This window comes from Symphodus melops, assembly GCF_947650265.1.
Source record: "Symphodus melops genome assembly, chromosome: 9".
Taxonomy (NCBI): Eukaryota; Metazoa; Chordata; class Actinopteri; order Labriformes; family Labridae; genus Symphodus; species Symphodus melops.
Window position 1 is genome coordinate 3,237,053 of NC_136699.1, and position 72,089 is coordinate 3,309,141.

The following is a 72,089-nucleotide window of genomic DNA, read 5'->3' on the forward strand; positions in this document are numbered from 1 at the left end:
CTAAATTGAGTTTCTTTCACCCTCGTAGCCACGGGAGAGTGGGCTAAGCTTGCTGGGAGAGAGAAATAATCATTCATTAACCTCTGACCTGGAAGGAGTGTCAATTGAGTCGCCCGGCTGTGTTTATTCTCTCACTCACTCAGCCCCCTCGAGCGCCCAGCCATGGCAAATTGACAATTTACACGCTGCAGCCCAAACTTTATTAACCTGTGCCGTGGTTTGACGCCGGCTCTTGATCAGCTGGTAAAACAAGGCTCAAAGATCGCCTCAGATGTGAAATGCAAACATTCAAGTGAGAACTCTCTGTCCCTGTTTTCTCCTTTTGACTCGTGGACCACAACAAAAAAGCAAACCGTGTTTGTGAAGAGGGATCGCATGCTTAAAACACAACTTGAGCTTCATTTATGGGCTGTTAAGCTTTTAAATATATCGACATGTATGTAATGTCATTGTAGTTCTTTGGCTGTCTTTCTATTTGAATACAACATCGCTGCTGACCCAGTGATCATTGTTCAGATTTTGTCAGGTTTGATGTCTTCATATGGTCACAGCAGGAGTCAGAAATGACAGAAGACCTTTTTTTCCTCTCTGCACCACATGGAGGTCTTCATGTGAAGGCATGCATCTGATTTTTATAAATGTTTCCTGCTTTGCAAATCACATCTCCAAACTTTTTTTGTGAAAGAAAGCTGGGAAAAGATTTACCAGAGTTGTGCAACACTAAATTTCTCCTGATCCAAACTCAACACCTTCTGTCTGCATGCTCTCTACAAAACAAAGAAGCTGCACACCAAAATATGGGTCTGGTTGTCACAAGGAGTGGTTTGAGTTCAAAGGTCAAACACAGGCCTAAATTCCTCCAATCGGATCATTAAAGCAAAACATAAAAAACTGTAAACTAATTACAATTTGAAACAGGGAAAGTGGTTTAAAGTACAAATTAAAGAAATAACATGTAACTCTACACAGGAACTCTACATAATTAAAAATCAGCAATCGTCATAAACAAGAAACATGTAGCAGCCAGTCAGGAAAAAGGAATCTGCTCAGACTTTAAAACATTACCTTATGTATTGATTTTGCTGTCAATGTTCGTTGTGTGATATGAGTCAGACCGACACTTTGGTCCCTGCACAGTAGCAGTAAACACAACCAAGCTGCCCTGAGATCTTTCCCTCTGACATTATTAGGCGCTACAACAGTGTGAGACTCAACACGGTGTAAAAACAAACCAAATGTCAGCACCGCTGCCCAAGCGCCTCTGCTACAGCCAACAGCAAATGTAATGAAAGCTTGGAAGGGTCTGTTAGTACGTCGCTGACCTTTTATACATTTATTGTTCTCTTGACATTTCTGCAGGATGGAGGAGGTGAAAAACAGAATGAGGTGCTAAAGCAGAAATCAGGATTTTCAACTTCCATCTCTCCCTGCCCGTTAGAGAATGACTTTCATCGATCCAAACTCTTGGACTTCACCGAGGGGTCGATGCTGTGATTGCCAACACTAACGAACTCTCTGCTGCTCTCTCTGTGGACATGATACACTTTTTCTATTAGTTTTGATGTCACAGTATGTTTCTGGAAGGTGAAAAGAGAACATTTTTCAAGGTTTTGTTAGCTCGTCTGGTTTTATTTTACTTTAGGAAAGAAATAAAACCAAAATGCCGGATGCTTTTCTAAAGTCTTTCATTGTCTATGATCTCTTTTGGATTTTATTATATGGGACATTTTAAGTCAAGTTTTGTAATTTGCAAAAAGGGGTGTGAATTTTACTAGTGGGTTTGAAGCAAAAAACATAGGATCAACGCAAATCTATTTGATAGTAAAGGTTTCACTTATGGCTGTAATTTCAATATCAAACCAAAGAAGAAGAAATAAAAGTCGGCAACCTGAAACGACACAACATCTCTCCCTCTCATTCTGCTGGTGCCTTATAGTCGAGCTCTCAGAGGAAGTGATCTAGCGAGAAGCGGGAAACAGCTGCTTAATAATTCAGGATGCGGAGATTAAAAAGCGTGTTTGCCAGGCGCGTTATTAAAAGGCTGTGTAATTACTTCAGAACTCCATGTCATGGCTTCAATAAGAGACTCCTAATCTGGTTACTGCCACCTCTCGTGTAAGTGGTGAAGATGAACAATGCCTCCAACGCAAGCAGAGATCCAACTGCACCGAGTCCCTGCTTCAATAAGAGCGAATCTCAGAAAATGATAACTGGGATCTGGCATGTTACCTGACACAATGTGAGAGACAATGGGTGTGTGTACAGATCACAGTGTGTTTGTGTGTGTATATGTGCATTTATCCATTACTGCCTCTGTTATTAAAAAGGAGCATAAGTCACAGAGAGCCTCTTGTGTTGCCGTGTTTAAAAGCAAGTGAATATAAAAAATAACAAGCGTTCCTGTTTTACAGACATTGTTTTGATTAGTGCTAGCTTACCAGAGGCGTTTATTATTTTTTTTAATGAAAAGCTTATGGAGTACTTCAAACTGCAAACAGCAGGTGAACACACAAATGTAAACAGCTGTTCTTCACATCACTACTGTCAGGAGAAAGAAAATAACAATCCTGCCTCACATGCACGTGCCACCACGAAAAAACTAAAAAAATATATCAAAGGCAAACACATTTTAGATAACTAACGGTGATAGCTAGCCAGCTAAATCTATAGCTACTGTAAGCTATTGTATTATGTTATGCGAGTTAGCTTTTATTTTGTAAAGGTTCAAGGAACGGAAGTGTGTGATTGGGGACCCGTGCGGGGTGCTCCCGCCGTGTGCGGCAATAAAGGAGCAGACAAATGTTCAACTTATAACAGACTCCGTACTTCTTTATTTTATATTTTCCCAAAGTTCATCCATCCTAAACCGCTCGGTTACATTGGTGGCAGCGGTGGGATGTTTTTTTTCTGCTTTGAGGGCCCGCCTTAAAAAGTTTGTTGAAGTTGCAGATAGCTAGCCGATGTTAGCCACTGCTGGCACGTGCTTGGCCTTGCTGGTACAGTAAGGATGGTGCACGAGTTCGTGCCGCGTTTTGCCTGAGGACCTCACCCGTATCCTCCCCCAACTACACGCCTTGGTTTTTTTTGTTGTTGTTTGTGCCATGGACGGGAGGCACGTGTTCCGGGATGTTATGGTGCCGTCTCGAGTGGTGCACCGGGACATGTTTTTTTTTTTTTTTGCCGACTTTGTGGCTTTTCTGACTGACAGGCTGAGACCCTACACACTGCCATCGCCTGCTGATTCGTCGGATAGCATCTCAGCTTCTCCCATCCATGCTCCCTCACTGCTGGAGGAGGGGTCGACACATTGGAACCGGGGGGCTGAAGAACCTCTGGATGATGGTGGCCTTGGGGGCTGCACTGGACACGACCGCCTGCTGCCCGTAAAGGACTGTGTCTCGTTTTGGCAGGACTGTGAATCAGCCAGTTTGTTTCTGTGACTTTACCAGTTATGAGTGACTTGTTTTGTTCAACTAAAAAAAAAATGTAAGAAAATGTGTGAGTGCTCATAGTGAAGTGTTGTCTTATTATAGCAGGCTGTATCAATGCCAATGGTGGGTCCAATTACCATTCCCTGTGTATCAGCTATGTCTGGTGTACGATTTTGGGTTTGAGGGTGCGTACTGTGTTGATGCTGTGTTGTTATGTGAGGCAATTATTTGCTGTTATAATTGTGCTCTTGTGCATGTTTCTTACATTTATACTGTTATTTTTTTTTAAACGAGGACGTTTCTTTTCGGAGGGGGGGAAGTATGTAAGCTATTGTATTATGTTATGCGAGTTAGCTTTTATTTTGTAAAGGTTCAAGGAACGGAAGTGTGTGATTGGGGACCCGTGCGGGGTGCTCCCGCCGTGTGCGGCAATAAAGGAGCAGACAAATGTTCAACTTATAAAAGACTCCGTACTTCTTTATTTTATATTTTCCCAAAGTTCATCCATCCTAAACCGCTCGGTTACACTACTGTAGCTAATATTAGTCTGACATTTGCATGACAAAATACAACAACAAAAGAAAGTCGAGAGTTGATGCTAAGTTAAAACTCTGTTCAGTTCGCAACACTCACCGAGCAATTAAAATGCTCATCTCCCTCATTTATGCAACGTTTTTGTAACAGCCTGGAAACATGTTTAGCTCAGTCGTACATTTGGGAACATTGTCATGGTGTCTAATGGAGATCGACTCATCTGTGGAGCCACCCCCGAGTGGCCACTGGAGGAGCTGCAGTTTTCTGGCACTCATTCTGGCTTCATCCCAAGCCCATTAATCATTCTATGTGTCCAATCAAAAGAAACCCAATCTGAAATATAAAACTACATAAAACCAGCCAAAAATAACAAAATTTAAACAGAATATGGTCGTTCAAGGATTATTCATCAGTGCAATCATGCAGAAAGGATAATAAAGGATAATAAAGGATTAGCTTGATCATTTTAATGATTATTCCAAACTTAAATATTTTTCTTTTTTTTTGGTAATGAGCTCATCAAAAGTGCATCACTCAGGCTGACTGCTCTCCTTCAGCCTGACCCTGTCAAATCAACAGTGTACATATACGCACGCATCCATATTGGGACTGGACTGCTTCCCTCCACAGGCACTCCATCACAAAACAGAGGGAGTCGCTACCAGATGGTTAAACAAACACATCGCCCAACTGCCCATAACTCAAATCCACTTAGCACCCTCTTGTCAACATGTCTCTCACTCGTTCTCTAGCTCTCCCATCTTTGGTGCACGCCGACGACAGGCGAGAGGAAGGAAGGGAGGAAAAAAAATAATGCGGAAATAATGAGAATCAGCAAGAAATTCCTGAGGGTGTGTGTTTAATTTTAATCACCAAGACTATCCATCCTCGGTAGCTCTCTTCCCTCCTCTCATTCTCTCCCGTGTGCGTAGAAATGAAGGGAAAAAAAGCGAGCACCTGGAGTGACAGCGCGTGTAAAAGGTCACAGAGACAAAGACCAAATGTGATGTTTGACTCAGGCTTTTTTGAGCGCTCTCAGGGAGGCGCCCAGGACTCAGGCCAGGGGTTAAGAGTTTGTAGGGCGCTGGGTCGCGCAATTTTCCCTTTTCCCTTGGCCTCATCCCTGTGCTTAAAACCTCAACGGTGTACTTGAGAGGGTAATTTATTATCCTGAGTGGTGTCCAGCTTGGACAAGAAGTCAGGAGCAGAGAATTAAGCGTCCCACTTTGGAGGACGTAACGTCTTTTCTCTCTTTCCTACTGGACAGAAGAGCATAATGTTTCTCTAAGAGGTCGGATCTTTCAAACTTACAATGACTGCAAATTTATTTCTGTTCTTTTCTTTAACAACAATCTAATTGCAAATGTATGAACCTAATGTTTAGCTTATCTGGCACAGATTCATCTTGATTATTTTTGTACATTTGTAAGTTTCCTTTCCCCTTTTAGTCACATTGGCTTTGTACCAAAGTGCGTTATTTTCCATAAACTATATTTAGAAGTTATGTCAGCTTTAACGATTAGTTTAGTATATTTTCAGCTTTGCATCTTTGTCTTATCTGTCAGACAAGGATGCAAAGCTTTGATTGTCTTCAGGATTTATCTCATAGATGCAATTCCAACGACAAGCTTGATCCATCCTGCAGGGTATCTCCAGGAGGCTGATAGTGCAGCCTTGCAGCATTTCAGCACAGGTGAAAAGGTGGAAAGATAAGCATTATCTCTGACACATTATTGTCAAAGGCATGGATAATTGACACGCATATCACCGATGTCCAAAAGTAGGCCCTGCTGATGACAGCCAAACTGCATTTGGCCCCTGGAATGTGCAGAGGCCGTTCTCAGACATCTGAACATCAAACGGCTCTCAGCTCTGTCAATCTAATAGCTCTGGATAGCGGATTTATTGGCTCTCACAGGCCAAAAGAGAGACGAGGGGCGAAAGCAGAACCAGATTTTCTCTCCCGTATCAGTTTCTCCTCTGTCAGTCATGCTCTTACTAGAGGAGCTTGTGAAAGGTGTGTTGTGTTTTACTTTAGATTAACTAGAATAAAACATTTTCACATACATGTTTGAACGTTGAAGGGCAGAATAAAGAGGATTTTTTTTCAGGTTGGGGCTAAATGTTGGTGCTAAAAAAACAACCTGCTTCATTGCACATTTAGAAGTCTTCTTTAGCAACCAGATATCTTATAAAATCAACACCTTTATTTACTTCAACATTAGCATATCTTGAATCTGTGATACAAACTTGTAAATATACATACGATCCGTATGAATGATTCTAAGCTGCTGAGAAAACTTTGTTTTAAGGATTGTTGTTTTAATTGTATGCTCAGATGTTTGTCTCTAAATATAATTGTCGTTTCACCTGTCTTTCCTGAATAATCATTTATTAAATTCAAACAACCTTGACAGATTTTTCACCATTTGTCCTTAAACCTGGCTTGTCTGCAGTTTTAAATGTGGACTAAAAATAAAGTGCAGTGCAACTTCTGATCTTATTCTCCCCTAATAAATCAAGAAGCCTCTAACCGATTATTTTAATGTTAAGCATAAGATTAGAAGTGCGCTGATGATGGGTGACATTTGCAATCTATTTGGAGGAGGGATTTATTGATCATCTTGGTGGGTCGACAGAGCTCATGTTGCACACAGAAAACATGCACACAGAATTCCGCTGCACTCCTGGGTCATTAAACTTTATTCGGACTCGTGACACAAACACGAGGCGAAGGGCAAGTTGAGCCACAAAGTTTGCAGCTGATGAAAACGAATGACGGACGCAGCAGCAAAGTAAGAGGGAAGAAAAGTAGACACGAGTCCGGCTTGTCGTCCTCGTCCAGCCTTGATAAAGACGAGGTTCTCACGGAGATGTGTGGATCCAAGAGGAGTTCTATTTATCTCTGTTAGCCCCCCGAAAAAACTCCCTTTCCCTGCTTAGATAGCCCTGCCAATGTGCCATGATGTCATCCCCCTGGCGTGCAGTGATTGATGCGTCCTGGCTGCCAGCTCTGCACTCGTAGCAGGCGGGGGAGTGTGGAGAGGAGGTCGAGGCGGGGAAGGGGTGAATTTTCCACAGATAGAGACATCCAAATGTGAACAGAGCCCAGCGTGGGGTCCGATCAGAGCTCAGGCCAATTCGCTTCATACCTGCAGCACTGCGAGTCGGCTGCCTTTAATGTCCTGGCTCCCTACGCTCGGTCAGATTTGATGTTTGAAAGGCGTTCATGAGGAGGGAATATTGGAGATGGTCCTGCTGACTCAGGTTTGATGGAAAGACAATAGGGGGGACGCAAAGGCCCGGCTCTGATTATGTATGTCTACTCCATCTTCCCTCTGAGTTCTGTTACATATCAAGGGAAGGAGGAAGGGGGTCCAGAGAAGGAAGGGGTTATTGTGAGTGGAAGACTAAGTGTTTCACAGATAGTCGTGGAGACGTGCTGAGATGAACTCAGCGGGAAGCGCCAGTCCTCTTGTCAGCAGGCCAACTTAGTTCTGGTGCTTTAACGGCTCTATCGTATGCTGTTTCCTAGAGTTTCGTTTTCAGCGTCCAAAAAAAAGATGGGGCATATATAAAGTTTTATAAGCTTAAAATTCCTACTGTCCTCATGTGTTCAGCTGTTTTAAAGTATTTGAGAACGAGACTTCTTTATACTCGTATGCCTTATATTTTTATGTTATCATTATGGGATTGTGGGGAGGATGGTAGCAGAACGTGCAGTACATACAATCATTAGGAAACATGTAGACTAGGACTTCATCCAAGACCTTTTACAAACGAGCCAACGGAGCTACTGACATCAAGCCCCTCTCACTCGGTGCAACACTGACATTTTCCACAAAAAAAAAACTTAATTGTTTATGACTTTTTGAAAAGGTCTCAAGAAGCAGTCTCCATTTTTACATACAATCCTGGTTCATTTATGAAAGACCAATTTTCATTTATCAAACAATATCTTGGGGCGTGCTGGTGGCGCAGCGGCAGCGCGCGGCCCATGCACCGAGGCACCATGCAGTCCTCGTGCGGGTGGCCCGGGTTCACGTCCAGCCTGTGGCCCACCTCCCGCATGTCTCTCCCCCTGCCTTCTGCCTCTATCCACCTTCCTCTAATAAAGGCCAAAAATAAAATCTTTAAAAAAAAACATTATCTTCAGTGACCTGCGTCATAATGACACTTTTCACCTGACATCTTTGAAATAATACACAGCATGTTTCTGTGTTTCTGTTTCTGCTCGTCTGCTGCAGGTATTTAATGTGCTAAAGTGTGGCTGTTCATGTGTGCATGTCTGGAATTAGCCATGTACGCCATCGAGTTGTTGTCGGTTTGTTGACATGCAGAGTGCTGCACACGTGTCAGAGGGAAGGTGCAGACTGCTACACAATCAGTATCGGACTCCTGCTCCCTTTCACTGTGGTCCGGCAAGTGAGACTGAACATGCGGCTCAGGGAATTGAGGTGCATTGATCTGTCCTCGGCAGCGTCTCCCTGGACCGCTGAAATCATTAACCTCGCTGGCACAGACACAGGAAGCAACAACAGAGTATCTTTGAGAGGTTAATTAAAAATAAAAGCGCAAGGGGGAAGGGCAGGGGGTGCAGTCACCAGGGAAAAGTGCACTGACTTCCAAATGAGCTCACTGCAAACGCTTAGTGAATGCTTTCTGCATGAAACAAACCAACAAGGTGAGATTAGGTTAAAGACACTAAACTTTTATTGAATTGTTCTCTGGCTGGGAAAAATTACACAACTTATCGTATTTCTCAGAAATAAATCAACCAGCTGAATCACAATAAAAGTCTCAAACCTGATTATTCATGTTTTAGTAGCTTTTGACTGATATTGAATATACAACAAATGCAAGTTTGAAGATTTCAGTTTATTATTGTGTCGTACATATGGCCTGCCCACATGAGCTTACATGACAACGTGAGTTTCAGGATCAGACTGCAGAGGAGGTCAATTCATTGTCATGAAACAAAAAGAGAGAAAGCAAAAGAAAACATCATTTCATGTTTTTGACTGACGAGCTACTTCATGATACAATAAGGCTCTGAGATCATAACTCATTTTTATATAGGACTTTGAAAACAAAAGCCTTTTCAAAGTCAGATGAATTACATGTCGAAACAGAAGGAAACACAGAGACCCTGCAGGTGACACAAACTGAAACAGGAGGGAAGTACACCTGAGGTAATCACACACAGGTGAGACTAATGACACAGGTGGAGACAATCTGGGTGGGGCAAACAATCACAGAGTTGTGAAAACACAAAACCAGGAAACTATAGCCAAGATACACAAGGACAAAACTAACTGAAAGGAACAAGACATCAAAAAGTACAAACTCATGAAACTTTAATCTGCAAGAAAAGCTCTGTTTAATTCTGCTCTTCTTGGAAAGCAGGAGATATTTGTTTACAGTAGACATTTAATAAGAAAGATCCCCGGAAGCATTTCCTGTGATACATGCAGTACATGTAATTAAGTGACCGATGACTTATCACACAGCTTAACATTTTCAAAGAAACTCGAGTAGTTGATGAAAATAAAATGATCTGCACGTGTAAGAAGCGCTGCCAGATTCTGTCCAGTGAAGTGTCATCTGACATGGAGACGTTCGGCGTCTGTCAGATCCCAGCAGGTGTGACAGCTCTCAGAGAAACACTGGCTGATGTTAAATGTCGATAAGATGTCAGATCAACGGCTGTGATGAGGTTTGTGCGCGGTGTTGAGAAACATTTAAACGTTTCAGATTGACGGGACGGTGACACAAAGTGAACCCAACACTTCTGCAGACCTCGTCGATGGCGAAGGCTCCGTTTCTGCCTGAATTCATACATTCTTTATGAATGCGTTATTGAAAAGTCTCATTTTGCTCATCAAAGATATATTAGGGCCAACATTTCGTTACCCAATATTGCGTACAGTACGAGAGACATTATCTAAGAAGGCACGTGATTGGATTACACCCACACACAGCAATGAGGGACTTTATTAGCTTGCTGCTATTGTTTACAGGATAAACAGGTTAGGTGTTTGCAATCGTGTGAAAATGTGATGTGGATCATCTTGATAGGCCTGTAGATGGTGTTATTGCGGTCTGCGGTTGCCAGGAACACTCGGGAAATGATGCTCCCCCTGTCAGCTCTGCAGAGCTCCTCTGCCTCTGGATCTATGGGTAATTACTGAGACTCTGCTGACTCAGAACACACAAACACGCAAACACAAAACATCCACACACAAGGAAACAACTCACATATGAACACAGAAGGACAGGTATACAAACGACAAATCCCGCATGCATGTAATAAACCAAACAACGGCAGCAGGAGAGGTTGGGGTCTGTAGATCGGACCTATCGTTCCACAAACATTCCTCATTTCTCTAAAGCAACAAAGTTGGTTAAACCTTTGTAGACATGCATTATAGAGAGAGAAGTTACCCACCAACAACCAAAGAATCTGAGAATGAAATGAAATGAAAAATTACAATACAGTATTTGATCCAATGATGTCTGTGATTGTGAAAGTTCAACAGGCTAAATCATGAGACCTAACCACAGAGCAGGAAGACCTGATCCGACCTCTATGTTTTAAAAAGTGTTCTTATTCAAGATTTTCTGTAAAAAGTAAATGTGTGTTTAGTCACCTTACTGATTTACGTTGTTGAGTTTTCAGTCTGTTTCTGCATCACAGACTGAAACGTTGAGTCTGTGTTTTGTAGAAAAGTCCCCAGCAGCGTGTTACCATGCAACAGTAGCTTGTCTGCCAAAGAGAGTTTCACAACAAAATGTTGTTGAGTTCTCAGCTGAGAAAATGGTGACAGAAAAAATGCACATCCAAAGTAAAACGAACTTTTCTAAAAAAAAATAAACTGGCCTGCATTCAAGTAGTGGCACCGGTGCCAAAATCCTTCGAATCAATGAGCAAAAAAAAAAAAAGAGCATAAAGGGAGAATGTGCAACTTTTCTATCCAGTAGATGTCGTCCCTTGAGCTCCAGATTGAAACCAAAACAAACTTGTTGATTGACGACACCTCCTCCATACTGAAGCCTCCGCTCTGCAGCAGCCACACACCTCCATCCCCTCTTCAAGGAGTCAAGCACAAGTGGATGACCACATTTTTGGCTCGAGCTGCAAATCACCTTTGGCCTTCATTGTTGTGCTAACAGGCTGATGTTAGCGCTCTTTCTTTAGCGTGTGGATTTACATTGCATATACACAGAACGATCGTGATCTCAAAGAGCAGTGAGTCTGTTATTCTTCTTTTTCTGGTCCTTGACTGACATGATGTAAACACGGCTCTGACAACAATGCAGCCAGCAGGACTCACATGTCTCACTCATTGTCAACAGTCATGTGTTTTATTTTGTTTAAAACGTTGCACATTCTTCCTTTTAAGTGTAAATCCAGATGTGTTTAGAGCTCAGAGAGAGATTTTCATGCCATCTTGAGCCTAAAGACATCTACTGCTGAATCTACTTATTGATAAAACTAGTTGTACTTAGCTTTGCTTTCGGTACGTTTATGAATAAAGGCAATTCAGAATTTATTTGGTGAAAATCTTTTTAAAAATAAAGCTTTCCATGCTACCCCCCTTTGGGCCATGATGATTCCCCAAGTGAGTGAAAGAGAGCCCATCCTTTTTTTCTGAGATAATTCCCAGGTTTATTAGCCTCTGGAAATTGGCTTCAGTGGGAGGCGGTAAAACAAATCATTTAAATACATACCCGGGTGTCCTAATGTTCATTTCAGCGCTGTCACTTAGAGGGGGGAGGACGGGGGACAGAGAGGGTGCATTGTGCTGCTGACAGGATTGGCTTTGTGTGTGATGAATGGGGCTGTCACAGACGCTGACAGGTTTGTGTTCAATACATGTGGATGTACAATACGCTCTGCATCCCGTGACAAGCTGGGAGGCTTTTTGTCCCGATAATCTCCATATCGTTTCATCGGCGGCTGCTTACGGAGGATGTGGTCATTGAGGGGAGTGTCATGGCCGCTGCACACAGACTGTCACACATCCTCTGGAAGCAGAAGTGGGACACAACTTTGACTGATGTGTTCGAGTTTGTTTTCAAAGGCAACTGAAAGTCAATGAAAAATGCAAATGGGAGTTTGTTCAGGCTGTGTTAACACTTGACTCTTTAAAGTATCTGAGATGATCTGTTCCTCTGAATGCAGGTTTGTAGAGTCAAAGTACACAGAGGATGCAGGAGGTGCGAGCCACCCGCTGCAGTGAAAATAGCCTCTGCAGAGCTAACCACTCAGCCACTGGCGTCCCGGCTGCTCTGATTTATGCGTGGCCTGAAAAAATAAGACTTACACTCCTCCTGTGGAAATATTCAGAAGAATAAATCAATAATAAATAAAGAAACATGGAGACTACTGTGAAGTTCAAACCAGTTCATTAAAGTTCAGTTAAGTTTGCTTACCTTTGGTTCAGGTGCACATTTTGTATCATTAAAGTGTTAACAGAGAAAAAAAAAAAAAAAAAAACTCACAGCATTGGGCCTCATGGTGAGCTAAAAATTAAAAAAAAAAAAACATGTGATAAACGGAGCGCCAGATAGCCTAGTTGCTAACACATGAGCTCCATGTACAGTGGCTTTAGTCCTCAAAGCAGCGCTTGTGGATTTGAATCTGACCTCGGCCCTTTGCTGCATTAAATTCCCCACATTTCTGTCTCTCTTTAGCTCTCTACTAAAGGTTTAAAAATGTCTTAATTTGTTTTAAACCAACAGCAACACAACAAACATGGTTGCATGCATATAAAAAGGGAGGACAAAATGGCTCTGCTGCAGGTTATAAAATCATGGAGTAAGTGACTTTAGGAGGGTAAATGTATGCATGCCTGTTTCTGTACAGTGTGTTATCATGGTGGCAGACAGTGGACAGGAGTTCATCGTGCAGCAGACAATCTAATCAAATCTGGACATTTGATTGGAAATCCACAGGTCAGCTGGCAGCTGACTTCAGATGTGGTTGTTTACAGACCTTTGCAGAAAACACAACTTTTTCCTCAGTTCCTTAAAGTACCAAATAAAATGGATTTTGGCTGTTTATATTTCAGACTTAAACTTTGCCTCGTTGCTTATTTAGGGATGAAAAGATTCCTGCACTGGCAGAAAACGTTTGATTCGGGAGTTTTTCCCTCCGTAGATTCATTGCTCACGACGGTGACGGAGTGTGAGTCTATTCTTCATATTTATGAACGACTGCATTGGAGTAAGTTATGGACACAAATCGGGCCAAGACCTCGCTTAGCTTTTTTCACTCCCCTAATATTTATGTTTCCTGACTTTTTTTTTCCTCTTGCTATTTTTTTTTTCTGTTTTCCTTTGCCATTAGAATATCTCAACGTGAGAAATGAAGGAAGCCATAGGACCACGGGAGAAGAATGAGATTTGTGTTGAGCAAAAAAGTTATAGTTAATAAATCAGTAAATGTCATCGATTCTCCCAGGGTTAAGTGCCTGACTGTCTACGGCTCTGTTATCTTCTCTCTTAAAGTTTATTGTTGTATGATACATTGTGAAGTAAGTATCTCATAAATGAAACAAATGTGAGAATAGAAACGCTGAGATTTTCCTCCCGTAAATATTACCTCCGGTTGTAAGTAAGTTCCTCTAAGTACCTCCTCTACTTGTCAACGCAAATGTCCCAACGTGAGGGTTTACAGGGATCATCTCACATCATACAACTCAGGGAAAACACTGGATTTATCGTCTGCTTAACACTGGATGTTCATTGAACTTTGTACACCTTTTCCACCAATTATTTAAAAAAAAAAAATGAAATCTCTTCCCAGTAATGTCAATTTGAGTCTTGGGGAAATTATAATGATTTAACAGCTGGCTGAAGGGATGCACGTGTGTTCCAGTAAGCTCTGTGCTGTGATCACTTTAGTTTAATGGCTCTTATTTCACCTCACACACACACACTCATTATTCTGCGTCGAGCATCTCAAGTGGACCAAATAGCAGCGTGTTTCCCAATAACTCTTTGAGTTTGTGTTTTCCTGCTGAGCTGCGAGGCGTCTGCATCATGACAGCGTCATATTTAACATGAGATATTATCGCTATCAGAGAAGTAGGTTGCATGTAGTCCAATAATCCTCTGGCAGACGTGCTCTCCTGTGTGAATAACTCGGTCCATGTGGTCGTCCAAGTCGGCAAAGCAAACAGCAGAAGTCGTTACAGATCATTTTCACACCTGCTGATCTCCGCAGGGCGACTAATTGGTCCAGAAAATCTTCAGACTGGAATCAGGAACATTAAACTCACTTTGTATGTTTTTCCAACTGAGTGTGTGTCAATGACTTTGATCAGTAAATTCAGAACCAAAAAAAAGTTTGACATTAGGATTTGTTTTACCTACCTTACCTGCCTACCTGCCTACCTTTTAAAAAGCTTTATAAGATGCATTACAGGTTCCATAAGAACAACAAAAGAGTAAAACTCTGATAATGTTTTGTGTGACTTATAAAGAACAGGACTTGGATGGATTTGAGCTTGTGGAGCGCCTTTCTAGTCTTCTGACTGCTCAAAGCGCTTTCACACATTCACACACTGAGGCTGCTGTGTAAAGTGACCAACAGAAGTCTATGACCACATTCATACGCCGCCTCCGAAGCAGTGGGAGCAACTTGGGGTTACGTCTTGACCAAAGGTGGCTGCAGGAGCTAGGTGGATCGAACCCACGACCTTGAGGTTGACAGACGACTGACTCTGCCACTGAGTCACAGCCATCTATGAACCCCCTCATACACTCTACATACGTTTTTAATTATTGTTGTAACAAAGCACCATTTTCACAAGCAGACAGTGAAGTGAGGAAGAGTCATCACGTGATGTTCGAAGCTGCAGAAGTTTCCCAGCACGTCCCGATCCTCTGGATATTCATCGACTGCAGGTGACATATGAACACCTTTGACCTCATCTTTACATTGGAGATAAGACAGACTAAATCACTGTCATTGTCTCCTCTGGGGATCATTCAGTAACAATCAGGGATGAAATGATGAGGCAGCGACCACAATCATAACACACTTTGGCAATGACCTCACATCCTGATTAAAAGTCCCATCAGACTATATGCTGTTTGTTTGATCATATTTCCTGCACTCTTCACACAGCCATGGACTTCAGTTTTGAAGGATTGTAATGTCTCAAAGTCCAAGTTTGAATCTTTATTTTTCATGTATTTTTGAATCTCTGGTTTTATTTTTTTGGGATATTTTTAATGATTCATTTCTAAAGTGATTGTTTTTATTTGTTAGCCATAAAAACGTGTTGTCATGTGTTGTGCTCGTATCCTGCCTGTGTTTTTATTTCATTGTTGGGTTGATGAAGCACTGTGGGCTGCATGTTTGCATGAAGGAAGCTGCAAAAATAAAGTTTAAGTTCTATAAACAATCAATTTAGCTGCTTATAGATAATTATTGGAGCTTTTTTATAGCATCTTTGAATTGTATAAACATTTCCTCAGAGGATCAATTGAGGCAGAGTAGAAATGAAAAAAGCATTCAAATTAAAGGCACAAAACTTCAGCAGCACCCGGTAACGAGTAGCCTGTACAAAGTTTGAAAAATGTTGGAAATATTAAAAGATTATTCAGGGTGTTTTTCTGCAGATGTTACTGCGGTGACGGCTCCATCATGAAAACAAACATCTATATGCTGAACACTGATTTGAAGGATATTCTTGTTTTCTATGAGCATATTAAACGCTCTTTGTTGTGGTTGGAAAACCGAATCTGTGCTCGGTATGACTTCAGAATATGAATGTGGTTTTAAGTGAAAGCACTCCTTGTGTTCTTCATGTGACCCAATTTAGCCTCATAAGTCTTTGTGTGTACGTGTTGTATGTAGAACCGCTTCACTTCCCAAAACACGGCCCACGAAAACATGATAACTTACATCCCTGCAAAGTTTCGATACGCACTCTTTCTAAATGTCGTTTGACCTTCGCAACGCTCGGCTATCACTCTCCTGTGAGTCCCCCCCCCTCCATCACCTCTCCCACCCCCTTTCTCTCTCTCTTTTTGTTCCACAGATGGATTTTTTGTTGCATTAATCCCACAGATCAGGTGGGTTTTGTCAACGTGTTAAACTTTAATACTTTGGGTCATTTATCTTTATGGCTGAGACCGGGGTCTGTCAGCGACCAGACGAGCTATTTCCTCATTTGGTTTGGGAGCAGAGTGGTGCAGAAGAGAGCAGGGGGGGGGGGGGGGGGGGGGGGGGGGGGGTTGATGGAGTGGAGAGGATTGGGGTGTGGGGGGGGGGATTTGCTGCTCACCATTTAATGAAATCCTGATGTGAGGAGGGAGAGGAGGACATGGAGGAGGGGTCGATGGGGGATATTGGGGGTCACCGTGTAGAGAGAAAAAGTAACGTTGTCTCTCCAGAGAGGTGTCTTCAGCTGGTCATTTCTGCTGCTCTTGTTTGGAGGAGCTCGTAAAGAGTGTTTGCCCCTCATTACCTCTCACACGCTGCATCAGGGACCCCGGTGGACCAGGATAGAATTGCAGGTGATTAATTTGTGGAGAGCTCCCCTGGAACATGCCCCACTCTCACAAGCATTCATCTTCATTTGCCAAGATATGTACAGTGACGTGAGGAAATAGGCCTTAGGAGTCCTGGATGCATGTTGCTTTATTATTTTATCTCTCATTTAAGGAAACAACAGATAAAACCTCCTGCGTGGATGTTTGAGCTTGTTGCTCATGTCGGTCGTGTTGAAGTGGTACTAAAAATAAAAAATAAACATTTCTTGGCTCATTTAGCAGCTGAAACCGTGGAACTAATGGACAACTAATGAGAGTCATAAAGCGCCTACAAACATTTTGTTTTGTTGTCTGAACATCAAGGGAAATGTCAGCGTCATATCTCACTGATAGAATTCAAACACAAGAACAAGTGTGTGAGTGGATCAGAAATAACAAGAGACAGGGAGGATTGATGAATGTGAGTGTATGACGTCACAGGAGGATAATGTCGAGCATGTAGGACAAACAAAATCTGTGAAATTGTGGACAATTATATTGTTAATTTAAATCCAAACCACATTTCATCAAACCACATGTCATCTGAAATAACACACAATTTATATATGGATATAAATGAAATGATTATATCTTATTGAATCCTGATTGAAAGAGGTCCAATTACAAGAAATGTGTTTTGTTCCCAATCACAAGAATCAGTGTTTATGGCGTCTTAAGGATAAAATAAATCTTCCCTGATAAGAACAGAAACAAACTGATGTGTGAAGAGGAGGATAAACCAGCTCAAAGATGTCTGATCAAAGTTTTAATGTCATTAGTAACTGTCAGACGGATGTAAAACATTCAATCAACCTGTCACATTTATTTATGAAGAACTTTTCAGAAAAAGCACCCGCTGATTCAAGTTTTGTTCATGGCAACAGAAAGACGAGAGACTCAATAATACGGAAGGAGATTAAAACAGCACTGCAGACAACAGACTACCAAAAAAAAGTAATAACAGAAACAGCAATAATAATAAAATCAAAGTATTGAATGAAGAGTAAAACATAGCGCCTCGTTAAGATTTAAAGCCAAACGTCTTTTTTTTTTAAGGGCGACAATCAGAGGGTGTAGATCTGAAGAGAAATTCAGAGTCTTAAAGATTTAGTCTGGACTCTTATTGATGAGAAGTTTGAGTTCACGCAGGTCTTCAGCCTGTGATCGTTTGTGTTGTGGATGTTTGTGAACTCAGAGAAAGTCAGCTCAGACACTCATCACCTATAAATAGATCTGTCCATGTGCATGGACTGCGTGTGTGTGTGTGTGTGTGTGTGTGTGTGTGTGTGTGTTTCTGTCTCCATACTAACTTTGAAGACAAACTCACTGACATTAAAAATCTCTTCTCGAAGAGTCTCCTGGTTGAGACGGTTAGCGGCTCAGGTAACAGAGTGATTACTAAAGTCTGAATAATGAAACACACGTTTCCATCACAATGTGACACAAGTTAAAGTCTAACCTGTTGCTCAAAGCAAGAAGAAGTGATTGTCAGTGCTGAATTACTAATGATAACTACAACAACATTAGTGTAGGCTCATTTTGGTAGCTCGTCTCGTAAAAGCTTGCTTTTGGCCGCGCTCATGCACACACACTCATACAGACAGACATGAACATTATGAGTCTAATGTGTGGGATCAGATTCCACGCTATGCAGTCTCTGGGCTAATTACACTCTAATGGAGCTAATCAAGAGTCAAACAGGAGAAACATTCATGCTGTAATCCTGCTTAAAGCCTCCACATATCCTTCTTCAGGATCTTAAAAAGGCCCCAGAGGCCCATTAGAGAACAGCGAGGACGACCACAGGCCGCTCCCTGGAGAACAGGAGAGGGAGGGGGGGGGGACACAGAGGTGGACTGGAGCTGCATCCTCAAGCGTTTGACCTGAATCTCTGCAGCCGTGTTAATAATAATAATGTCGCTTTGTTGAACTGTCAGTCAGACTAGATGAGCAGGTTGTGGAGGAACAGCACATCAACATCTTTGCACTGCAGAACCTCTATTTGTTTAGTCCCTCCATGCATGATGGAATCAACCGTGTGAAGTGCTTAGTGCTTCGTGCATGAGTCTGATGGAAGTTATATGATGCGAAAGGCCTCTAGACATTTTGACAACCAAGGACTTCAGGACAAGGTTTGACCAGATCTGCTGACAATTTCTATCATCTTAAATGGTTTGAGTTCTGCTTGAAACCTGCTTTCTTTTAAGTGGGATGCATTTCAGGACAGTAGGATTTACCAACCCTACTGAAAAAAAGATGCAGGCTTATACTCTTTAAGGTGTTAAATTTGACTTGTGCCTCATGTTCATAAAGCTGTCAGGATTCAAGTACTTTCTGAGTTTCTGAGTCAAATGTATAACACACTTTGGCATGAAAAGTCAAATGGTTACGGCATTACAAATCCAAGTTTGAATCCTTTTTTCACGTGTGATCGCTTATTGAACATGTTGCTGCTAGTTGGACCAAACAAATGAGATGGTTAAAGATTAAAAAAAAGGGATTAAGTCAGAAAAACAAGTGGCCAATAAATTCAGCAGTAAAAATAAAAGCTCTGGTGTCTCAATGTAAGTTTGGACATATATGTATATAAAAAAAATCCACCCAAAATCAAACAAAATAAAATAAATTGATTTAACCAGCAGCAGCAGCTCCTTCACCTTCTCTATGAGCTGCCCTCTGTCTGACACTGATGGACAGAAACATCCTGTCAGTCAGCTGTAATAGCTTCACACTCAGAAATACAATCAACACATTCTGACGGAACAGATAAAGAAATATTAAGAGCGACTGAAGCTTCAGCACACAGGACGAGTAAACCCGCAGTATAGGACGCTAATGGCCAATGGCAGTAGAAGACACCGCTGACGTCACCTTTTAAACACCTTGCGCTGAACACCTAAGCGTCTCGTGCTGTAATGGTGCGTTAAGGTGCAGCTTGGAGAGAACATGCTCAGTGACAACACTGGCACTTTCTGCAGGTAGATTCAAGTGACACACACGTGCCCGCAAACACACACACACACTCCAGACGGAGCAGGTGGAGTCAGTCTGCCCTCAACATTTTGTGGGATAAAAATCCCCCAAAGAATCTGGACTTTACTTTTTTTAAGTCAAATTTATAGTTCTGACTTAACCAAAATATTTTTGTTGTCAGATTATATTTTCCATGTATTCCTTCTTTTTTTACTTTCTCTTCTATACCGTTAGCCTGTGTGTCACTCTAAATAAATTTAAGTTTGTTATGTCGATCATGTAATGCTCCAAAATGTCCCCATGCTGAAGGAAATGTACACGACTAGATCAGATGCTATTTATGCTTGAAAAGCCTCAAACAAATATCTGGGACACATCGGTGAACATGAGAGCCGTGAGGCCTCATCCACACTCTCCTTGATCAGGCCCCTCGCAGCGAGCCTCTCGGTGTGTTTCACAGCGGAAACAGGCCGCTCAAAGATGGGAACAAACAGCCCGAGCAGCGCCCTGCAGCCTGCTCCTGTATCATGTTTGAGTGAGAGGCGTTTACAGCTGTTTTCTTTCATAATACAGGACGGCACGCTGCGCTGTGAGAGCGGCAGCAAGAGGGGACAAAAGCGGAGCATGGACGGCCTTTACACAAGAGCTGAATAATAATGAACCCCATCACTAAATGACTTTCTTAATGATAGAATTACCGTAATAATCTGGAAGGACAACACTGGAATAATTAGCAAGAATCCGCAGTATGGGCAGCTAACTGTACGTGGCCTCATTCTGCTGGTGTATTGTTTCCCTTTTAATAGATAGCCTATTACATTTCCTTATGATGCTTTATAATGACATCGAATGCTATGTTGTTGTCCTTTTTATAATTTGCAGTGATACATTTATTGAGATGAAATGAGATTGAGAATAAATGTGGTAGAACAAGTATATTAAAATGTAATTTGAACCTTGTTTGGTGATTTTGCATTTAAGAAACTGTATTGATGATTTAAATAAGTATTATTATACCTAAACGCCCTCCATTAGTTTTAATTGTAAATATTGAATGTGTAAGTGCTTCATACTTTTCCCCAATCGGATTTTTAAGAGTCTCTCCTCCGATTATCTCGTTTTATTTGTCTGTGAAAATCACAGCAGAGTCTGCAGCGATGAGAAGCTTAACGCGCGCGCAGCAGCCAGTAACAGCTCACTGTAACCAATTACATTTTCAGGATTATTATTGCAGTTGTTGCATTTGTCATCACCTTCTTCGAGGCTGCGATGGAGGCGGAATTTGATCCTCGAAGCAGTGCCTGATCCTCGCTCCGGAGCGCACTGGATTAATTTGGTGATTAATGAGGGAAAGGCTGACCTTCACCGGGGAGGGAGTTTTCCCACTGCTTTGATTTCATCGAGCTCAGGAATGACATAAAGTGCTGCACGTTTACCCTCTGATTATTTATAGGAGAGCTTTTTTTTTTTAACCGTCTGAATGTATTTGATGAATAGTTCCGCACAAAGAGAAAAAAAACTAATACAATTCTCTTACAGTGACTTCTTGTAACGCACCACCTTCTTAGAATTAAAAGACCTCGATTGTGATAGGACGTAAACGCGACGCGAATCATCCAATTAAATCCCCCCAGAGCTGGTGATTGATGATGTCAGCTGCTCTGCTTCTAATTAACGTTTAAATTAAGCCAAAAGAAGAAGAAACACTCTGATCATCGCGGCTTCACTTCAGGCCTGTAAGCTGATTGGACAGTTGTTTGGGGAGGTCTCGGGGCTTTTCACGCTTACACTGGATTTGATGTTAATAATCTACAGCAGCCTGTGATGCTCCACGGTGCATCTCTGTCCATCAGAATATTCACTCTAAATTAAAAAAGAGGCCATCTCTCACCTTTAGAGATGACTTTAGTGAGTATGAAAAAGGCCTGCAGGTAAAGTGTGTGGAAACGAAATACACATTTAATCGAAAGATTTAAATTTTATTTCTTACTGTTAAAAACAAACAAACAAATAAAATAAAATAGTGATAAAAAAGAGGTAAACAATCAAAGATAATGTGGGTTTCTATTAAAAAGAATAATCATTTCATTTATTTAAAATAATATTTTATGTATTTATTTTGCAAAAATTCGCAAAAACATTTTGTGTAATTCACAGTTAGCACTGAAACTGTCTTAATATTTTTAAACTCTATTTTGTTAATTCAAGTCTTTAAACGTCAGGATAAATCTAAACCAGCGTGACAGTAAATCTGTCCTGACCAGCCCAGATTTTCAGCTCCTGCACTTTCTTATTAAAACGAGGCATGTTTCTGCCAAAATTCCCAAACTGAATTTACCCCCATAAACTCCTGCTTGTTATGCAGAAATATATATTCAAAGCAGCCTCAAAGGAAGGACCTCCAAGGCAGCTAATAGAATTTCCTGCTGTTTTATAACTCTGTCCCTAAACCAATGTCACCATATGCTCCTGTTGGCACAAGACTCTCCGCAGTGGCTTCCCGGGCGGCACGAAAGCTTTCTCCAAATGGCTCCAAAACACTCCGATTATATCAGTATTAAAAACAGTCCTTTATCAGAGATTTGTTTTATCCAGTTTATTGCCTTTGTCACAAGTTGGCAGGTCGTTTTTTATTGAGAAGATTTAACACGTGCTAATATATGTTTTACATTAATAGAAGCGTTTGTTCAGATTATCTGGAAAAATGTATGATTTTGTATTTTGATACTTTTACAGTAAATGCTGTCATTTCTAAATGTCCTTTATATTTTTCTAATGGATACAAATATATATTTCGTTCTCTCTTCGTGTTCTATATAATATCTGAACCGCATTGAAACGAATAAAGGCTTCTAAAGTCAACATCAAGTAAGTGTGTTAACATGACCATCCTTTAATAAAGCAAGGTGCGTTACCTCTGAAAAGACGTACCTGCGTCTCTCCTCGGCGTCCACCCCGGCCGCGATTCTGTCTCTAATCCGTTTCTCTCTTTCCATCAGTAAAAACTCTCATTGTGGGTCCGCAGACTGTGAGCCACAGCACGGCGTCACCTTTATTATCCGCTTGTTTCACGCTACCGCATTGAGTTACACTGGAATACTGGGGCTTTTACCTGCAGGGTCAGAGGGAAGCACGAGTGGTAAATCAAGGACGAATACAAGGCAGCAAAGGATCAGCACAAAAATAAACAACGCATGTCAATTTGAAATTTTTTTTTTTCCTTTTAACTTTATTATTTAAAAAAGAAAACGTGACCCCTCTTTTGCAGGGCTATCACACGTTTAATATTTTAAGTATCTATTAAGATGATATACAATAAATAAGAGCACTGCTGCCTTTATTTCTGCATAGGTTTTGTTTCATGTTTTTTTTTAAAGATCAATCTGCTGTGTTAAATAATAATACAAACATTTTAAATCCACCAGCTGTCATGTTGAACAGTGGACTTGTTTGCACCGCTGATTTTTAGTTGTAACAATATATTTAATGCTCTTCAAAATATGACCCTTAAATGTGGTCACTGGTCCTATATTAGGCCAAAATTTCGTACAACACAGTGTCTAATGTGCAAATTACGCATTACGCTCAATGCGTAATTACGCACGAAAATGACAGAGTGAGTATCACGGCTGGAGACCATCGTTGGCTCAGTATTCCTTTAATCTTTCCATGAAGCAAAGATGCTGGTGGCTGTATTTTAATGGCCATTTACTTTCTCTTTCTAGCAGAACACACCAGCAGAGGGAAACAGATGCATAAACATTTCAAGGCATCGTTCTCCTCGGCAGCAGCAGACTCCTCCTCCTCCCCACGTCCAATTAGTTATTATGGTCCGGCCCTTTAAGACGCAGCAGCGGGTCAGCAAGTAGTGTAGTGTTTCTCTAATTGAACTTCGCCCAATCAACAATAACTCGTTAGCAGTCGCTTTCTTCTTCTTGCTACTTGGGACAGCTTTTTCTCCTTACAGGGATTCTCCACCTCCAGCCTGTAAGTGCAGATCTACATGGAGCTAGGCAGAACAACTGCGACTCTCTGAAGGGAATACAGTCCGGCTGCCTTTCCAACTACGCCCGGAGCATGGTTATTTTGAAGGAAAGCTCTGCGGAGAGCTAAGTTGCGGCATTCGGCTGAGAGTGTCAAACATTTAGAGGGGGTCTTTGAGCAGCAGAGTAAACACTTGTGGACGCGTAAAACTACCTCTTGAATGAAATAACCAACTTTTTTTGGAAGCAGCGATTCTTTTGGACTGCAATGACCTCCAGTAAAGACATGAAGGCAGGTTCTGTGTTACAGTCCAGCGGCGAGGAGAGGAGACGGGCTCCCTTGGACCAGCTGCCGCCGCCAGCAAACTCCAACAAGCCTCTGACGCCGTTCAGCATTGAGGATATCCTAAACAAACCGTCAGTAAAGAAGTCGGTGGCCAGTATCTGTCCGCCTAGAGTGCTGGAGAAAGTGACGGGCTCCAACTCGGCGAGGAACGGGATCACCACTCCCTCGTCGCCGCTGTGCGCGCTGGAAGAACTGGCCAGCAAAACGTTTAAGGGACTGGAAGTCAGCGTGATCCAGGCAGCAGAAGGTACATAATATATGGATACGTTTATGCCACAATTTACCTTCATATAGATAGACCAACTTTAAAAGTGGTGTTCAAGGTAAACAACCGTAATCCTCTGAATCACACAGATGCGTGCTAGCTGGGCTTCTTTTGACTTTAAATGTCGTAATGAGAGGACAGCTGTGAAGGAATGCAGAAAAAGAAAAAAACAAAACACCAGACAATAAATGCAAAATGTAACATTTCGCATTTAAATTTGGATTACACTTGTTCTATGGCGTGCTAAAGATTGCTAACATAAAGCTAACATACTCTTAAGTGTTGTCAAAAAGTCAATCAGCCGTTATGGCCTAACTCATGTCAGACTGTGGTGGATAAATATGCTAAGACTGACCAATAAACCATAAGTGAAAAACGCGATTTCGGTTTTACTGCAGAAGTGTTGATCCAAACTACTCAAATTAAAGGCTAAACATGTGTGTGGCTCCAAACATGATGGATATTTACAACAGGGGATGAAATGTTTTTTTTTATTTCAGTGCTTATTTATGGTTTTTGACAGTACTTGGCAGCACTTTAAAGTCACGCTGTTTGTATAAAGACAGCAGTCTGTATTTAAAAAGTCCTTTAGTTGTATTAAAATAAAAATAGCCTGCTAAGCATGAAGTGAAAAAAAAAACATGCCTGTAAACAGAGGTCAGACCCTTAACGCAGTGCCATGTGCATGCTGTAGTTTTAGGTAAAGTGGCCCTTGCGGTTCCTTTCATGCGTCTTGTGTGTTTTCCTATTCAACCTCTCCAAGGTCGCGAGCACGTGAACGCTTTCGGGCAGAGACAGACGTCAAAGAAGAGGAGAAAGTCGCGGACGGCCTTCACGAACCACCAGATTTACGAGCTGGAGAAGAGGTTTTTGTACCAGAAGTATCTCTCTCCGGCCGATCGAGACCAGATCGCGCAGCAGCTGGGCCTCTCCAACGCGCAGGTCATCACCTGGTTCCAGAACCGCAGGGCCAAACTCAAGCGGGACCTGGAGGAGATGAAGGCAGACGTGGAGTCTCTAAAGAAAATCACCCCACAGACCCTGCAGAAGCTCGTCACCATGGAGAACATTGACGATGCCCAGCAGGTTGGGGGCCCCGAGGCCAGATCGCCCAGTATCTCCCCGACCTCCCAAGGACACCGAGCCTTCCCACAGTCCCCCTCCTCCTCCAGAGACCAAACCACGGATGAGTTCTCGGAGGACGATGAGGAAATTGAAGTGGACGATTGACAGTCATTTGGCCTGCGATTTTCATAAGCGGCAACAAAAAGAATATAAAAAAGAGGGCATTTTTTCTTCCCAACTTTTGCACGGATATTGACAGAGAAAGGAGAATGTACAAAAAACATTTCGAGATTTTTTTTCCCCCCTCTCCTCCCTCCCTCCCTCTCTCTTTTTTCCTCCATTTTAATTTATTATCTGGACTTGTAAAGCTTTCCAAGTCTGTCGTTTAAGTCTCACCACAATATTTGAGGAATATCCGGTTTCCTTGCAGACAGGCCGAACTCTTATGGTACTGTGAGACTAAAACTGTCTAAACGTTTTAATTTGTCACGCTTATTTTTAATGGAGATGGGAGGGGGGCATGGGGAGCTGTGCTATTATTTTAGTGTCATTTATTCGCATTCTTCGGATCTGCCAAATATTTCAATGAGCCCCTTCAGCCCTTGGAACAAGGTGTCAGTGTGTCCCTCCCTTCATGCAGTGTACAATTTAATTTTGTTTTGTTCTGTGCGAGAAGTGTTTCTGCAAGCATGCAGGCCTGTTCTCAGCGCAGAGGAGGCATCTTTATCCCACGTTTCCACGCTCTGACTTGTGTATATATACCAAAACATCTTATGCGATAATTTTATTGTAACATTCTATTTAATCAGCATCTATGTAAATAAAGGTTATATGATATTTCAAAGAAGCTCTCGGCGTAGTTGGATGTGTGATTGTGCAGAAAATTGGCAAAGAATGCAACACATTTAAAGACACATTTAAAGAGTGCACTTATTGGAGTGTGTCCCGAAAGGAACATTATCATTACAGCGTACTATTAATGATTTAAAGATGCAGTAGCTACATTAAAGGGATAATTAACTGTAATGACCACAAATTTATAATCTCATTGAGTGAGTATGAAATAAATAATGTAGCCGGCGTGTAAACGTGGCTATAGGCACAACAGGCACGCTTAAAATGTTTAGAAAGAGTTACACTAATGGGACTTTTATAAGAATATAACAGAAGGATTTTTGAGAGATTAAGTACATGTTTAAAATATTCATCCTGCCCTGCTTGGTAAAAAAATGTGGCCCTTTTGAGTATTTGACCCCTGCTTTCAGCCCTGAAGTGCCATGACTTCAATTAGCAGCCGTCCGTTGCCTTTCTTCCCATTCTTTTTCCGAGCTTTGAATGCATCTTGTCACAAGAAGGTCCCGGTCTGGCCGCGGTGTTAAGAGAAGCTTGCACCCTTCCCCTGCGCCATATGTTTTCTTCCTCCGTCCATGAATCGTCTTTAACACAACTAGTCGACATGATTGATTAGGTTAACCCGCCTTCACGTCACCGAAAACAGCTTCCAGCGAGCCGTGCGCAATAATGGCACGCATCTGCCACTCTTAACCCGGGTTTGTTTGGAAAGGGAGGAAAAAGTCTCCCCATGAATAGCAAATGTGTTAGTGTGAGGGAACTAATGAATAAAGCTCAATGGGAGGCTGTGGAAATGCGACGTGCTGCTGCTGGCCATTTGTAACTGTTTTCTAACGCGAGTGTGTTAAGTGTGTGTGTTTGTGAGGAAGGAGGGCTGTGCTGTCGTACGTGCTAAAATCGTATTAATATTAAAAGAAACTAAACGTTTGCACTGGTGTTAATCATACGCCATATTTCATCTAATTTATTGTTTTGTATTTTGCGCACGTGAACCAAAAACACAACTTTGCCCATCAGTCCATTTTTATTTGTCACTAAGAGATTACGCCTTATTTATAATTTATTTATTACAAATCCTCTAAACTTTATTCAAGAAAAATAGTCATTTGTGTTTCCAGCAGTCAGTACATTTAAAACTATTTGTTATAGTTTTAACTATTAAGCCTAAAGCTTAACATAAATAATAATAATAATTTTAAAAAAAACCTTTAATCTCGTTAAATACTGACGTTTGAAATCTTTACACACTAAGTTTGGGTCAGTGTTATATCTTATTTGAAGATGCATTATATATCAGGTCATACAATCGTTTGTATTTTTTTTCTAATATAAAAAAAATAAAAGACGACGTCTCAGTGGAACTTATCAAAATGAGAACATAAGGACTGAACTAAAGGTCTCGTTAGAACAGATTTCCTTTTCTTTCTTTCTTTCTTTTAAAAAGAAGAAGAAACCGAGCAGCCTCGCGCGCACAAAAGAAGTAATCGCGTGGAATCGTGGAGGTTGAAAAGTCAAGTAGGTCCTTTTACGGAGGAGGCACTCTGGACTGAGAGCAGGGACAACTCAGAGAGAGAGAGAGAGAGAGAGAGAGAGAGAGGAGAAAACTAATCTGCCTTATTCAGATGAGATGAGTAAATACGACAGGAGGGAACATCTCTGTTCAGGGAGCTAAAGGGTTAAATAAAACATCTCCTTTAATCCTTTAACAGCAGCCATTACTTTAACGTCCCACACGTGTTTGAGGTTCACTCTCTCCAATTTGAGATCTAAAATACAGCCAGTCTTATTGTAAACTTCCCACAATTGACTTATCGTAAAGAAGAGATCCAACGTTAACGTATCAGCTTTATTTCTGATTATAAAAAAAAAATGGAAATCGATCTTAAACAGTCGCATTTAAAGTCACATTCTAAACACAAGCACGTGGAAGCTCTTCAAGATCAGCATTTTATTTATTTTATTAAAAAAGGCACATTTTCTTAACTTGCTGTCATCAGACATTTAAAGAGTGCAGGTGAACGTCCTCAAACTGGATGGAGTCATTCTCTACTTGGGTCTAAAGGTCACATCTTCAGGGGGTTATTGTTTTTTCATCATTTAAATGTCCTGAAGGGACAAACAGCACACAGGCTTTCTTCACTGGAGGATTAACATGTATCAGCTTTTCTTGTGTGTGTTACAATGCTGCTGATTTGTGTGTCATCTGGTTTATTATGCTCTTTATTTAAAAACATGACCTTTATTTGGAACATCCCCATGTTTAAATTAAATTCAAGATGGTATTAAGTCTATTGGAACAACATTTTAAACATCGTTTCTTCTATAAGAGAAGAAATTAGTTTTTTAAGAGCACATATTTAGCCCTTAACTCTACAGTGAACTTGTTATGGTTAGTCTGTATTCAGAGACTCTTTCAGGGTTCTTGACCTTTGCTCTAAAATGTTAAACTGATTTGCCCTTGATGAACACATGCTGTTCTTCCATATGAAATTTAAACTCCATTTCAAGCGTTTGACCTTTATGACACATAAACACCGAGCCCTTAGTGTTTGTTCTTCAGTTGTACAGAAACATACACTGGCTTTATGTTTATGACATTATCTTAAACATTCAATGAGCACATTTACTGTTTTATTACCCATAAGGCAATGTTCTCCAAAGGAGATTAAAGATGCTACATGTGTTTAAATGTTGTGGCTGCTGCAGCATGCTAACAAAGAGGGCAGAGGCACAAGAAGTCAAACCATTATCAGCCTGTGTCAGGTTATCAGACTCTCTCACTCTGGACAAGATCACACACACATCAAAGCCTCAGGGCCTGCAGCTTCCTCTGCTTAAAAGAGCACCAAGTGCGCCACCTAGTGTTCACCAGGGAGCGATGTTCAGTGATTAACAGAGATGGTAACACAGGTCAGTCATGTTTGAGCAAAGAGGTTAATGTTTGGACTGTCATCTTTCTTTTACAGTTCAGACTACAGTAACCCACTGCAAACTTTTTTTTTTTTTCTTTTACAGTTTTCTCCACAAGCCTCTAAAAAGTTCCATAAAGCATCATGACGGTCAGTCAGTGTGCCTCATAAACATTTTAAAGAGAAGGTGCAATGCCAGCTGGCTGAAGCTGCTTTTTTACGTTTTGCGGTGCCTAAAAGGGAACTCGCTCCACAGCTTTCACACATGAAGCTGAGTGTACTTTGTGTACAGAGTACGGCAGCCATAACACCTTCTGTGGCCGCCGAGGTTTTTCTTACAGCACGCTTGCTCACCACAAAGTCATGGACTGCTGTGTAGTATTTGAAAGATGACAGTGTTTATAGGCACTGCGAAAGCTTAAATGAACAGAGATGCAGGCAAGAGATACTTCAAGATCTTAGACATGCTGTACCAATATAATCCTTTCTTTGTCCTTTAAGATCCTTTATGTCAATATTAAATAAGAGTCAACTATATCAATCAATCAATCAATCTTTATTTATATAGCTTCAATTCATAACAGGCGTTATCTTGAGACACTTTACAAAAGCAGGTAAAGGACCTTACTGTTTGTCTGTTAACATTAACAAAAGAGCAGGTAACAAGACCATGCTCATCGTTATGTTTACAAAAAGCTGGTAAAGGACCTTACTGATGGCTAAGGACCTTACTTATGGCTATATATGCATGCAATGCATGTTGTTATAAAGTGCATGTTGCCTCCTATAGAAAGGTAACATGCTTCCTTCAGTGTGCCTTTAGATCAGCGGTTCTCAGCTAGTCTAGCCTCACGACCCATCACCGACTCCTTCATGAGAAATCTAGACCCACGTTTTTGATATTTTTCCACCAATCAGATTTGTTGGATGAAAAAATGGTTCAGTTTGAACCTCAGCTCGGACGGTACAAAACGTGACAGCACAAAGAGACGGAACAAAATGAATATTTTTTGAAAATTGCTAACAAAGACCGTTTGACCTTTTTTGTTTTTTTCCAGAGAAGCGTTCACGACCCACTTTTGGGTCCAGAGCCACCAGTTGAGAAGCACTGCTTCTGATCCCATTGTCCTGAGAGTGACCTTTGTTAGGTGAAGACAGAGAAAGGCCAAAAGTTAGTTCATGGTGAACCCTAGAAACAGCATTTAACTACGTCATCATGCACGAGGTTCAGATCAGCTGTTCATTTTCTTTGGGTGATTTTGTTTTCTTAATTATAAAACAGTTAAATATTTTTGCCTTCTCAGCCTTTTGAATACGAGTGAATGTACCTTCTTGAGCATTTTAAACATTTGAATTTAGGAATTTATTTGAAGGATTAGTATTCACCCCCTTGCTTTTAAAGGGATACTTCACCCATTTACATGAAGCTTTGTATCACTAGAAACATGGTTGTAGTGTTGAATGGTCATGAATCCAGCCCTCATTTGGCCCTGAGACGAGAAAAATGTGTTTTTCTTTGCCTGGAAGTTTTCTTCATGTGATGCAAAAAGCGTCATATTGCATCACATGAAGAAAACTTTCAAGCAAAGAAAAACATTTTTCTCGTCTCAGGGCAAAATGAGGGCTGGATTCACGACCATTCAACACTACTACCATGTTTCTAGTGATACAAAGCTTCATGGAAATGGGTGAAGTATCCCTTTAAATATAGCATAATCATCACTAAGGATTTTTTTTAGATGTTTAACACATTCGAAGCTTTGTGACACCTTCACTAAAATAATACCCTGCAGTTACAAGATCCAAGACAACGTCCAAGTCCCTGAATATCTCTCGGATTACAGCGAGGTGGATTATAAAAACGGACAGAGCATGACACAGCCGTAAATCTGCCTCGAGCAGGCCGAGTGTCAGTGAGAGACGAGCACGAGTGACGAAGGCTGCCAAGAGATGTGTGTGGACGCAGAAGGAGCGGAGAGTTACATGGTCGAGGAAAGAGACGCCTAAAAATACTGCTGCAGTCACAGCTTTCCTCCCTGAAGCTTGTGTTAGCTCGAGGCCAATTAAGTCAGGATCTGTGATCCAATGAAAAGTGACTTTTTGTGGCCAAAATGTCTGAAGGGTGTGATCAAAATGTTGCACCACCACCACAAACAAAGAGTCGATGGTAGAAGGCTTGAAGATGGAAGCAACCAGCAGAGGAAATTCTTCTCTGCAGCGGGCCCCAGAAGAGAAGAATACAGTATGTGCAAAGAAGATGACATTCCTGCAGTGTATCCTGCTGCAGAAGCAAAGACAACTGCAACCAAGGAGATGATTTATTCTTCAGTAAGACAATAACCCCAAAGATAAGCCAAAGCTGACAGGTATGGCTTCAAACCAACAACAACCGGCCAAATCGGAGTCCAGCGTTTCTGTCAGGACTTTTAAATTACTGTTCTCCCACAATCCCCTGAAACTCAGCAGAGACGGAGCACATTTCAGAAAAAGAAAGGGGGAAAAAATGCAATGTGTCCAGAGGTATGAAGCTCCAAACTCAAGATTTGAAGCGCTAACAAAAGGTGCTTTCACGACTGATGATTTTTTTAACCTGCACGTTTATCTGGGGGACGATGTCATACTACAACCAGGCTCAGACGGCATTTTGAGTCCGATACCGATATCGTCATCAGGGAGAGAAATCAGATACAGATGTATTGGCTAGTACCTTGATTACCTTCACTCTGCAGAGACAGATATCGATAAACATTAATGTCCCTTAAATGTAGTTAAACCCTTCTAGATATATAATGCCAAAGAGACAGCCACTCAACTGAGAAGAAACCGTGCATTCATCACCGCTTTACACTCTGGAGAGTGATGATGATGCTTGTAGTAATCCATACAGCACCCTCTGCGGGTGTCATACAGTTAAACACCTTTTAAATGGTGAAGAAATGTCGTACCATCGGTTCATATGTGCAACAAATATTCGACACAGATAGTCACATGACACGGTCATATCAGACGATAAATCAGTCAGGCTCTAACTGCGGCTGCAGAGTTGTACCAAAACATTTCTTAAAGAACGACATCCAGAGTCAGAAAAAAAACAAAAAAAAACAGAAGGATGAAGTCAGCGATGATGATTTTGTTCTGTGTAATAAAGATTTCAATCAGCATCAACACAAGTATAAATTATTAGAAATTGACTTCATGTCCGAGATACAAAGTTACTTAAGTATATTAAACGAATCATTTCAAACAGTTTTCATTTCAAATTTAAATTTATTTTCAAAAATACAAAACAAGGAAAATAAGTATATGTACACAAACACTATTAAAATAGAATATGTATGGTACAAAATATGTACAGCTGTCCCCCGAGTGAAAACGAGTCCTATCTGCTCCGCTTGTCCTTGATGGTATAGTGAAGCACTAACGGCTGCGCCTAGGAGAGAACACAGATCACAAGTGAAACGTCTGTCAGTGCTGTTCAAGGTGAATTCATTTTGAATTCCCAGAGTAGAAAGTAGAGAAGTAACCCAGGAGAAAAAGTTGGATGTGTGACATTTGTCGGGACAAGCTCAGTTTGTGCATCGTACCTTTCCAAACCAGTGTGAGAGCCATAACCGCTTCATGGTCATGTGATCGGGCAGAGACTCGTTATTGAACAACATCTGGACCTGGAAGGAAGGAGAGCACACAAACAGGTGTGAAAGGGGAACATCTGTGCTTACCAGGCTTCAAGTTCAAGAGTGCATTTAAAGGTGTATGACTGTGCACACGATGGGTGATAATAAGAATGATTCATCATGAGCTCATTTTGAATTAGCACAATGTTTACCACAATGTCTCAATAAAGTCATAATGACAAACGTACCTGGTGTTTCTCCACGTTTAGCCGATGACAGAGGACTTTCCGTAGGTGTCTCACCTCCGCTCTGACCGAACAGCGAACAAACTTCTGCTGCAGAGGAAAGGTCAAACAGTTATGAAGACTGAAGCTCGCCGTTTTGATTTACCACAGGTTTTTACATATTTTAAACATGTAGTAAACGTCCCTCTAGTTGTGGATGTAACACTGCAGCTCTCAGAAGTGATTTGAGTTCAGACATGAAGAGTGTGCAGTAAAGTGCCACAGGTATGACCTCTAAAAGCCATTCCAACATGTAGAGGAATATGATGACCCAGCAGGACACAGATCAGCGTGCAGCAGAGGTTACGGCTCTAATTCAGACCCAGAACGCTGTGTGGACAGAGCATGCTTGTGAACCTCATACACGTTCACACTGAGGTTACAGAGTGAGTGGGCCGCATATCAAGAGAGGTCTGGAATTAAAGCGACGACACTGCATGTTCCCATTACGTTGGGTAACTTTAGACAACAATAAACAACATTTTGATTCCATGGAAAGGGTCAAAGAGGACATGATGACATCCTGATGTCACCTGATCACTCCATAAACTCAGATCTTGGATGACTTGATGTAAATAAGTGGAGAGCGCAGACACGAGCACCCTGATTGGTTAGATTCCCCCTCTGACTCAAACATGTGAGATAAAAGAATCTAAACTTCTTTCTTGTTTGACAAACAGAGTCTCTGAGTCATTAGTAATTTAAATGTCTTTAAATTAGGCCATTGTGAAAACAAACAGGATTTGGTTACTATGCAGGCATCTGTTAAACAATGGCACCCTCTACTGGCCAACTAAAGTCACTGCAGTCAGAAGACGCGTTGATCACAGTAGAGCAATAATTGATGTATTCTGTACCTTTGAGAGAAGTTGCTTTCCCTGTGATCTTTGTTCAAGTCTTTATTCTGCTCGTGCTTTATACAATCCCACTACCCTCGTTACCACACACACACACACACCAAACACACATGTTTGACAAATGAGCCTGCCAAGAGGATTGAGCCACGGTGGGAAAACTTCCAGCGATAACGGACAAGCTCGGCATTATTTGCAGCTTAGTGGGTTTCATATTAGAGAGCAAGCACTTTTCAAAAGAGCATAATTAAAGTGGCAGTATGTAAATGTTATTTAAGTGACAGCTGGAAACACAATAAACACACATACACTAAAGCAGAGACATTAAGAACTAAAAGTTTAAATTGGGCTTTCATTAACGAGCAAATCCAACGTTACTGTTTAAAAAGGAATATTCAGCATTTGTATTTTTTCTTTTTTTCTGCTGCATGTTTTTTATGGACGGAAAGAAGGAACAGAGAAAGACGGTCAGCTTACTCTAAATAAAAACTGTCTGATGATTGTTATGTTTTGGTTAATATGTATAAATACATATTTTTATTTTTTACTTAGAGTCAGCCCTAATGATAAAACACTGAGTCACTGTCCAACAAGGAGCGGTTTGTTGGGAAGGTAAAAATGAAGATCTGCCTCTGTGGCGTCTCTTTGTTAGTCCGAGGCAGCCGCAGTAACCGGCTGTGAGAGCAGCTTTCTGCTGCTGCTGCAGATGTCATCGTGCCGTGTATTTGTTTTGCAGTTTGAGGCTGAGAATGACTTGTCAAGGCATCAAGAAAAAAAAAAAAAAAAAAAAAGTCCCCAGAGACACGTTTCACACGATTGTGCAAAAAAATGTGACGCGAGATGCTAAGACAGCATCCGGAAATAGCTTCAACAGTTTCACTACTCGTACTGAAACCTTGCTAAAATGAAATGCTAAGCATATCAAGGACCGACAATTTGTGTTACTCACCTGCAGTGCAAGCTTCGTCTTGTCTTTACCAGCAAGCGATGAACTGTTAAGACAGACAGAAGTTATCAGAGACTGTGGAGTCTGTTAACGTGTCCAGCTTGTTCCTCCTTTACTTGACGAATACAAACAGATTAAATATGCTGACAAGAGAAAAGCTCACCTTAGCCTTTCTAAACAGAGTGACACCTGCTCATCATATCTGTAGAAGTGTGCTTTTGAATGGTCGAAGCTTGTGTACGGTAAACCTGCGGCATCGGGAACGGCGTCTGCAATGGAGTTACATTTACAAATCAGGAGCAAATATATAAATAGAAATAGTTTTTAAGGAGTTCTCCGAAAGTGTGAAAGCTGTAAATGTGTCGTCGACGGATCAAACTTTATAACAACTCAACCGACATCGACTTTTGCACAGGAAGTTGTAAATGTTGCATAAAATTGTCAATAAATGTCCAATTAATTTTTGTGTGTCACACACACACACACTGGTGCAGCGCTGTGACACAAAAATCTCACGCTGTCGTAGAATCAGTATGTTCAAAGACACGGTGACAACTTTTGCAAAAAACACAGATAAAAAAGCACGAATGCATGATCACACACAGACAAGCAGAAAAACCCTGATCCAGTTTCCTCTCATCCCAAACAAAGGTAACAGCAGGCCACGTCGAGGACTTACCGTCTCCAGACGGCTGGATGACTCTCTCTAACCCACGCGACTGATAAAATTCCTTTATTCTTTTGTCTTCACCTGTTCAAACAGGAAGGTGGAAATTAGACAAACATGGCTGACAGTGATAAACTATAAACGCTTCAAAACAGGTGTTTAACTCAGTGTTCAAATATTGACTGTGATGTTGGGACCTTGTGCTTTATGTGCAGAGAACAGGGCTGTTGACTTACTCTCCTGCAGTCCAGGCACCAGTTTGTAGACAATGTCCTGCATCACTCGATCCAGTTTAAGGTTGAGTAAAGGCTGCGTTTCATGAATTTTGATGTTGCACATGGGACAGTACTTGCTCGTTTGCAGGTATTTCACAATACAACTTTTACAGACTGTGGAGAAGAAAATCTTGTTATCATTCTGTGATCAGATAGAAGAGGGCAGAGAGACTTTAAATGAAAAAAAAAAAAAAACAGTAGAGCAGGTGACGACACAGTCGAGCTCTCATTAAACTCACAGGTGTGCAAACACTCCGTTATTGTTGTTGCATCTATGAAGTAACCGGCACACAGGTAGCAGACGATATGTTCGTTCAGGTCCTTGATCTTCAACTTCACCTCCTCCTAGGCAGAATAAAGTGGATGAACAGCACCTCTACATAATGACACACGCTCTGACTATCATTTACGTGACTGATTTAGGAGAGAAAAAAAGTCGATGCACCAGAAACACAACGAGCATTAACGTGAACAACCTGACAGCTACTTCTTCTATGTTCAATAAAAACAAACACTGTTGCACACTGCAGCTCCGCACCAGCTCATTACACTCCACATTTTGCATTTATAATCTTGTATTCTGGTTTTTCTCCCGGCTGAGCTTTTGTGCGTCTTGAATGTCCCTCGGGATCAATAAAGTATCTATCTATCTATCTAAATTCAGGATGCACATGTGTATAATTTTGTGGAAGAATTGCTCTCTCGCAGTCTTGTATTTGGGTCATGACGTGAGGAAGTGTCTCTTCATTCAGACTGTGCTTCATCTGGACTTTTCGAGGTGTGCTCAGGTAAATCTGTCCACGTGCGGAGGCACTCCTTCACCAAAGGCAAGGCAGGAAACTGCTTGTAGCCCCAGACTAGTGGTAGTAAATGTTGATGTATTTGTTCTTATCTGTAAAGCACTTTGTAAACAGTTGTTTTTAAAGGTGATATATAAATAAAGTTATTCGGGGGTTAGATAGCATAATAATCTACTCAGTGTCTTTAATCTGTCTTGTATATTTTTTTCAAATTTAGACCTTAAGAAAGAGGCGCTTGCAAAAATTGTCTTTAGGTGTTGTCATGACGACAACCAAACACGCACACCATTTAGCACGGTCACCGATTCAGCCGTAACACCTGCAAAAATTAAAGCTTAACGTTAAACTTACATTTTATACAGACTTTCTGGATGTTTGAACTTTTTTTGTGAAGAAATGGTGTGAAACTCAAACGCAAAAGGGACAGCTTTTTGACTAAACAAACTGATTTAACTTCGGTTAAAAGCGCGATGTTTCCCTTCGTCGAAGAGGACAGCAGACTCGGGAACAGATAAACCAGACGCCCGTTACCGACGCTATTAACTTAAATTCGGTTAAACTGAAAGTTGATACCGGAAGACCTGATGATGAGAGCTGATTTGAGTAAAAATAACGATATGTTAAGATGACGTTTGGCACGCTGCTCTTCTGTTCAGGCAGAACAACACGGGTCGACTCCCACCATCTGCGCATGCGCACACGCGGCTCCTCGCTCTCTCTCTCAATCAGCACCGCGGAGACGACAACGATCTCCGGGCGATGCGCGCGTCCAGACCTGCTTCTGCTCCCCACCTGCTCCCACCCCGGTGCCGGTGAGCTCCAACAACATGCCCGCTCACCTCGTTCCGCAGCGGGTCCAGTTTGTAGACGGACTGTAGCTGGTTTCGTAGCCGCATCGCTATGGCCATCGGACCTTGCTCCGCCATCTTTGGGAATTATCCTTACTTCCGGGTAAAGCGGATGTTGTATTTGTGGAAGCCAAAGAAGGCGGGTCACTGCCAAATATAAAATGAGAAAAAAAGTTAAATAAATTAACGTTAATGTGGAAAAAAAAGCACAGAAAGCTACTTCACCATCACACGAAACAAAGTAATTTAACATTAAAAAAAATTTCGCACTCTGCATGCTAATCTGGATCTTCCTAAAAAACAAAAGAAAGCTCATGTAGTTTTTTTTTTTATATACTGTAGGTATTAATTTCTATTAAAGATATACAATGCTATATAATATAAGATGAAATTACTTCTGTACCATTATCTAATAATCTATAATTACACCAATAATGCATGTTCCTATCACCATAATAGAATTAAGTGGCTTCTTAATTTGCCTATAGAGTTAGTTTGTGGACCTATAATAAAAAGAAGTGTATACAAAGAATCATTTTAACCATAAGAACTGTATCAACAGGATGTAAACGTGACAACAGCTCTTGTCGCTAAAACAGTCAAAATGTGATTTATCTCCTTTAAAAGCAACTTGAAATGTGGTCGATGATGTGTTCATGATGATCGATATCTCAAGTTTCCTTTTTTTCCAAGGAGGTCAAACGAGGACTGATCTGTGACAATCATTAAAGTTAATTTCATCAGAAGCGGAATAATTAACAAACATAAATGTTAAAGTTTGTACAAAACAAATGAGCTTTTATTTGCAGCTTTTACAAATAATAAACATCCAGTCGTTCCAGTTAAGGCTTATAAAAAGATACTTTTACCTCTATCGCTGTTTTACGTGAACTATCGTTGTTGGTTTTATGACTCATCAGGTGTATTTTGAAATGTTTTCTCATGACGGCTACTCTTTATGTCTTCATTCTTTCAGGCCTTAAACAACCATACAGGTTTCAGAGACGCAGAGCAGCTTTACTGACTGTGACTGTCAGTAAAGTTGTTCACACTTCTGTTTTTCTCTTCTCTTGACAATAGAGGGCACTGCAGGAACACACTTTTGAATCTGTCTGAAGCCTTTGGCATCTGCTGATATTTATGTATCTTCACATCAGGCCGTGGCATTCAGTCATTCATGAACTTGGGGTTTTGATGTAGACACAGTTGTTGAGAGGGCTTTGTGAATTTAGTATTATTATTTGATTTAAGGTTTATTTGAATAGGGTCAGACACAAAAACATAGATAGGCTTGAACAGTCATCTGATGTATACATCATAGTATTTTTAGCTAAAGCTGATTCACAACACTTGGCCCTAGTAGGGCTATTAGTGATGAAATAACAATACAGATACACAGGGCTGGGCCCTTGAGTTTACTTCTGCACACAAGGTAATCCTGTCTTTAACCAGTTTAAACTTTTACAAAACATGTTTATTTATTGATTCATTTTTGTGTTTATTTAATAGCTCAGATAAAAAGGTCACATATAGTCTGTACAACGTTTATACACTGCTGTTTGGTATGTTGGAAGACTGCTGCTAAGATACAAAAATGTACTTGGCACTGTCCCAGATCTAAATCATCTCAGAAATGATGTTGTACCCCTGCTGGTTTAACTATGTGAATAGAACTGGGGGAAGAGGGCTAATAGTACCACACCTCAAGTAGTTTCAGGCTTAAAGCAGAAGTGTGGGAAAAACACTTATATTTAACCACAATCCTCTGCAGCAGACAGAACACGGTGGGTCTTGTAACACGAGTCTTTTGACATCCTGACACCTACAGTACTCAGGCATCATGGAGGGTGGGCTGCTCTCGACACTGCACGCAATCCCGTTAGCTATGAAAAGATTATGTCAGACACATCGATGCAGAGCCCATCAATGTCTTATCAACAATTAAGGATCAAAATTTAACTTGTATCTGTTAGTTCTTTCAAATGGCTGCAAAACAGACACAAAGCCACACAAAGTGACACAGGAAGTTTAAAGCATATACCAAAAAAAGGGTGCAAATGAACTTTTACAATTTGCACTTTTCAAAAGCAAAGTTAATCAGTGCTGTACTAGCATAATGAGCAAAGCAGAGGGGCAGATAGAGAAAAAGTGTGAGTGAGTCTTATATCAGGGTATTCTGAGCACAGCTTATACACTCTGATGCCTCACAGTTACACAGACATATCATGAAAAATGAATCAAACTCTGTGGCACTCTAGATATAACTTTACTGTATTGTGGGCGAACAACGCATTTCTCCCGGAGCAGCAAACCTGAGGAAGCTACAGGCTTCCAGTGAGATAAACCAAAGTAGGTGAAGAATAAAGCATGCCTTCAGATTTAATTAGACTTAGAGATGTAGACAATGCACAATGAGAGTTAATATAAACTGAATTAGGTTCAAAATATGTGTTTCATTCTTCAAACAAAAAAAGCAAACCTGGCTTTAATTAGCTTGATGTATCTAATCTTTGCAGCAGTAAGTCTTTCACTAAGAGGAGCCCTTGTGACTGAAGTGTTTGAACCCCCCACACTGTTTGGGTTTGAATGAGTACTTCTCTCCCCTCCATGAACAACAACCATGAGGGGCTCTTGAGAAAAGAACTAACCCAGTGGCCACCAGTTCAGAAGACTGTGGTTTGTCCTGGGCAGCTCCCAGACCGATGTTCAAACATGTGCGTGAATATGAAGTATGGCTGTTGAAATGAAAGAAATAGTGTATGGGCTCCACAAACATTTCCCTAGATAATCATGTGGCTTCTGCATTTGGGCCCATGGTAATTAAATCAACAGTTTGTATTGTGTTTTGCAGTATTTGATGTATTTATTCAGCTTTTTGCCGCAGTGAGATGCCTTATGATTGAGGTTTTTTTACTCAGACGTGGAGAAGAACCAGTTTATTTTTCCAGAAACGCTTTCAATTACCTAATCCTGGAAAGAATAAAAAGTAATATTTTGTGGGGGAAGAAAATCATCTTTAAATGGAGAAGAAATGAAAATGTATTCCTGGTTGCGGCAGTGCTGCATTTGAATTAGCGTCTACCCTGTTTCAACAGGTCGCCGTATGTGGTGCTACATGTGGAGGTCTCCCTGATCCCTCCCAGAGGGCTTCCAACCTGTGGACCACCCAAAAGCTGCCGTCCTAAACAAAGACTCGCCCTTCATTCATCCTTTTGTAATTTCCCAGTGTAACGGAATGACTGGCAAGTTTGTCTTATTCCTAAAACAGTGTGCAGCTGAAACATCTGCAAAACATTCATCAAGACTGTTCAATCTGGCATGAATGCTTAATTTACTGTTAAGTAATAATTAAAACTTCTAATTGATGCATGTTCCCTTTGATTTTTTTTAAAAGAAGTTAAAAAAACCAAAGCTATTTTGGAAAGAGAAACAAAAACAAGGATTTATTTTCTTATCATTGGAAGACAAGTTCTGCCATGAGTTGGAAATTAGATTCAGTTGATGAAAAAAGTTCAATTCACTAGTAATATCTTTTTATTCTTGTCAGCCTTTTTGAGTTTGAGGAGCCGTTGTGATCAGTCTCGCTTCACCGAGTCTTCATAGTCAGGCGTTGTGTCCCCTGCTGTCTGTCGTTTCCTCTTGCCATGTAACGTCTTATCTGCTGGGTTTGCGAGGTCACTGCTTATCTGATTGACAGGGCTTTGACTCCATGCAATATCCAAATAACCTGAGGGCCTGGAGGCGCAGGAGGATCACAGCATGGCAAAATCCGCCGGTCGGGAGTGGGAGAGAAAGAGAGCGAGGGAGAGGCAAAGGAGCCAACAAGAAGGGAGAGGATCAAGATGAATCAAAGTCTTTTATTTGTTGTCATTACTTCATGTCAGAATCATGGACAATAGAACCCCTATTTTCCTGGAGTGTCTGCAGATCTGCCGCTTATTTCTCCTGTCCTTCACTTTTATTGGAAATAATTAGTTTATCTGATGGATCACACACCTGCCAGAATCACAAAGACAGCGTCATTATGAAGAATTTGAGGATTATCTTTTATTGAATAAAAATGACAGATATATATATATATAAAAAAGTGAGAACATGTACATTACTGATTTCTTCTAGGTGTGTTTCATTTGGATTGGATGTTATCTATCATTCTCAGTAGTTAGAGGAGGCTTGAGGAAACTCCTTTAAACCACGGAGATCTGAATTAAATGAAAACTCACTGAGCTGATAGAGACCCCATTTACCTCTGTACTGGACGTCCTGTGCCAAAACCAACCACACAACCACTCTGCTACTAGAATCTACGTTCAGTCCTGCCAAAAGGAGGCCCTGTCCCTCCTATCTCTCTCTCTCTCTCTCTCTCTCTCTCTCTCTCTCTCTCTCTCTCTCTCTCTCTCTCTCTCAGAGCAATCAGAGCATGCAGGGGTGGACTGCAGCTTTTGTCTCTCTTGCTCCAGCAATTGGCCGCCAAGTGGCAAGCTAATGACGAGACCCCTCTTGGAATGACTCCAGAGCGGTACAGCTCGCTCTGCATGATGGGCGAGGGCATAATGAATGATGTAGGGCAAGCCCTTAGGCCTCCCCCTGGCACAAAACCCGAACTCCCAATATCACAATCTGAATCACTTCTAATACTGGATTAAAAAAAAACATGCACAGGAATTTGTTTCAGTGAGAAAATGATGTCACGATCGGCGACAGAGTCACAGTATTACACTGACCTACACAGTACAATTAATACATTAGTCAAATCCTGTGAAAAGATAAAAGTATACAAGAGACAGTTGTCTAAGCAAATAACTGTGCATACACAGTTAGCACATGCTGTCATGTGAATTGTGTGCATGCATTTGTTCTGTAAGGTGATTAATATTTGTTTTGCATTTGATCACTTTAACCTCAAACAGAGAACACAGGACTCTTGTCAGTCTTTTTTGTTCATGACTCAGTTTTTTTTTACGGTAAAAGTGCCCACAATTAAAATTGAATCAGAACTCGAATCCTGTTTAATGTGAAGTATGCTGACAGATACAACACATTTGACTTGGTTCAAGAACAACATGCATAGAAGTAGACTAAAGAAGTAAAACAGAAGTACTTCTCCGTCATGGAACTTACATAGATCAACAATAGTAAATGGATTTGTTGCTGCAGGAGCTGGGGATCGAACCCACAACCTTCCCTTTGAGGGATGTCTCTACCAACTGAGCCACAGCCACCCCAATACAAACATCAACATCCAATATTTTATAGATTAGGTGCATATATAGGAGAGGAACAGTTGTGCAGCGATATTTGCATGATTAAGTTTCAGTGCAAATATACTGAATACTCAGATGTGTGTAAAGTAGCAGTAGCAGAAGCCAGATACACTTGCACAGTGAAAGCCTGAATGGAGAAAATGTTCAAAAAATGGTTAAGATTGAGACCATGGTGTCGTACAAACACTTAACACATTTTACAATATATCTTTAGTCTAATTTGAAGAAGCACCACTCAATAGTCATGCTGAAAATAATCACAGAACGACCCAAAAACAGTCAAAATCAGTTAAAATGTTAGAAAGAGGCCAGTCAAGCTATGCCAGCACACAAACAGAGGCTTACGTTGAGGAGCACTTTTTCTTCCAGCAGCATCCCGCATGGTGTGATAAAAGAGCACAAAACATCCCTCATCATCAGTGAAAAATGCACCGGTTTTTATTTAGTCTCGTTGAATTTTGGTGGTCTTTCCAGAACGATTTATCAGAGGGAGAGATTTGTTTCTGTTCTGTTTGTGTTTGTGTTAAGTTTTAGAGATATATTGGATCATTATCAAGACTTTATCAGCATGGCTCTTTAGCACTGGAGTAAACATGTAAATAATGGGAACATCTAATGCATATAAAGGGACATCTGGCACTCTCATTCCTTCTCATTGGTGTGGTTGTAATATAGGGGTAACAAACAGAAAACAAATGTGATGCATGTAACGCTAAAAAGGGAATTGTAACATCCTAATTTACCTGTCAGAGTCAGGATGCCTTAAAAACTGTACTCGTCAGTTTGGATAAGCTGGAGGCCAAATATTGACTGACATGGCTGGAAGATGACGAGTTTGCCAACAAGAACAAGTTGGCCTGCCAGTGTCGGAGGGAAAGAGAGCTCCGTATTAAATCTTATTAATGTGGCACAATAGAGCTTTGTCTGTCATCGAATGAATTTTCATTACTCACGTGCATGTGTGTGTGTGTGTGTGTGTGTGTGTGTGTACTCAGGCCTGTGTGGAGTGTGTGTGTGTGTGTGTGTGTGTGTGTGTGTGGGTATCAAGTGCACACAGATGCATACACAAAATGCAGCGATCCGTGAAAACTTCCAAGAGTCTCGATTATCTCTGGATTATTCAAGGACATTTGTCTGCACGGGGCATGAAACATGAACCTTTTTATTGCCGAATGATAGAAGAGCAGCAAAGTCCAGATAAAATAATGGAAAGTACTGTAGGATCAGTACCTGTGTGATTCTTCAGGTAATCTCTGGACCAAACAACTTTATTCAAAAAAAGGCTCAAATTAAAACTATATTTCACCGTGCAAAACGTGGGAGTAGCTCGTCTACAACTGCCTCCATCAGTTAGCTTGATTTGCGGAGTCAGATCTAATGCAATAAATACTCAACATTCATTTGTAAAAACAAAACAGTCTGAGGCATCAGTAGACAACCAACTCCCTCATTCTGGGAGATGTTAAACTTCGGGTTTTGTACATTGCAGCCAGTGACTTTCAACAGATATATAACAAGTATTTCTGCTGGGTTTTTTGTCTGACAGATAGTATTGGTTGATACTTCAATAAAACAATCTGAGAGAGCCTGAGTGACGGAAACAGAGTGCGGCACTTGCCTCTTTTGCCATTACAGCCCGTGTCACGACTTCTGGATGAGGCAATCTACTGAAGCAAATAAAAAAAAAACATTTTGTACGCAATAATCAGAGATGTGCAAAATCGATAACCAGGTTTAAAAAAAAAAAAGAAGAAGCCAGAATTGCCCTTTCAGTGCCTTTAAGTGAGACAGAGAAGCCTGTTTCGGTTGTACATCTCCAAGTTGAGTAGATCCTGGTGGTATTAAGCTCCTTGTCCCCCCCCATCCCTCCACCTCTCTCTCTCTCTCTTTCTGTCACACACACACACACACACACACACACATACACACACACACACACACACACTCACACACATAAAGATTACACACACAAGCACACTTAAACACAGGCACGCACATGCACAGTCATGCTAAGATAAGATGATTTGTTGCATGTATTCATTATCTACCAATCATAACAAAAAGCAAATCCTGTAATTTATGGGCACGGGTAGTCTTTTGCAGTTTTTTTTTTAAATAATATAAACACTGAAAAACTGTCTAACTCTGATATTTCCTTGGGTTGCTTATCTCTCTGTGAAATGATACAACAAAACATTACAAGGTTTTCAATTCAATCTGAAACCTTTTTCTTACACTGGTATCTTTTTTTTTAAAATTGAAGACCAACAAAGGGGAGAGGCACACTTGCTCCTCTTGCCATCCACTGTATCTGTTTTGTGCATGCTCACTTATCACAGCGGCCATCTTATCTTCATGGGCATTTAAGAGAATATGGGTGAAGTGAAAACAAACTCAGCAGAAAGGAAGCCTCGTCGAAGGATGCAGGCTGGATGAGTGCTTCACTTACAGGCTGTCTAGCCAAGGTCAGAGCAATCTTTTGGTTTTGGTTATACATCTCACTTCTTAGTTTTGCCTGTTAGTTATTATAATATGAATTCCCTCTTGGCAACAAGATAAACTGTCATGAACTTTGTTAACACTGAATCACATCAAGTTTAATGTTTTCCTGATAATTTGTTTTTGAATGAATCTTGAAACTGAACTCAAATTTAATCATTAAAGGTAACTTGTTGTGATTCCCACCACCAGGGGCGCTATTGAGTAATCATTAGATAATGGATTGTTGTTATCTCGTGCTGTACAGGTATACACTTTAAATGTATGTACATCAAGTACAATTATGTGACTTTCAACAGACTTTAACCTAAAAAAACATATCTATGAACAATGGGAAAATATTCTTAGAACTGTGAACAATTCAGGTTTTTATAATTTACAACTATTCTTTTCGGATAATATTTACTGGACCAGAAAATCCAACAGGGCACCCAAAAAATGACAGTTGTGCAGTTCCTCTCACCTTTCATAGCTTTTATTGCTCACAGCGCACTTCTTTTAAATGAAGTAAAGTGGTGTAGTGCGATGTGATGACGTATGTGTAAGAGGTGCCATGTGCAAGGCCTGGAGCCCGGTTGGGCCCGGAGCAATATGAATGCAAGGCATCTGTGATGGGGGAGGAGGAGGGGGAACTACCCTGCTTCACTACGGTATGGGACAACTAGGCCTACTGTAGGTGTGCCCTCAGTTTACAGTGTAGTGGACTTAAAGGAACGTTCAGTTTGTGTTCCATGTGTGTTTTGATGCTCCCTTGTGGATGAAGTTGTGCCTGTTATCTCTGAAGGTGTTTTGTCCTGCATGTGTAAAAGTAATGTTTTAACTCAAAATCCCATCCTGCTTCTTTTTACCAGTATCACTCAACTTGAATCTTGGTCATGGAAAATGTAATGAAATGTCTTTGCTGTTCACTGATACAGACCACTGGCAGCGGTTTCAGACATGAAGAAAAACAACAGATTAACTGTCAATCTTAATGCTGACTTGTTTGAGTTTGAAGGACAACAAGAGGCATCAGCGTTCGTTTTTGTCTATTCTGTAACCAGATGTACTTCTCACAGGAGCTTTAATGGTCTAACTTTCAAAAATCTTTTACCATCAGCGATGGATAAAGTCGCGAAGGAACACACAGTTTTTGTTACATCTGGGATTTAAAACTATTCTGTTGGATGAACTTACACAAACCCATAACAAATCCAGGATGGACTATTCCATTGGACGACTTTGGCTTTATCATTTAATAGATGAAGGTGGCAAAATAGAGGAGGATATTTGTTGGACGTCCCAAGCTGGACTCTTCATGTGCCACCAGGACATCTCTAATTCAGGTGTTGTTCAATCATTTACAAATCAATCATTTTCAAATCATTATCAAGCAAAACAATGCCTTCCAGCTATTCAGACGATTGCTGTCCTTAGCGCACTTCGTAGGTAAATGCCACGTGTTATGCTGTCCTTCAAATAATGTCTACATACAAATCAGTGTCAGTCATCCTACTCACTGTAACTCATAAAACAGTCTCCCTGTAGCACCAGCTAGCAACATCCAGCTAAATGCACTTCAAAGCATTGCAGTGCTCCACGATGCCTCAGAGAATGCCGTGAGCCGAGGTGCGTGTGTGTATTTGTGTATATTTGTGTTAGATAATGGCAATCCTTTGATGCCTGAGAGTGATTCGGTTCAAGCTTTCTGGCGCATTATTTTCCTTTTGGCCTCCCTGCAAAGAACTTTGATGAGGACCCAGAAGAGAGGACCCTTACTGCCTGCGCTTATACTGTGTCAATAATGGAATTGTTTTGGAGATTTCACCCCTGTCTCATCTTCTTGTGTTCCAGCCATACATGCAGGCAGTCTTTCATCTGTCTTTGCCATCTTCTTCCGTAGCATGCAACTGCTGAGATTGCAAGGTTGGGTCGCCACCTCTCAGAGGAAGCAGAGCTATCTGTAAGAGTCGTCTTGACGCGGCTCATTGCTCACTCTCACTGACACACACACACACACACACACACACACACACACAGGATGAAAGCTAATGAGTGATGTGTTTATGGGACAAACCGGTATCTGTTTCATGCAAATGTTGTGACTCAGGTAAAATAAGATGAAAGAAAGAGATTACAACACATTATTATGACATAAAGCCTGAAAAAAAAGAAACAAAGTTAGAGATAAAATCCTGGAAGAAATGGGGACCTGAAATTTACATAGCCACATCTGTAATTAAGTTTGCTTTACTAGAGATTTAGATAACATTCTATTTGTATTATTACCCATGAGTATACTGTAAATGTATCTGATTAGAAATATCTTGGAATTATTTCCTGAAAAAATGCTGCCAAAAAGTGTATTTCATTCATAAAGAGTTTCAAGTTTGACAGGTATTTAAAGAATAAATAACCTAATGTATGCCCAAATAGTAGAAATAGTCTAAAAAGATGCTATAAGGGAACTGAAAGTCTGAATTCAGGAATAGCTGCCCCTTCAATAAAATGCTAACAAGAGACGCCTGCATGTTTCTTAATGGTGTTTGAAAAAGATACGTGATTAACATTTAATCCTGTGGAAAATAGGTATGTTTGCATGAGATATGCAGCAGTAGGAAAGTGCCCTAAAAATAAAAATTCAACTAGACTCTTTTGAAAAAACATCAGAAATGGACATTTTTACTTTGACTTTTAGTGAACAATCAAAACAGTTTCTGTTTAATTTAAATAAATAAAAAAATAGAGAATATGCTGCTAACTTTGGGTATCTTAATACATTTTTCCAATAATGTTATTTTTCTTTCTAAATGATGATTGCAATGGAAATGCCGCAATTGGTTGTTGTCAGTGGCTGCAGGTGATTGACAAGACAGAAACATGTCCATTTTCTCATCTCAATTCTTAACACAAATCCAAAAGCTGAGAGCTGCCAAAAGCCTAAAGTTCTTAATCTCTCAGCCTACATCACACACCAGGAAGCAGCCAGACAAACCCCCAACACAAAGCCAAGGGCAAGCAAGAGAACACACCTTGGACTGTGGAGAGCAAACACAGGAGAGGGGCGATCTATATATCACAAAGCGACCCCGGCACTCAGGGCTTGGCAAAAGTAAACAACAGCACTAACAGGCCCGTAATTGATGGCACCGTTCCTTTTTATACAGTAAATAAGATGTCAAACTGTGGTGGAACGCAGCAACCAGATCACAAAAGATTTGCAACACGCCAGGATTACAGAAGAATTCCTGGCTTTGATCTTACACCACTTAGTCTTTGATTCCCTGTAATTACTCGAAGCAGCCGCTTTCTGAGGCAGGGTCGAAAAAAATGATGTATAGCCCTTTAGCAGTTTCTCAATTTTAGGGAGAATAAGTGACTTCATAATGGTCGCCAAGAATGAAAGTTACATTTGTTGTAAAACAGATTTAGGTCACATGAGTTATTAATTTATTTCAGGACCTGAAGACGATCTCAATCAAAATCTTTAAAACTTTATCTGAAGAAAATGACCAACCCTGCAGTGAAATTTGATTTCTGTAAATGTATTTTTTTTTGTACTTGGATTCACTTTAGCCAGCTCTGGTCAGCTGACTTCATTTGCTCCTGATTTGTGGTGGTGGAAAATTTAGTGGCGGCTGGGGTACAGTGGTATAGAGATGGTTTTTGTTGTATCTTTAAGTATTAGGAGATATGAATCTTCTTCAGATGTCACTTTCAATAAAATGATTTCAAAGGGACACATTAGGCTCTTTGCATTAATATAAAAAACACATCCTGACTTCAGGTCCTTGGTGCATTTCTTTATTTGATATTAAACTGTGCATGTCACAGAGATCAAACGACAGTTGAACCCAGCCCATGACTTGGAGTCACACTGAGTCTACCTTGTGTCTGGTCATTGTCCTCAACTGTACGGCTCAGTCACAGCTGGTGGACGCTCGGAGAAGATTACCAGTCCAGTGCACACATTTCCCTGCTAATGGATAATTTGTGAGAGAGAGAGCCTTTAATTTTCTGATAGGGGGGTGGATCAAAGTTATGAAATGATTAAAGGAGAGCCAAAGCATTTGAAATAAAGTTGACCACAGATGCCTTTAAAAGCTCCCATTACTTGTTTAGTTGTATTACTCAACCCCTTTGAGGATGGGTTGGTATTAAAATTAGAAATGTAACTCAACATGCGTTTAGAGGCCTGATTCCAAAAAGTCTTTTGCAGCTTTTTGCGCTCTCTAAATCTATGCAAGAGAGTCATGTAGACACAAATGTTACTTTTTCATATTTATTTGATCATCGTCCAATCAGCCCTTAAATTAAGGTGAGACACGGCAGACTAAAACTTCAATTTTTTTATGCACTATAGTCAATTGTAAGATTTTGGGCTAATTCACTCCCTGAGCGTATATGTCAAACTGCCATAAAGAAAACATCTAAATAATACATGATGATACATTATTACATTATTGATATTTTGATTTACAGGATAACAATTTTTAGTCCATCTAATATGTCAACAAAATGAAAAATTAATTTTGAACCTGGCTTTAACACATAATCAGATTTCATTTTTCAAAATGTAGCAAATTAGCACACATTCAATTAGATAGTGCCTCATTTGCACATTTAAACATTAAAATACAAAAAAAGGGGCAACACATTGTTTTCTCACCTTAATATAAGTAATCAACTGAGAAAGTTTCAAGGTGATATCATTTATTTAAAAAAAAAGAAAAAGAAAATCCCTGATCACCTGTACTATCTTGCCTTCATCTTCCCTGCAGTTCCTCCAAAGCTGAAAACAACTGTTTCAGGCTACGTACAATTATATACCTGTAAGACAATAGCTCCTGCTTCAAGGAGTTCTTGTAGCATTAATGCACACAATCTCCTAACCTTTCTTCTTCAAAACTGATGATTTATTGGTCACGCAGAAAAAACATCTGAATCTCCTCTTCAGAATGGAGCAGTCCATCGTGTGATCCCACAAAGTGGTCATTGTAAGCCCTCTTGCAACACTATACAGTTACTTGCCTTGTAATTTCCTCAGGTTCATTTTGATGCCATCCCAGGTACAAGTCATCCTTCTCTGGTTTCAGCCCTTTGTGATTAAGCATTGTTTATCCTTGATTTTAAGCTATGCGGAAGGAGTTGGTCATAATCCAAATGACTGCTCTCTACAGACATAAGGAATGATACTTAACTCATCTTTTATCAATTAAACATAATTCAAGCTACATTCCTGTTTAATCAAAGATCCCCAATCAGCACTCCTGCTTTGAGAACTTTGATAAGACAGAGGAGCCAGGCCACTGAAAATCGAGTAAATCTCCTGGAATTGGCGTCGAATCATTTGTAGGTGGTCTAATCAGCTCAGCTCCGCACCCAGACTCATCCTCACTGGCCTTTTTTTTCCCCTGAGCTGACATCACTTTGGTCTTTGACACGCACACGCACACGCACACACACACACACACACACACACACACACACACACACACACACACACACACACAGACCGCTCATTCCACATATGTGGTTCTGTTGACCCAAGAAGACAAATCAGAAAAGCCTCAGGGCTCGGCCTGCCCAACCAAAGGGATGAGGTCATCTGACAGAACCTCATTTTCCCTCAAATTGCACCTCTGATCAGCGTAGTGTTTCCTGCAACAATTACACTGACCCTCATTAGCAAATAGTGTGCAGGACAAAAAAAGAGACCACTTGGTTTGTGAAGATCAGGATGTTTAGTTCAGACATGGTTGCAGGGGTTTTCTACCCCTGTCTTTATCTTGAGGCTTCTTCTCAACATCATCCTCTGATTAGCGGATATTTGGTTCTGCATCAGTGCTCGAAATCTGACAGTGAGAAGGCCTAAAGGAATGTGAAGGTCACGGTGCCATGTCCAGAAAACAACTGTTTAAGAACAACTACCTTTTCACATTTCTGTTTTGTGACATGAACCTTCGATAGACAGCTGAAGTGATAATGGTGTTACATTTGTACTCACATTAGTGGTGCCCAGAAGTTGAAACCAAAGGATCATGATCCTCCTCTTTACTATTCACCCAACAGAAGTGCATCATATCCTAGATCTACTAATCTACATGTTTACATCTTTAAAACAGATCGTAAAACAGCAGGTGCTTGGTCCATGTGTAGCAGCATAAGATGTAATGTAGGCTTATTAAAAATGGAGCTCACTTCAAATGCAACATTTAATGGTGTAACATGATTGTTGGCCTTTGTGTGGTTCCAAAGAGAATATGAATCACTTTAAAAAAAAGAATCACTATATGCTTTCTATTAGGGCTTGGGTTAAAGGTCCTTTTTGATTTTTATATATTTAATTTATGTGTCTACTAAAGTCACAATCATCTGTTTTCATGTACTGCCGCTCCATGCAGTGTCTCTCATCTACCTGTCCTTGCAACGCTCTGAATCCCCCACGATCAGGGTCCTCACATGAAGAGCATATAAAACCAGAAAAAGCTGAATATGGGACAGTTAAACATCCCATCCATCTGAATACATTGGTGAGAACAACAGATGCAGAGGGAGTTTGCTAACGCTGTCTTTTTAGACGTCCAAACCTTTTGTCATTTCTTACCGTATTCGTATATTAGTATAAACCCTAGTGGTATACTGAGAATGACTGAGCATTGTGGTTTTCTCAAGGACTGAACTATATGTCAGTGGAGAAACATGACTCACAGAGATCATACAGTTATGATGATGACTGCTTTTTTATTAGACTTGAACAAAATGAATGGGTAAGTGCCTCTACACTAACTTCTTGTTTGCAGAAATAAATGATTGTAGCTGAGCACAGGCTGATTTGTTGGGATGGCCAATTTGGCAATGTAAGAACTTGATTCATCCCCAAAACATGGGGCCCTCCAAGTTGGAGCTGGAAACCGTCATAATTCATCCCCGCTGCTCCAGGCCAAACAGCTCCCACCTGAGTCAGTATGATCTACGAGTGTCCATGAGGCCCAGACACATGTAAATGTATACCAAGCTAATTGGTGCTGCAGTCGTCAGGGGATTTAAATCATATTATATCACCTGTTGTTTAAAACACGAGGGGGGAGAGAGAAGAGAAATTCCTACTGAGATTATTGGATGATTTGTTGCAATTTCTCGAGCTCCAGGTTACATCTCTGCATTTCTTATTTTATGACATTTAGAGATAAACCTTGAGTATTCCTTTAAAATATGATATATTTCAACGTGAAATAAAAGAAAAAAAGTGTTCTTAAAAGATTGGCTCTATCCACAAGATGCAGATGCATTTTACCGTTTGTGTTAAAACGTTAAAGCAATCGAGTTGCATAAAGTTTTAGTTGAAAAATGAAAGAGAAACTTTAATTGCAACACAATTTAAATTGTAAAAGCTGTTGACAGAAAAGTTGAACCTTTCTTACATAAGCAGATTTGCAAGAATAACTTTGACTATGTGCAAGAGCAGACATGAAGGTGTTAACATGGAAACGAACTGCAAGAAAATCACAATTCGTGTTTACAATTCAACATCAACCTTGATGTTTTAGTATCAGGATGATGCATTTTGTAAAAAGGACCCTGCAGAAGAAGGTGAAAAAGGGTTCGACGCTATGATTGAAATTGTTGTCTTTGTTTCAATGCTACGACGTCATTGCATAGTATCAACGAAGAGGCAGAAAAGATTGCAGCATTACATGCACCAAGATCAATCGTGCACGTATAGCAGACACAGGATGTAAACATCATCATCCCCTCCAAATTATTTTTCCTGAATATTACCTGCTGTGTTCACACATCATCTACCTCTAACTTAGAAATGTTAAGGACATGTTAAGGAGTTTCACACCTGTGTGAAAGGGCTATTGAAAATTACCGTCTCTTATTCTGAAAAGGCCAAATTCAGATGTTTTTTTGACAGCTCTTTAAACCTCACACGGACATACACATGCAAACTTCAAGATAATGTTAGGCAGGAAGATAGCCTTTGCTTCATTGTATGATAAACCTTGAGCATCTTCACGAGACACCTCAGGGTTGTGAGAAAGCATTGGTAGTCGAGCGTCTTAGATAAGAACAGACTAGAAGCACAATCATGCCTTACTAAAGGAATGGTTCATCTATGGAAGTAAAGTCTGAAAATGTCCCAACATAACAACTATCCAACTGTTCTTTACTTTGATATGCTTTCCTGTTCTCTGCTCTTCAGCTGGTTTCTTTTATTCTTCAGCACACCAATTGTACCTTAATCCAGAATCATTCATTTCTGCAACCCACCATCCAGCATTGATAATACTGTTATGACATCCAAAATATTTTGTCCGACTCATTACTGCCTCATTGTTCGTCTCCTTCAACATCATTGCACCAAGACTCTCCTCTGACAGAACTCAACCCAAAAATGTAGAGCCTGTCAAACATAGTATGTTTCCATTTATCTTTACTTTGTAAACCTGACACCATACCTCCTCTGTCATATCAAAAATGGGCAGGAAAAGGTTCAATATTTGACCTTAGCTTAAGAAAATATTAACATATTTCTGTAGTGATTCTGTGCTCGCTGCTACGCTCATTGAAATAAAATAGAAACACTTAAAGGTTGTTTGGATGACGATGGATTTGATGTCCTTCGGTGCTCTTTGATGGTAAAAGTTTGGGGAGAGCTAATGCATCCCACACCTGACTTTGATCTGAAATATAAAACATAGAGGAGAACTGTCCTGGCAAAAAGATCAATGGAAAATTAAAGAACAATGACACAAGGCTGTCCCTGTATAAAACAGGCATGTAGTCTCAATGATGTCACCCATTGGTTTATGAAGAGGTGTGAGGAAGCCCACCGATGGCAGTCAGCATTTTGAAAAATCTTTTCATCAATTCAGCATCAGGCAACGAGGTAGAACTGAGGTGGATCATAATCCTCAAGGGAAACAGCTATAAGATGTGCCCACCTGTGGGAGACAGAGATGAACTGCAAACATGTTTCTCTCTGCTGTAAAAAAACATGATGGGGAGTCTCAGGTAGACACTCAATGAAATGCAGTATTTTCAACTTCCAGATTGGCTTCATTTTTCGACACAGGATGTTGCAGGCTTTTGTCTTTGGGATTCACTTTTTAATTTTAAGTTAAGTTTTGATAAAGCGTTACAGTCGTTTGCTGATATTACATGTGCTTTATATCACCATGTTGATCTATTACTATTAACACAAAAACCAGCCAGAGAGAATATACCTGAAATGGAATTGATGGATGCAATTTTCTTGACTTCTACAGTTTTCTAGCATGAAATGAAGAGAAGCAGAAATAGGATGTCCAAATGTCCAGATGTACTCTTCATAACAAGTAAGAAGTCATATTGAGATTGAAGTGCATTCAATTTACATTACATACAAAAAACATGTGGATGTGACTAATCCCAAGATGTTTTCGAGATGTTCCTTATTAGCTGAGTGCTATTTTATTTACTGTAGCTCGGACCAGACATAGGTAATTAATTGAGTCACATAAGGCGGACGGAACGTGCATGTTCCTAATAGCATTTGTCAGCTTAGTAGGCAGTATGTTCGTATGTAGAAGGCAATACACAATATGCAATACTGTTATAGTATGTAAACGGTAGTATGTGGTTTTAGAGAAAGACATAGTCCAAGTGGATGTGCAACCATTGACACAGGCTAAAAGAAGCCAATGTAGAAGTAATATAAGTAGTTATTAGACAATGCAAACAGCTAACAGGGTTTACCAAGAAGGCAGTTATCTTGTCTCTAATTAGAGGTTGGAGGAGTGTTTGTAATTTTGGTAATGTTTTGTTCAATTTAGTGGGGAATGTGCATTATTAATTCTGACAGGTGAATTTAGTTCTAGATATTCTTGTTGCTGGAGGAGAAGGAAATGATCTTGATTGGTTTATCAATGTTCCACATGTGGATGTGTTTGTGTTCAGCCTAAAATAAGAGAAAATGATCTCAAATGTATTTGGTGGTACTTATAAGGTATTAACAGACAGACAAAACATTCATATTTTGTTATTTCTGAGGATCTGAACTGTGAAGTTAGATACTCTGTTTTTTTAAGTGAAGCATACCTGGCTGCAATCAAACACAAGCTGGCAACTTCTCAACAGCCCTCGGCAAGTTTTTTGTTCATGCAGTTTTGTTTGACACAACAAATGGTACTTGAGATGAACAATACAAATGTAAGAAAGAAGGTGTCATAATCAGATACATAAGCCATGTTTCAGTCAGTAATCCTGTCCAATGGGAAACTTTAGCCCTACGTGGCAGCCTGACAACACTTCTATGTTCTTTTAAATTGTTTTGATCTTTTTCGCTAAAACTGACACATCAGTTGACTGGTACGCTGATCAGGTGCCTTGCACATGCTCCTGCTTGCTCGACACACGTTGAACCGACTTGCCAGCAAAGACAGCAATGCTGTCACTGCAGACACCTGAATAAGAAATGTAGCAAATAGTTTGCAAGCAGATATGTGCCGGCTCGTTGGCAGAGTCGTGGGACTTTTGTGGTTCAACTAAAGGTAACTGAATTCAGCGGGTGTGGAGACAAGAGGGAAAGTTAAAGCCTTCCATGCAGAGATAGAAAGAGAATCGATATATGATACATGTCCGCACACACAAGCAAATATGGATGCAAACTGTGCAGTAATCTCCAGTGATGCAAAAAAGAAGCCAATGGCGCACTGCAAAAAAAAAGAGCAATTCCTTAAATGTCCACTTGGGGCAAACTGACCCAGCTCCACATTTTTTAGTGATACATTTTTCCAAAAAGGATAATGTAAAAATTACCACCAAAACAAACCATCAACACACTTTCTAGGTGCAAAATAAAACATGAGACCAATTACCAAACAACCAAAGAAGTTGTCCCTGTCATGCTTGTGCTGCTTAAAGAACAGCACAAACATAAAGAGGACAAGCATGAGTGGAAAATACATCTGAAGGTCTGTTAAAATTAATGTAAATTGTCAAATTAATCATTTTCAAAGTTTAAAGCGATGGGATGTGATCTCCTTTTAATACAAATAGACACATTCTTATTCTTTTTGAGACTGATTGAAAATGTCATTACATGTTGAAATAACTAAACTGTCTTGTAATTACACAATCAAAAAGAGTTTCCCAGCTCTGTTGTGACTACAGCAACCTTTGTTGTTGCTCTGATGGGAAACAAATCAGTTGTCTGTTTGAGGAGGAATCACACTCCTGCAACCTGGCAAAGCCTAACGAACGGGAACAGCCTAATATGTCAGAGAAGAAACATTTGCAGGATGAGCAGGAAGATGATACCTAATGCCACCCAGGGACTGTAACAAATGAGTCAATGTCTCTGAGCATCAAAGCGGCACTGTGCAATGTGGCGCCTGACCTGCAAGGTTGCTGGACTCCATGACATCAGACCCAGTATCACGTCATGGTCAGCCCCTGAGCGCTAATTAACACCAGACATGGGGATCGTGGACTAAGCTCAAGGCATTACCATTCATCACAGAGCAGCTTAGTTTGTTTATTTGCAGATGTAGAAAAGAGAATAATAACAGATTGTGCAAATTAGAGGAAAGGAAGCCCAAGGGATGTACGAATTAACAAGTAAAAAGGTGGGTAAACTTAGTGTCTGAGGTTTGAGGGGCCCTGCTCCAGTCTCTTCAGGCGATCACACTGCAGAGCCGTCCTCCAGGCTCTTCTCTCATGTGACTCAGCAGCCCGTGAAGTGTCATCAGCCTTTATTTTATGAGATGGATGGGCCCAGAACAGAGGTCTAAAAGCTCGCACATGAAATAGAGCATGATTGCCTTTAAATGGACTCAGAAGCAGAGCAGTGGAGACGAGACAAAAACAGATGCAACTTTCTCTAAACAGTGAGCAACAAGTCCTCCCTGTGCTTTTAAACATGAATTAATGTAGATTCCTGGCGTATTTTAAGTCTGTCTGTGACGCCTCGACTCACCGGCGTGGTGGAATTTCGTAGGGGTGTGAGAATCTTGATGTAATGTGCATTCCTGTGCTGCAACATTACCCCTTTTTCCCAACAATCAATCATCATCAGTGCGCAGAAATAGCCTGCAAGAGTCCATCTGTTGTGTGAGCAATGGTTAACATGCTGAAGGTGGTACTAAAAAGAGCTTATCAAATGATATATCATTTGTCCAGACTTCTCAATTTATCGTCGTACCAACCCTTTGCTTCCTTGGTACATTAATTATTTAAGGTCCTGTGTCCTTGGTGCTTTTTGCACTGTCAGCAGACAACCAACACATTCCCCTTATTCTTCTTTCATTTCGCTTATTGTTGCTGTAAGCAAATGTATCTTCCACTTTCCTTTGTTGTGACTCTTAGGTTCAATTCCGCGGAAACAAACCTATCTGCTGACTTGTCACGCGACAGCTCTGCTGCCTGATGCATCTTTATCATGTGAAGCTAGGAGTTAAACAAAGTGTGCTGACATCATCCTGCTAACGCAACAATGCAGGTCTCAGGCAATTGCAGCTAAAGTAATGGATTCATCACTCCTTTGCACGAATGCAACTGCATGGGGTTGGGAGGTGTGTCGCTGGAGGAGAGCGGAGGCTTCGGTATGGCGGAGGTGTCGTCAAACAGCAGCGTGTTTTGGTCTCATGCTGGTGCTAAAGGGCGACACCTACTGGATCAAAAAGTCGCACACTCTTCCTTTAATGGTATGTCTATGCACGCGCAAGTCTGATACATTACTGCCTTTTTGCAGGCAAAAAGTGTTATTGTGTGCGTTTATAAAAGTACATTATAATATTCTGTTCTTAAGAGTGTGTTTGATCAGATGATAAAAAAAATAAATGTTCATGAATCCTGACTGTTAAAAAAGATTTGATCCTCTTCAAGTGTGTGTTTTCACTCCACAGCTGAAAAGTAAAAGCATTGAGGTGTTGGGCAGCTCCCGACTATCTGACAGTGATACTGCACATACGCACCTTTTGACATCAGTGATGCTCGGCACATGTGCTCCACATGCCGTCAGATCACGCAAAACATAAACGAAAGAGGGAGGTGGACGATGTTGTGAAGCCAAACAAGAGGGCGTTCACCGGCGTGTTCCTCACATTCTCAGCTAATCAGGACCTGCCCTGTGTGGAGACACACTGAACAACAGTGTGCAGTGATAAGGTCATCAAATTAACTAAAGCTGGAATCAAGAATCTGAAGCTTTTTCTAATCCATGACCAACAAGATTAAAGGGATTCCACTCGGCACACTGTAAGGATCACTGGAGGAGTAACTCTGAGACCTGAGAGGTGCACGCAGAAAGGAGCCCAGTTTTTATTTTAAATAACAATCACCTTAACGTTGAGTTCAGATTCTGACCACTTCAGCTGGTCACACATGTCACAGGATTTAGGGTTGGCCTCTCATCCAACAACATGTAAAAGGGTGACTTGTTGATTTAACACTTAACTGATTCTTTTCTTATTTAATGTTTTAATGCATCTTAGCTAACTGTATCTGTCTTAGTCAGACATCAGTGACAGCTGAAGCATCTGTGAGAAATCAAGTAAGTGCACCTTGAGTTAAAAACTCATCCTGGATAATTAGGAGTATAAACAGTTAACTTTAAGGCTGTCAGCATGAACTGTGGTCTGAAATAAAAGCATACATTTGTTTTTCCTTGAAGCTGTTTGACTTAAATTTGTGGTCCGTAACGAGTTCCTCTGTCCATTACCTTCGATCTACCAGATTGCCCTTACTTTATTTTCAAAATAAAAGCAGGGTTGAATTTAAGCAGCAAGTAAAGTAATCTGAGCTAAAAACAAAAATACAAGATAATAGCCTACATGCAAAATAATGGATTTTAAACGTGCAAATAAAAATGTGAATAATCCAGATTAATTTTTAAAATGTAGCCCTAAATGTGATTAAATATTGAAATAGTTTGACAGCCTGAGTATATTTATTCATATATTGAAACACAGTAACTGGCAAAATGACCCAGATTAATAAACACGTTTTTTTTATGTCCTTGTTTCAGTCAAACTTAGTAAGAAATTGAGAAACAAATTGGTGAAATAATTGTTTAGAACTATTCAATTTCATTTAAGTAAGGTCTTTATAAATAAACAGGAGAATGTTTTGTAAGTCTTTGGTCATGCAGGTTTCATTTTTACGACGACGAGTTAAAGGTTAACTGAAGCTTTTATTGTAATCTACCTGAAATCTGAAATGTCCAGTGGGCAGCAAAAAGCACATCCAGACAAGTCTGTGTGTTTAAATCAGTGAAAAGAAAAAAAAGCTAAATGAGTCACTTGCTTTGTCCTAAAAGTAAAGACACCCTGTTTCTAGAAAGGATCCATACATGAGGTAGCGAGGAGAAAGCCACGCGGACTATAAAGACGAACTGTGGAGAGGAGAGAATGCACTTTCTCCTTCCCTCTCTTTGCTCAGTGATCCAGCACGGTGAACACAAAAGCTACTGTTTGCCAGTGTGCTGAGGAACCCAACCAGTTACCTCAACAACACAGAGGGCTGAGAAGTGCTTCCCATAGAAAACAGGAGCCTTTCGACTACGTAATGGATCTTAGGTAGACACATCTACCTAAGTTTAATCATATCATTTAATCATATTACAGGCCACATAGGATTAAGGATCAATGTAGATAACGTTTAAATGAATATATCATATATATGCAACAAGAACACAAAGAATCAACTCTCTGATAAAGTGCGGCCCGGTGGTCTAGTGGTTGGTTCGCGCGCCCCGTGTATGGACGCTGCAGTGCATCTGACAATACAACATCATTTTCAAAGCATTCAAATGTTCTTGTTGTTCATTTTCAGTCAGTGTTAGACTTGAATAGATAAGAGCAAGTACGTATGTTCTGAATGTAGACGTGTTGTGCATGTTTCCTTTAACAGACTGAGTGACATCCAGTGAAGCTGATTTGAATAAAGAGTGAGCGAGAGCTGCACGATAGGCAGGTGCGACATTTGTACGACATTTTTCATCAAACTAGATTACATGTCATCCGATTCAAGTTGCTCTGCCTCCACCTCTCTCAGCAGTAGCATGATGGACATGGAGGGACTCTCTCGCACACACACACACACACACACACACACACACACACACACACACACACACACACACACACACACACACACACAGAGCGAGCGGGAGGAAAAAGTCAGAAAAGCTGGAATGACTCTTCTTTAGGATCACCATGCAAGTTTATGAAAGATACATTGTCACTGTAGTTTAGAGTGTGTGTTTGTATGTGCGTTTGTATGTATGTAGATTAGTCAGATTTCAGGAAGGTGTTTGGAAAACTTCAATTTCAATACCATTAAAATGGTGCTATAACACATTTTTTACTTTTCTCTGCAGAAATATGAAAATAACGCTCAAAAACAGAGCTTCTGTTTATTCCTTATTTTTCTCCTGTGTTCTGCCTAAAACTGAATTCCTTTTGGACCACATGTAACGAAATGTTTGTCAGTCTCATTTTTGTGACGAGAATGTTTACACTAAATGTTTTGCATAAACGGAAGCCAAGTCAAAGTTGGACATAAAATCAGGTCAGACTATCCTGTCTGAGATTTTATTGCTGCGATAAAGAAAGTGAACTCAAACTTTACTTGAACAGGCTGCATATTTCCACACGTCTCAAATATGCACTTTCCACAGGACTATTTGTTATTATCTACACATATCATCACTGTTTAGTGTGTATGGCTTTTCATTCATTTTTCACTACTTGTTTAGTGTCATTTATTTATAGAAGCATATTCTGAAGTTATAAAATCTGCTCAACCTCTTTGGATAGAGGCCAGGTCTTAGACATTACTCAACCATACAAGCTTTAGAAAAATGAGATGATGCATCTCGTCTTGTCTGTACCACCTGCCACTGTGCTTAACTTATTTTTGAAGATGAGAAAACGGTGTGGACATTTCTGAAGACTTGTTGGTAAGATGATATTTCTGAGCAGTGACAAAACGAGGCTACCGTACGTATATGACAAACACCTTTCGATTTAAATAACCGACAAATTTGAAAAATGTTTAAAAATAAATTGTAAGGTTAGGGTCAAGTCCACTGGTGTGGACTTTGTGAAAGAAAGTCATTCTTCTTAGATTCAACAGGAGAAGGAAGAGTCAAAAGATGTTTCGTCTGAAGAGCTGAATCATCTTTGTATTTTGTCACATTACAGTTTGAAGAGAGAAAAACTGCTTGCATCTTGCATCGTGTGTTCTTAAAGTTCTCAGTTGTTGCTTGCCCCATAGCATTTATAAGCTATAGGGTTGCTATAGCAACACTTGGCTAATGCTTATATTCCAAATTGCACCATATAATCAAAGAGATGTGACCTGAGCCATTCTGTGCCAAAGCATGCAAACTCAGCAAAGCTGCAGTTTTGAAAACTTGCCTTGCACTTTTAAAAGCAGTGTTCTAACCTCACCAGTCTGATTTGTAAATATGAGTTAAATACACAGTGGACTTTGATGTCATGGTTATGTCATCAGATGGGCCTGGAGCTAATGGCACAGAGTCAGACTGTGACTTTTGTCACAAACCAATCCAGCAAAAAGAAAGCCTAAAAGCTGCTCACCAATATGGCATTAAATGTGGATCGCACCATCCGACTTATCAAAATATTTCAAAATACTTAGTAACCTTGGAATCTGAGAAAATATTTTGGGTGCATCAGGTTTACCTGACGGCGTCCAATTCCATCGGAATAGATTTCTCGAATATTTCTCATCATAGAGTCACCGTGGATATTTTGTTAAACAAAGGCGGGTTTGATTCTGAGCAGAGCCTGACACTCCACCTCTTTAAGATTACATAAAGTGTGAGCCTTGACTTGGCACAGTTCAGCTGCAACAACGCTGCATGAGAACATGACTGAGCAATGCTAGACCCATGACCCCACTTGTACCCCTTATTACCCTGCCACCCCCCCACCCCACCCCCCCTTTATACCTCATTCTCTCCATTTCTCTAAATTTTCTCCTCCCTCTCTTCTTCTATTTTCTTCCTTAACAGCTCATCTTGGGTCAAACTGTGTTTGAAAATCAAGCTGTTTCCCGTCATTTTGAAGAAATGTTTTTCAGAAGATTTTCTTGAAAAGCCAAGTGGAAGAATCCATTCGTGTCTGTTGTTATCGGCATGAAAATGTCTCTTAAAGGCCCCAACATTAAAGCACAACAGATAGTTTAAGCTCTGTGACTCATAGCTGTCGTGGCGCCGAGCAGGCAGCTAGCTGTACCAGGCTGTCAATCAAACCAGCACCTCCCTTGTTGTCCATAACTGCAGTTATATAATTTATAAGGGTGATTGAGTTGCCATGAAAACGAAAAATAGCTAACGAGACCAAAACCGTTTTTTTTTTTGTGGATTTTTTTAAGTCTGTTAATTAAACATGTTTAATTCTGTTGGGTATTTATTTTTGAGATCTTTGGAGATTTATAGCCAGCCTTAAAGTGGCCACTCAAGAAACTACAGAAACTGTGGAGTCAGTCCACTGGGAAACGTATGATTACTTAAACTTAAATGATTAATTCTATGCAAGTGTACTCAGTAATCTTCCCATGTTGACCTCTTGTTGATGCTCAGTCTTGCTTTCTCCCTCTTACCTGCTAAGACTCGCAGTATGGCAGATGTTGCCTGCACACTTTGTACCTAACAGAAGGTGTGACATCTTATTTTGTCTTTTCTCCCTCCCTTTTGCATCATCTCACATTTCTCCTGTCACTTATTTAATCTCACACCACAAAGCTATTCTGTTAGATCTCAGTGATTAAATAACATCAACATGCTGTCGTGGCCTCTGTGATGTTGTTGTTCAGAGTGCTGACACTTTCCTCTGCACTTTTTGCACATTTTTGGTGGCGCATAGCCAATTGTGCTGTCACTTACAATGGTATTCAGTCACCTAAACACCTGTAAACAACTCAATGTATTTTGCAACTTACAGCTATGCTATTTAAAAGACAGAGAGAGAGACAGAAAAGCCTGTAAACTTCTATAATGTAAATAATCACTCCTCCCCACTTCATTATCAGTCTGTGATGTGTGAGACTGATCAGTCTCTTATCCTACGCAGCTGTGACTGATAATACCTCACAGATTATTACAGGCATTGTCACTCTAGTCCCAAATGTATTTTATCCAGTGTTGTTTCATCTCTCTGTTTCAGCATCACCGTCGATCACCTCACAACCTCAACACCATTTCAACATGAGTTTGGTTTCGCTTTAAGTTTCTGACGTTTAGGAGGTCGTTTTTCCTTGCCAGTGTTACTATGCTAAATGTTGCAAAGTGCTGCGCTCACCATGGATTTAAGTCGGGTCTTTGTGAATAACATAACAGATTACAGTCTAAAGCAGCTCTTTATGTAAAATGTCTTCAGATGACATTTGTTATGAAATAGTGCAATGCAAATGACTTTTGGAAGACAGATAAAGTCCAGCGTTGGAGGAACAACCATTGATCAGCATGTTACAGGACATACTTTCACACTTGCCTTATATCAGATTATGGTTTATGTTCTAAAGCTTTAGTAAAGAAGTTTACTTAGACACCGTAATGTCGAACATACACTCTTAGGTTTTGGTCTCAGTGTTAGATATTATTTTTATTTCTCTGCCCACTTATGACAGCAGACAGATCTGGTTCAGTTCAGCTGAGTTAATTCATTCAGTTCAATTCTTTAGCGTGACTTGTTGGAGTACTTCTTTAAATCAAGGCCTCCCACAGACTTACCATTGTCTCTCCACCTCTGCTGCATTGGAGGATTCTTTGGGGGTTGAATAAATGCAGGTGAGTTAGTGCTTTGACAGGGAAGTGAAATAGTCCTATATTGTACAAACATGACATCACCCTCCCCATAAGCTGAATCTGGCAATCGTCCACAAGTTATTGGATGAAGCAACCATCCAACTATTGAAAGACAAAGCATTAGATGCTATGTCAATGAATTGCATGCAGCTTCATTGCCAACAGACAGTCAGCACCACCACTCTACTGGAGCCGATGACAGACAAATATTATCATCATCTCCAGGATAAGCTCTGTTTAAGACCAAGACGTTTCTTTTACGACCATTTGGCACTTTTCAAACATTCCACTTGTTTTGTCCCTTTTCCCAGGTCAAGCATAAAAATCTGATAAAATAACCAGACTCAAACACTTTGGAAGCAACTAACTATCTGTCTTTATTTTGGGGCAAGTCACCAGCGCTATACTCGCCTTTTTCTCATATGGGGCAATCTTAAATGTAAACCAGACATTTATGAGTTTGAGAAGATCTGTGGGAGAAAAAAAAGACACAGCCTGAGGACCACATTGAAAACAAAGGGTCACCAAACTGTGAAGTCATTGCTTTAATACTCTCCCTCCCAGACAGCGGGAGTTGACACAGACACACATCTGCAAAGCTTTTCTGACACTGTTAAGTGATACTTATAAAACATTGTTATGGTTATGCTTATATTTATGCCTGAGTATCTGTGAGAAAGTATTTGAACATGCATTCTCAAGATAGGAGGCAGATACAGTAAGTTGCATATAGTGAAGAGAAAAACGCTTTGTTATGTGCATGAACTTTATCAACTGAATTCAAGTTGTTCAAAGTGTGTGAACATTTTCACGACATCTCAGCCACATGGTCACCAATTTTTTTCATTCTATCAGAAGTGGTTGGATTAGATACTCACAAGCAACAAGTTCACAAGTCTTCAATGGATGGAAATAATCTTTATGAAGGTTTCAACAGACACTGTGAAACCCCTTCATTTTCACAATGCGAACATTTAAGGATGATTTTTCAGAACTGGACACTACGAGACGATTCACCATGCTTTGTTTGTATTAAGGTTTCAAGAACATGTTTACTTAAGAATTAAAGACCACCGCGGGGAACAAAGAGCTTGTTTTACTGCGAGCTCTTTGTTCCATCGTTTCTTACTGGGATAAATCTTCTTCACTTGTCTTTAAACAAATGTACAACATTATTTTATGTATCCCCTTAGCCTTTAAAATAGCTGTACTGACACTAGCCACTGCTATTTTCCCACTGCAGTCATTCATCAATTTCCATAAAACTTTGTCAAATCATCCTGTACTGAAGTCGTCTGGTCTCTCTCCACTCTTTACCAGGTGACGGGTTAGCAGGAGCTTCTGTAATCTGATCGCAGACAGTCTGAGGTTAATCAGCGGGATCGTACATCATGGCTGTATGAAAACACTCTTGGTTTGAACTTCTTGTTAAACAGTGAACTCCATGCAAACAAGAATCCTACGCATGGGCAATCTGTCTCTATCTGTGCAACCGTGACAAGGCAACAAATTGCCCTTAGATTGCTGGTTGCGGATGAAATCCCAGCTTCAGGGGAGGCCCCTCTCCCCTTCCACAGCTCAACGCAATGAATCATAAAAATGTGACAAATATCGTTTGACATCGCATTTTCAGGCTGATTAATGAGTGTAGCTATAGTCAGGGTGGAAAGTCCCACACAGACTGGTGTCAAGATTTCTATTTAGTGCCGGAGCGAAGAAAAGCCTCTTCATGTGTGTCCTGGCGCTGAACACAGGTTGGCTGAGTGGTATGCAATCAGGTTGTTCCCCTTATGTGAACCTTTACATTCAAAGCCTGCTGTCTTTTCAAGTGTGCCTACAGTAACAACAAACGGTTCAAGTTGTCATTCATAGATTGACACTCCCAGCAGTCATAGGTTCAGTCCATAAGATGACACACTTGCTTTTGGCCCACCATGCAGATACATCAGTCAAAACCTGAGCATAACAAACAAACATCGAAAGTTGGGAAAAACTCAAGAAGTACAATTCAGTGTGTCCCATCTTCAAGACAGTAACCATAAAATTACTGGAGCACACAATTTACTTTGGGCAAATATAATAAAGGTACAAAGGACTATGGTTTTGATGCACCAATTTCTTCTTCAAAGTCAAACAGAACCACCACCATTTATGGATTTGCTGAGACGCAAGAGTTTCCTTCTACTTTGGAAAAAACTCAACTTCGACCCGCTGCTGTTGGTGCTCACACTTAAATAGGGGGCATAATATTCGACAGACCTATTTTCATGGAAGACAGTTTGACATGCAATAACTTGAAAAAAAAAAAAAAAAGATTCAGCATCAGTAAAAAATAGAAACTGTTTTCTGAGACTGCTCCGAAATAATAGAAAATGTTTTTTGTGAAGTGGCTGCAGTTGGACGTGTTGGATGTAAATGTGAAACTGTGACCAATTACATACACACTTTGATTCCTGAAGTCATTTGTTTTTATAGAGGCGGCTGTGGCTCAATGTTAGGGTCGGTTGTCTCTCAACTGGACTTGGCTGCTGCTTGGCCTGCCGTGTATAGAGCTGTAAGATGTGTATGTGTATTAGGTATGAACTAATACTGATGGCCACTTCACATATCAACACATCAGAATGTGAATGTGTAGGTGTGACCTGTAGTGTAAAAGCACTTTGAGGTGTTAGAAGACTAGAAAAGCACAATACATGATCAAGTCCATTTACCATTTACTACATACATGATATCAGTTTAAAACCTCTGAATAGAAAGTACGCTCGTCCATGATGCAAAAATGCAAAATTATATTTATTATTCTATCAGTATTTAAATACAATAATAAATGATTATTGTGACACTCTGATTTTGTAGAATAATTTCTTGCACTTTCAAAACTTTGATTTTTTTTTTACTATGGCAATAAATCTCAATACTTCTTCCATCAGTGATGAGTTCTCTGAGCAGAGTTCAGGAGGAGCATTACTGGTCACATGTTTTATTTTATTTCCCAGACAGTAGAAGGTAGTGATACTTACACAAGGAGCATTAGTAGAACAGATTAATCACAGAAGAAGCAGCATAATGAATAAAGCAGAAGCAGGAGCGGTAACAGCGTCTGTACTGGAATAAGAATGGTTACTGGAAGTTAAGAATCTAAAGGTCCCTGCATTGTTTCAGAGCTGCGCCACACATGCAGGACCTGTTTTTTACTTCTCTCGATATTTAACAGTTGAGAAGATACAGAAGACAAGAAATCATCTTCTTCAACTATAAAAAGCCGCTGGTATTTCTGGAAGCAGCCCCTGATAGTTACCATGACTTCATACTCCCCTGTTTAGAAACAGCCTCCTAATATTCGTTAAACTTTCACAAGTTTATTTTATTTGTCACCTGTGGCAACATGTTCGTCTGTGTTTTATTTAGATGTGCATTCCAACTACATTTAGAGAAAAAGTTTATCATACCTGTCATTCTTTCAGAGCCATTTTCCTCCCCACATGAAGCCTAATATGCTCAGTCAGACCACACAGCACCTTGTACAACATCCAACACAAGTGATTGGTCAATGATGCATTCCAGCCTCGTCTGCAATTCTCACAACGCACTAAATAGATCTTCAAAAATATAATAGCTTGCAGCTGAAGTCATTTCCAGAGAGAAAAAAAAATGCAACTTTCTCATGTTAACATGGCTGCATTATTTTTGGACCCATAAGCATCCAAAATAACCCATATCTGCATGACTTATAGTGTCCGTTTTGGTATGTTCGGGGTTGAGTTATGCACTGCATAGGTGTGATCACCAATCACCTGAAAAGTTGTAATGAAGTCACATAAAAACTAATATGTCATCGTTTAGAGACTAATTCTAATAACAAGAGGAATTATTATTGCACATACTTACAGACCTATGACGTATTGATTGCCATGTATTGGTCTGTGTTTCACTTTAACAGAAGAAAGCCTAGACACAGAGGCACATGTTGTGATCAGTTTGTCAATAAGCAAAGCAGGCAACTGCTTGGGGCCCCAGGCCAGTTGGGAGCCTTACAAACGTTAAACCATCACGGTGTGTCAAAATGTGCACATTTTGCAAAGATAGTAGGAAACCTCTCCCTAAGGAGGCCCCATCTGACTGCACTCCCTCCCATTTCCTGTGTGGCATGCATGTTTTGCTTGTCAAATTTGTCAATAAAAGTCACAGAGGGATATGAAGAGGAATTATCCAACTGGGAATGAAGAAAAAAAAAAAAGAGAGAAAGTGGAAGACGAGTCAATGCTGGGAAACTGGCAGACAAAATGGTGATGAATGCTTCTTGGAGAGCCCCCAATGAATTTTTTGCCCAGGGTCCCAGCAGGTTCTAGTATCACCACTGGGTGTGATGAGGAGGGTGACTTTGATTTTAAAGCTTTGTCATTGTCATTTTTCTAATGATTTACCACAACAATACAAATAAACTGGTTGACTCTCTGACTTAAAAGTTGTAGAACCCTTCAATGGCAAACTCTTCTTTCAATCCTATGTTGTGTTCTACATTTTCCGTTTCTACAATCAGTGAATATGCATTGTTTTTCTGTGAGGAGATTATTTGGTGTAATCCTCAGTGGCTTTAAAGGTACTGTATTCATTTCAAAACCTCCTGCTTGTTGTCGTAAACTATATCACTTCTCACACACACACACACTTTTTCTGTCTTGTCCTGTAATTGTCTTTTGTCTTGTTTTGTAATTGTAGTGTCTTGCAATAAAAAAATAAAATAAAAACTCCTGCTTGTTGATAAGAATAAGCATGTCATTCTCTGTCCCTTGTGGTTTTTGTCTCACAGCTGCACCGCGCCGCCATTACTCTTTGTCCCATCACAACAGGCTGTGTGATTTCAGCATTGTTTGGGAATTTCCCTGAAGAAGCTTTATCATGCCGAATATTATTAAGACCACGAGACAACATGAAGACTCTGGCATCGGAAAAGGTGGAGACGATTTTTCAGATGATTCAGCGGCTACAATAATAAACATTGACATTCCTGTCTTTATCTCGCAATCTAGAGTTTCAAGAACGCTGCCAAAATGAGCAAGGTGGTTTTTTCTTTTACTATCTTTGATATGATTATACAGAATAATGACTGTTACGTATCCTATCAGGACACTGTACTCTCCCTACCAGTAGTCCCTTTGAAACTTCTGCTAATATAGCACTTGATAAAGTTAATGTGTTGTTTGTTTACTCAAAAATACTGGGACGTTATCAGCAAACACACTGTTCATGAACATCCCTGCAAAACGTGTAGTGTAAATATTTTTCATGTTCAACTAAAGCAAAGTGACTGTACGATTTAGGTGAGGCAACAAAGACCTTTTGGTTTTCCAAGTGTGTGTGATTAAAGGATTTTAGTGATCTGTTGCAGCTTTGACGAGGAGCCTCAAGCTTTGCTTTGGGCACAGACTCTCACTAACAAGGACCAACACAGATGATTGAAGTTAATCTCTTTTAACTTAGACCAAGGTGTCACAGATCCAAACTTAACTTGGGGCTCATGAAGGATTACCTGCTTTGGATAAAAGTCTACACCTGCGTTTGTGTATAAGTTCTCCAGGATGCTCACTCAACTGGCGACAACAAGTCAGCTCAAACTTTGAGGTCTTTTTCACGGGAGATATTTTCACGGGGAGAAGAACATGAAAAGAAAATCAACCTGCAGAATAGTTTTCATAGCTTTCAGTCAATTGGGTGGCACAATGGCTTAGAAAAGCGGGAGCCACCATTGAACACACTCTGTCAAAACAGAGATATTCAGATGCATTTCAAGTGAAGTGCATTTGCGACCCATATGAGAATATTTGACCTGCTGAAAATTGTCAAATCCTCTCAAGACAGTGATGCTATAGCTAGTAAAGAATCCTTCCCCTTACACCGTGGATATCTCGTTGCATCGCGCACTATTACACACTTGTGTCCACACTGGGGAAGAATATGACATAAAATAAGACAAACACCCTACACTTGCATTGCATTCTTAAACACCTTCAGCCTCAGGACTGAAAACTGTGGCTGAATAACTCCTCTGTTGTGTCGCCAGCTCTGTTCTTTTGCGCCCTCCAAGAGTTCGTCCAGTTGTGGCGAAGCACTATTGGCAGGCTGTGCTGCTGTGATCGGTGGTGTTGATACGTTTCATGAAGAGGTAACTCTAGCTGCTCATGCCTCTGTTTCATCCCTGCCGAGTCTCCTGGGAGTGTGCTATAACAAAGGCTGAAGGGTCCTTTGTGGGGTACACTTAGGTCTGGTTCAGTTTACTGTAAACACACTGGCAGGGGCATCACAGAGGTCATATACGAGTGTTTGTGTGTGGGTGTGGAGGCTTTTGTCACCGTGCTTTTATGGAGTTGAGTTGCAGATTGTGATGGTGATTGGCAGACAAGTGCAAAAACACAAGAAGGGAAGAATTTAGATTATTGACTATTCATGTACAGAAGGCATATTCTGACCAATTATGTAAAATTTAATTAAACATCAAAAAAACTTGTTTATATTTGAAATGTTATGCATTTAAAGTGATTGAAGTGAAAGACGGTCGACATACTCTATTCAAGGTAAACTTGTTTGTTGATTGCATGAGGCAATAATGATATACTCTCAGTTGCAAGTCAGAACCACAACAAGTACCGTTATATAGCTTCAGGTACAATTACAATTGGTTGGTTTTATGTAAATGCATTAAAAAAAAATCCCCTATTGAGCCCAATGGTGTTGAAATGCAGCCCCCTTAAACTGGGACATACCCCTTGATGTCCTAATTTAAAATGTCCAGTTATGTTGTACTCAACATCATCACTCATGGGATGTCTCTCGTCCAATCAGAGTGCTCAGGCAGAACTCACTGATGTATATAAAAAATCAGAGCGTCCCATTCAGAGCAAACACAAACAGATTAAACACACAATTTGGCTTCGACATTTTCTTCTTTTAGAAAGTCTTCTAACTTTAAGACCCTTTTTTCTTGAGCTATTTGGAAACGTTCAGCCTTTTGAAAACCTCTCAGGTAAAGTTGGTTTGTGAAGTATTAATGTAGTATAAACAATAAATGTCGTGAAGGCTGAAGTGACCTATAGAAGGAGGTAGGTTAATTGTTGGCTGACTAGTTAGCCGGTGATCACGTTTGAGAAGATTTGGTGTTTGCCATTTGTCACCTTGACCCTCAGCTGCTCTACAAACACTATGAGGTACAGACTGATGAGGCTGTGTGTGTGTGTGTGTGTGTGTGTTTACGCTTGTACCTTTTCCGACACAGAGGTCAACCAGTCAACTAGGTGCTGAGGGAACCATTTTTCACAGGCTTTGATTTGCCTGTGAGTAAGTTGGCAAGTATGCTTTCAAAGTCCAGTAGTCTGCGGTCCCAGCAGACCACCACAAAGGAGCTAATCCCCTCTATCACAGCCAGCGCAAACACATTAGCCACACAACATCAACACTGCACTCAAGAGCCCCATTGACAAATCCTCCCTGCTTTCTCAATGAAATTCAGACGAGGAGCCACGATGTTCCTTTCCCAGCAAATCAAGGAGCTTAGATGTTGAAATTCAAGATGCTGTGAAAAATAACTAAAGCTGCACTTTGCCAAGTTTTTCCTTCTTTAACGTCATCTGTCTTTTTTATATTACAGATGTTTTTCGCTCATTTGGTTGAGTTTATTTTTTTAATAACATTTCCAACAACAAAAATAGAAACACAAAACTAAAGCTCATGTTGGAAGGCCTTTTTAAAAATAAAAACGCTCAGACAGCAAAGTTTGTTGTATGTTGTTTTTCTGTCTGTCTACAGCGTCTGCTGGCCTCCCAGTTTGCAGGTTTCCTTTGCCTGAGGCTAGATGTTGTTGACAAGTCTTAAAGATGAACGACAAGGTCTGGAGCAACAACCTGACGAAGGTGGCGCTTTAAATCCTGCCTCAGAGCCAAAAGCTATGTTTAGTAGCTTTTCACTTTGCTGCAAACAAAGTACACTTAACTATAATTTAGCTAAGGACAGAGTGTAAGACAAGGGACCCCTTCTAGAAACCCCCTTTCTATTTTATCTTTTTTTTCTGTTTTGTTTTTTTTGTTGAGGAATTTAAATCTAACCTTTAAAAGTGAATTTCTCTTGTTTCACCCAAAAGTGTTTATCAAGGTATGAGAAGCTGTCTTAATCCTTTTCTTTTCACAGCAGATCCCTTCAAATACTCCTATCTACCAGAACTATAATAACACACGGGTAAAATATTCAAAAACCTGTTGGCACATTTATTGATTTAACAACAGCTGCAGATTTCTGAAAACCTTTAAATCATCTCAGTCTTGGGTCAAGTTTTTGTCTA

General features: G+C 40.4%; 2 protein-coding genes across 4 annotated transcripts; one reads left to right on the forward strand and one right to left on the reverse strand.

Annotated features, from left to right (window-relative positions):
- The first annotated feature begins 23,368 nt into the window (after window positions 1-23,368).
- Window positions 23,369-25,952, forward strand: lbx2 (ladybird homeobox 2). Its single transcript, XM_079352530.1, has 2 exons — window positions 23,369-24,063; window positions 24,845-25,952. Exons 1-2 carry the CDS (start codon window positions 23,739-23,741, stop codon window positions 25,309-25,311), a joined length of 792 nt encoding a protein of 263 aa, XP_079208656.1. The 5' UTR covers window positions 23,369-23,738; the 3' UTR covers window positions 25,312-25,952.
- Window positions 25,953-32,154: 6,202 nt separating this feature from the next.
- On the reverse strand, window positions 32,155-37,305 carry pcgf1 (polycomb group ring finger 1). 3 transcript variants are annotated; one of them, XM_079352625.1, is made up of 9 exons: window positions 37,187-37,305; window positions 35,787-35,892; window positions 35,509-35,661; window positions 35,285-35,356; window positions 34,769-34,874; window positions 34,609-34,651; window positions 32,770-32,853; window positions 32,492-32,572; window positions 32,155-32,337 (listed from the first exon to the last, which is right to left on the reverse strand). In XM_079352625.1, exons 1-9 carry the CDS (start codon window positions 37,271-37,273, stop codon window positions 32,287-32,289), a joined length of 783 nt encoding a protein of 260 aa, XP_079208751.1. In that variant the 5' UTR covers window positions 37,274-37,305; the 3' UTR covers window positions 32,155-32,286. The 3 variants fall into 3 exon arrangements, with proteins under 3 accessions (XP_079208751.1, XP_079208750.1, XP_079208749.1); XM_079352624.1 differs by having other exon boundaries at window positions 32,770-32,856; window positions 35,787-35,889; window positions 37,187-37,303; XM_079352623.1 differs by having other exon boundaries at window positions 32,770-32,856; window positions 37,187-37,303.
- Between the last annotated feature and the right edge of the window lie 34,784 nt (window positions 37,306-72,089).

Bases quoted from the DNA above. Each gene is read 5' to 3' on its own strand.
- lbx2 (XM_079352530.1), top strand. From the start codon at position 23,739: ATGACCTCCAGTAAAGACATGAAGGCAGGTTCTGTGTTACAGTCCAGC. The intron at 24,064-24,844 runs GTACATAATATA...AACCTCTCCAAG, and splicing joins CGTGATCCAGGCAGCAGAAG to GTCGCGAGCACGTGAACGCT.
- pcgf1 (XM_079352623.1), bottom strand. From the start codon at position 37,273: ATGGCGGAGCAAGGTCCGATGGCCATAGCGATGCGGCTACGAAACCAG. The intron at 35,357-35,508 runs GTAAGTCAACAG...CTGTTTGAACAG, and splicing joins GGTGCCTGGACTGCAGGAGA to GTGAAGACAAAAGAATAAAG. The intron at 32,857-34,608 runs GTGAGTAACACA...TTTCCTCTGCAG, and splicing joins AGACGAAGCTTGCACTGCAG to CAGAAGTTTGTTCGCTGTTC.